Below are 72,089 nucleotides of genomic sequence, written 5' to 3'. Positions count from 1 at the left end.
GTAGTCAGGACAATCCGGGTCAAACACAGGAGAAGGCAGCGTAGTCAGGGCAATCCGGGTCAAACACAGGAGAAGGCAGCGTAGTCAGGGCAATCCGGGTCAAACACAGGAGAAGGCAGCGTAGTCAGGACAATCCGGGTCAAACACAGGAGAAGGCAGAGTAGTCAGGACAATCCGGGTCAAACACAGGAGAAGGCAGCGTAGTCAGGACAATCCGGGTCAATATTACAGGTTCAGGAATTCAGGATCACAGATAGACCTTGCGGCAATCTGTGACAGTGCAGGGCATCTTTAAATATCGCACCCTGCACTGTCATTGGCCGCCCAGGACGCGCCCCTGGCTGTCATTGGCCACCCAGGGCACGCCCGCGGCTCCCACTGCGCATGCGTGAATTCCTGTCAGCCGCGGCCCGCCGGGACCTGGTGCTTGCATCCCGGCGCGGACTGCCGCTAGTGCGTGTGCATCGGGGAAGGCGCCGCGACAGTCCCTGACAGCAGTACTCGAAAACGTCCCTGAGGACGCAATTGTGTTTTACAGCGATGAAGCCCATTTTCACTTGACTGGATGCGTCAACAAACAGAACATGCGCTACTGGGCCGACACCAATCCTCGAGAATCGCATCCAAGGCCTTCGCATTCATCTAAAGTCGCAGTGTGGTGTGCAATTGCCTCAGGTGGGATTATTGGTCCCGGGTTCTTTGAAGAAAATGAGGTCACAGTGACAGTGAATTCAGACCGGTATGTGAACATGTTGGAGGAATTTGTTTTTCCACGACTTGATGAATTGAACTTGATGGGGACATTTGGTTCCAACAGGATGGAGCGACGGCTCACACTTCAAGAGCATCAATGGCTGTTTTAAGGGAACACTTCCCGGAGCGCCTCATCTCAATAAGGGGCGATTTGGAGTGGCCAGCCCCGCTCCCCCGATTTGGCCCCTTGCGACTTTTTTTGTGGGTTTTTTTTTAAATCTCGCGTTTATGTAAACAAGGACCCTACAAGACCTGAAGGCCAACATCCGCGCAGAAATTGCCAACATACCCGCTGCTATGCTGGTAAGGGCCATGAAAAACGCCAGAAATCGGCTTATTCAGTGTACGGACAATGGGGGGCGTCACCTACCTGATATGATTTTCAAAACTGTGTAAAACAGAACTTTAGATATGTACCTACATTATTAACCATTTGCCGCCCGGCCAATGGACGTTTGGCAGCTGCAAAAGCGCTTCGGCATTCCAGGTGCACGCCCTTTGGCGTCCTCCCGCACATGCGCAGTTTGCGCTCCTGCAGAGCCGCGGCTCGATCTGTCACCGGCTGTGTACCTCGGACACGGCCGATGACAGATCTGAGTACCGGCCCCCGTTGCTGGTACCATGTGACCTGCTGTGACCAATCACAGCAGGTCACATGACAGTTGTATACAATGGATGGCTTCATTCATGCCATCCACTCTATACTAGTGTCTAGCTGTGAATGGTCACACAGGTCACATGCACATGTCATGTGATTAGCTGTGACCAAATCACAGCTAAGCACAAAAAAAAAAAAATCTGACTGAATCGATGTCATTCAGGTAAATGCTTGCTTATAGGAAAGTAATTCTTTGCTATAAGCAAATTGTGTAAAAAAAACTACTGATCACTTCCCCAAAGTAGTACAATGTTACTACGGTAACATTGTAGTACTTTGGTCATAGTAAAATATGAAAATAAATAAATTAAAAATAATAATAAAAAAAATATATATTTTTTTTTTTTTCATACTGTCACCAGTCAGTGTCCCTGATCACCGCCATGCCAGTTATATGATGACGCTGTACTGCACTGGTGACAGGATGTAAAAAAAAATAGTGAAAATAATTTTAATTTTTTCATTTTCCGAAAAATGACAAAAAAAATACTTCAAAAAACTCGCCATTCCTTTTATGAAGTACGTCGGACTGTCTACTCTGCAAAAAGGGGTAATTTGGGGGATATCTGTACTGTCCTGACATTTGGGGGATATCTGTACCGTCCTGACATTTGGGGGATATCTGTACCGTCCTGACATTTGGGGGATCTCTGTACCGTCCTGACATTTGGGGGATGTCTGTACCGTTCTGACATTTGGGGGATGTCTGTACCGTCCTGACATTTGGGGGATATCTGTACCGTCCTGACATTTGGGGGATATCTGTACCGTCCTGACATTTGGGGGATATCTGTCCTGTCCTGACATTTGGGGGATATCTGTACCGTCCTGACATTTGGGGGATATCTGTACCGTTCTGACATTTGGGGGATATCTGTACCGTCCCGACATTTGGGGGATATCTGTACCGTCCTGACATTTGGGGGATCTGTACTGTCCTGACATTTGGGGGATATCTGTACCGTCCTGACATTTGGGGGGATATCTGTACCGTTCTGACATTTGGGGGATATCTGTACCGTCCTGACATTTGGGGGATATCTGTACTGTCCTGACATTTGGGGGATATCTGTACCGTCCTGACATTTGGGGGATATCTGTACCGTCCTGACATTTGGGGGATATCTGTACCGTCCTGACATTTGGGGGATATCTGTACTGATCTGACATTTGGGGGATATGTGTACCGTCCTGACATTTGGGGGATATCTGTACCGTCCTGACATTTGGGGGATATCTGTACCGTCCTGACATTTGGGGGATATCTGTACTGTTCTGACATTCTCGGACCTCAAGAAATGAGATTGGCTGTCAGTACTTCAGGATTGATCAATATTCAGATCTATACCATAGTTTGTGAACTCTATAACTTCCCTACAAACTAAAAAATCCATCCTAATTTGGGTTATTTTCACCAAAGACATGTAGCAGAATACATCTCGGCCTAAATTTATGAAGAACAATTATTTATTTGTAAAAACTTTTATAACAGAAACAAAGAAAAACGTGTTTTTTTTTTCAAAACTTTTGGTTTTTTTTGTTAATTTAGCAAAAAATAAAAACTCCAGCGGTGATTAAATACCACCAAAAGAAAGCTCTAGCTGTGTGAAGAAAATGATAAAAATTTTAGTTTGGATACAATGTTGTATGACCGCGCAATTGTCATTCAAAGTGTGAGAGCGCTGAAACCTGAAAAATGGCCTGGGCAGGAAGGGGGTAAAATTGCCCGGTATGGAAATGGGTAAAGACAATAAAAACAATTCTGATTCATAAAATGTGTTTTATTGCGTTTTGAAAAAAGGAAGTTATGTTGCTGCACCCTGTATATTATGGTATGTTTGCTGATTTGTAATCCCATGATATATATTTAGTGTGTTGGAGTTTATCGGTATTGTTAGGAATATTGTATGCATGCTACCAAAGCCGTAATCAATCAGTAGATCAGTATACAAATTATTCTTTTTATTATCTCTCCTCTGTGTGTACAACTATTATTCTAATCGCTTTATGTAATCCAACCTCCTGATAGTTACAATTCTCCATTTAATCACTGTTACACCAAAACGTAATGATTGTAAATGAGGAATAATATCTACTCTCCAAGGCATTCTATAGATTTCACAAGGGACAATTTGTTATAGTGAAATATTCATTTTTCCCGATCACAGATTAGTTACTTCTTTCCCCAAATAAACTCAGACCAGACAATTCTTATCCAAGGATGACACCCAGTGGCCATGGGAGGTAATGCTTGAGTAAACATGGGTTAGATAATCAGATTCCCCAATCACAGAGAAGGTTCCACCTCCTGGTCAGGTTTATTCAGATTTGATGAATCTATTAGTCATAACTAGATAAAACCGGCAGGAACACTCACAGAGGGAGGATCATCTACACAGCCATCTGGAAGGTAGACATCATCTCACACTCAGATCATCTAAAGACACTCATCAACTGAAGAAGAGACACCATTTTGTGGAAGCTCAATCCCAACCATTAATTGGCAGCCATCTTTGAGTCTGATCATCAGTTCTCCAAAAAGATGACCTGATACTTGGAGGGTAATTATATATTTTCTGTTGATTTTGCTTGCTTAGACTAGTAAGTCAATTGCCACATTCCTTTGTGTAACTGTCAAGGTCCTACCTTTTCCCAGAGGTTATGTTACTCCATGTGCTGGCATCCATCTTGGATTTCTGCTGAGCATGGTGGGAAGCTTTTATGCCATCAGGTCTCTGAGGTCCATCCCCCAGAAGGGTGTGGCTGAGTACATATAAGCCTGTGATCCGCACATGCTCTTTGCACTTGTGTCTTTGTCTTGCTACAGCTCTGTGTATACACTCGTGACTCTTCTGGTATTCTGACTCGGCTTGTGACTAAGACCATTCTCTGTGTTTCCCTTTGATCTGACCTTCCGTTGCTGAACCCGGCCCGTGACCTGTGATTCTCTGTCTACTGTTCTGTACTGTTTTGTCCTGTTGTTGTCGACTCGGCTTGCCTGACTACGCTATTGTCATTCTCACCAGCTACACGCCATTGGCGGCGGCCATTACCGCAGCCGGGGTGTCTCGGGGGCCGCGACCTGGTACTTGGCTGCGTCAAGTCCATCCCCACCATCAGAAACCCTGGTGAAGGGCAGCCTGGGACTTAGACTCCGTGCCCTGAGGGACTTCGGTCTGTTGGTGGTGGTTGTCGTCAGCCAGTGCGTTACCCTGCCACTAGGCCTACCTGTCCGTTCAACAGCCCTGCCCTGACATTACACAAGTGCCATGAACCCTGACGGTGCAGGTACGCCTTCACTTCCAATGTTGGTCGCCAGACTGGATCAACAGGATCTCCTGTTGGATCAGCTCGCTCAGGCGTTGCAAACTCTGCTGGCACGCACCGCGCACCTTACTCCTGGTGTTATTAGGCCGGTTGTCACTCCGGTGGTCGCTCCCGCTGCTGTTCCGCTTGTTGCGCCTACCGCCGCGACTGCTGCGGCACCCGCGGCGCCCAGAGGTATGACTGGTTCAGCCCCTCTTCCACAGCGCTTTGGGGGTGAGCCGAGTCAGTGTCGTGGGTTCCTCAACCAGGTGGGGATTTACTTCAAATTAATACCCCACGCTTTTCCGACTGAGAGGTCAAAGGTGGGTTTCCTAATATCGCTACTCTCAGACAAGGCCTTGGCCTGGGCAAATCCCTTATGGGAGAGGAACGACCCGGTGATTCACGAGTTTTCCGGTTTTGTCGAAGCCTTCCGTAGGGTATTCGACATACCGGCTCGCTCCGCCTTGGCTGCCAAGCTGCTCATGTCTATGCATCAGGGTTCACAGACCGTTGCCGAGTACGCCATAGAGTTTCGTACCCTGGCAGCAGAGGTGGGTTGGAACAATGAGGCTCTGGTGGCTGCGTTTTCTCAGGGTCTTTCTGATGTATTGAAGGACGAGATCGCAGCCAAGGAATTGCCTGTGGAGCTGGAAGCACTAATTTCCTTCCTGATCCTGATTGATACCAGGCTCAGGGAGAGGCCTTCACTCAAGGAACGCCTGCGGAGGCCTTCCAATCGACTGGCACCTGCGTTTTCTGTCCCACCCATTCCTCCCTCTCCTCCCACGCCTCCTGGGGATAGATTGTCTGGTGGTGAGCCCATGCAGCTGGAGTTTGCTCGCCTTTCCGAGGGAGAGCGGGCCGCTCGGCGTCGGGAGGGTCGCTGCCTGTACTGTGGTCTTGGTGGGCACTTTCGGCAGTCCTGTCCGGTCCGTCCGGGAAACGCTTGCACCTTAGATCCTGTCGGGGACAGATCTTGGGTGGAGTCTCCTCGTCCCCGGCGTATCGCAGAGATAAGCCACTGATCACCGTTGTCCTCTCTTGGGCGGAGGGCTCGGTGACGGCCCAGGCGTTGGTAGATTCTGTGGCCGGCGGGTTGTTTATGGACAGCTCGTTTGCTGCCCAGCACTCCATTCCCCTGCAGGCTCGAGTTACCCCATTGGTTCTCGAGGCAATAGATGGCAGGCCCCTGCAACCACCGCAGGTTACCCACGAGACTATGCCAGTTGAGGTAGCTATTGGGGCTGTTCACAGGGAGTTGGCCTGTTTCCAGGTGATTTCTTCTCCACACTATTCGGTGGTTTTGGGGTATCCCTGGCTCCCGATGCACAATCCAACCTTCAATTGGCAAACTGCTGAGATTCTCTCGTGGTCTCCACAGTGTGGGGCCGGGTGCATCCGTGGGCCGGTTAAGGTGTTGTGTGCCTCCTTGGACTCTGCGTTTCCCACCGACTATGGGGAGTACCTGGACGTGTTTGATAAGGTACGCGCTGGTGCCTTACCTGCTCATCGTCCTTACGACTGCGCCATATCCTTGCAACCCGGTGCCACTCCTCCACGTGGCAGGGTGTATCCTCTCTCGGTTGCGGAGAATAAGGCCATGGAGGAGTACGTTGCGGATGCGCTTTCCCGGGGGCACATTCGTAAGTCTACTTCCCCAGCAGGAGCGGGCTTTTTCTTTGTAAAGAAGAAGGGTGGTGAATTGAGGCCTTGCATCGATTATAGGGGTCTTAATCGAATCACCACTAAGAATGCCTACCCAATTCCCTTGATTACTGAGTTGTTCGACCGCCTTAAGGGGGCAACAGTCTTTACCAAACTCGACCTTAGGGCGGCGTACAACCTCGTACGGATCAGACAGGGGGATGAGTGGAAGACCGCGTTTAACACCAGAACCGGTCACTACGAATACCTGGTGATGCCCTTCGGGTTGTGTAACGCGCCCGCAGTTTTTCAGGAATTCATAAATGATGTCCTTCGTGACTTGTTGCAGCAGTTCGTGGTGGTTTACCTGGATGACATCCTGGTTTACTCTACCTCCATGGAGTCCCATATCCAGGATGTCAAGCAGGTGCTGCAACGATTACGGGAGAACGAACTCTTTTGTAAACTCGAGAAGTGCGAATTCCATCGATCCCAAGTTGCCTTTTTAGGCTACATCATTTCTGCGGAGGGATTCTCCATGGACCCTCAAAAGGTTTCGGCGGTTCTGCAGTGGCCTCGTCCCAATGGTCTTCGGCCCATTCAGCGCTTTTTGGGTTTTGCCAACTACTATCGGAAGTTCATCAGGAACTTCTCCACGCTGGCAAAGCCTCTCTCAGACCTAACCAAGAAGGGCAGTAATCCTCATGAGTGGCCATCCGAGGCCATTGTAGCTTTCGAGGCTCTGATATCCACCTTCGCTTCGGCTCCGATACTGTCTCATCCCAATCCTGGATTGCCCTTCATCCTTGAGGTCGATGCATCCGAGACAGGAGTAGGCGCTCTCCTGTCTCAACGTCAGTCACCCGATGGACCCCTACTTCCCTGTGGGTTCTACTCCAGGAAGCTTTCCTCTGCAGAGTGCAACTACCAGATTGGAGATAGGGAGTTGTTGGCAATCATTCTGGCTCTCAACGAATGGAGGCACCTGCTCAAGGGCTCTGCGGTTCCGGTCCTCATTCTTACCGATCATAAGAACCTGACTTATCTTTCGGAGGCCAAAAGATTGACACCCCGTCAGGCCAGATGGGCCTTGTTCTTGTCGCGGTTCAACTATGTGGTCTCCTATTTGCCTGGTTCCAAGAATGTCAGGGCTGATGCATTATCGCGGCAATACTCTGAGTTGTCCAGGGAGGACTCTGAGCCAACCTCGGTCATACCTCCGGATCAGATCCTGGCTGCCATTCGCACCAGTCTGACTTCTCCCCTTGGGGAGCAGATTTTGGCGGCTCAAACTGACGCTCCTCCCGAGAGACCAGAGGGTAGATGTTTTGTACCCGAGGGGTTGCGCACCCTCCTGCTGCGTACTTACCATAACTCCAAAACTGCCGGGCATCCGGGGAGGAACCAGTTGTCTTGGGTCGTCTCTCTGTTGTTCTGGTGGCCAACTCTCCGTGCCGACATCGCCTCTTATGTAGCGGCATGTTCGATCTGTGCCCAGAATAAATCTCCACGGCATCTTCCAATGGGTCTTCTGCAACCCATTCCCAATGGGGAGCGTCCTTGGTCACACCTGGGCATGGACTTTATTGTAGACCTCCCTGTGTCTCGGGGTCATACGGTCATTTTCATGGTCGTCGATCGTTTTTCCAAAATGTGCCATTGTATTCCACTCAGGAAGTTACCAACAGCGCAAGAACTGGCCACGGTCTTTTCCAGGGAGATTTTTTGCCTGCATGGGTTGCCCAAGGTGATTGTCTCGGACCGTGGTAGTCAGTTCGTGTCCAGATTCTGGCGCGCCTTCTGCTCCCAGTTGGGTATTAGTCTCTCCTTTTCTTCAGCCTACCACCCGCAGTCCAATGGGGCTGCGGAGCGTTCCAATCAGGCCTTAGAACAATTCCTTAGGTGTTATGTCTCGGACCATCAGGGCGATTGGGCCGATCTCCTGCCTTGGGCAGAGTTTGCCAGGAACTCAGCGGTCAACTCCTCCTCCGGGATGTCTCCCTTCATGGCCAACTATGGGTACCAACCCGCGGTATTACCTGAGAGGTTCTCACCACAGGACATTCCGGCTGTGGAGAACCATCTTGCTGCCCTGCGTTCTTCATGGGGGCAGATCCAGAGGGCTTTGAGGGACTCGGCTCAGCGTCAGAAGTTCCAGGCTGATCGCAGACAGTTGCCCGCTCCTTCATACCAGGTCGGCGATCGGGTGTGGTTGTCTACTCGTAACCTCAATCCTCGGGTGCCCACACCCAAACTAGCTCCCTGTTTTGTCGGTCCTTTTCGCATTCTCCGCAAGGTGAATCCGGTGGCCTATGCCCTTGCCCTTCCACCTGGGATGCGGATCTCCAATACCTTTCATGTATCACTGTTGAAACCTCTGATCTGCAATCGCTTCACTACCTCTCTGCCTCGGCCCCGTCCCATTCGGGTTGACGGTCATGAAGAGTATGAGGTGAGTCGGATCCTGGACTCTCGATTGGTGCGCGGTCGATTACAGTTCCCAATAGTAAACAGTAAATCTCAGGGCAAGTGAGCGCTTAAATTAGATTCTAAAATTGATAAATTAATAAATAAAAATGAGACAATAGCAGCTGAACACCAAAAAAGGTACCGTATAAACCTTCAAAATAATCAGAATGCATAAAAAGGGAGGTGCAGCGCTAACTTAATAAATACACATTCATATAAACCAATGTTAAGGTGCTGATAAAGTGCAATAAAAAGGTGACTATAGATGATGAGTATAGTCCATAACGTGATCAAAACCCAAGAGAGTCTTCAAAGAACTCCAATGACTGGATTCGTGGATGAGGTGATAAAGGTATAAAGATTGCGCACTCACCAGATACGCAATCCAAATGCGCATTCAGAACAGATAATCCTAGGGTCCTCATATGGATCTGGTCAGATCTGGTCACAAAGCCCCTCGCCACTTGATAGTGTTGCCACACATAGATGAAAAAAGGCCGCTCTGCAGACGTAAAAGGCTCCCACCGGAGCCCAAAGAACAAAAGGAGGCCAAATAGTGTGATACCTTAATGGCAAGGGGTATTTATTCCCAAAAAATCACGATACAAGCAGGGGCAGGAAAGATACTGACCATACATAGGTTTAGCAAATGGCTGCTGGGGCCCTCGTGGCGCCGGTCGGCGTGACGTCACACCGCTGTAGCCGCTCCCTGGCGCGTTTCGTGCGAAGGCACGTAGTCATAGGGGGTTAGCTTACAGCAATAAGGACTTATTGGGCTCTCCGTGTGAGTGCCTTCATTCGCAGTGCCCATACAACAATAGATGATCCTAGAGGGTGATACATGCTAACGGACCAGGGAATCCTACACGCTGATGTACCTGGATGGTGATTTATGATGTGATCTGACCTGGAAACAGATGACCTTCTCATTGCTTGATGCAGGATTTCATATTGCGTATTTTAAACGCACTTCTGGTGAGTGCGTATTTCATTCATTTGAGTCACATCACCTATCACTTCTGGACCAAGACATCCGTGCACCTGAAATTGTGATCCCTCAGGATCCACACCATTTTATCACTTTGAACTGTTCAGTCACTAATAATCACCATTAAGTGATATTCATTTTGCACTTGCTGATATTGTATTATACAGTATATATAATATATCCATATATTTATTAGCGCTGCACCTATTACTGTGATACATATCTTCTGGTATTCTGACTCGGCTTGTGACTAAGACCATTCTCTGTGTTTTCCTTCGATCTGACCTTCCGTTGCTGAACCCGGCCCGTGACCTGTTATTCTCTGTCTACTGTTCTGTACTGTTTTGTCCCGTTGTTGTCGACTCGGCTTGCCTGACTACGCTATTGTCATTCTCACCAGCTACTCGCCATTGGCGGCGGCCATTACCGCAGCCGGGGTGTCTCGGGGGCCGCGACCTGGTTCCTGGCTGCGTCAAGTCCATCCCCACCATCAGGGGCCCTGGTGAAGGGCAGCTTGGGACTTAGACTCCACGCCCTGAGGGACTTCGGTCTGTTGGTGGTGGTTGTCGTCAGCCAGTGCGTTACCCTGCCACTAGGCCTGCCTGTCCGTTCCACAGCCCCGCCCTGACAGTAACCTAATAACTCTCCCCATGGTAACATCACTTCAAGTTCAGTCATTTATAAAAATGTTCCTGTTCTTAGGCCATACTGGTGGACTATTCTGCAGTTTATTCCTTCTGCAGGAGACAGATTATTGTCCGTTTTCATTGGTTATGATGTTTACAGGGAGACTGATTATTGAATTTATTTCACTCTATATTAGAATTTTTACAGAAACATCTTAGTGTCAGTGTAAATCACAATCTGAATATTGTTTATGGTGTTTGTAAGTGAATTATGTACATAAATATTGATTTTCATACTCTGCAGTCTATACCTACACAGATCTTGTTTGAGTTCCTAAACAATTTTTCAGATTAAGTTATTTTTATAAATCATTTTTTGTATTGGAGACACTGTGATTAAAACCAAAAATACCTCATTTGGCCTTTAGATGACGCTAAGTATCCAAGCAATTAGCACCATCTAGTGTCCAAAGTGTCAGGGAACACCTGAACAATTGATTTAGTCAGCTAAATCAATTGTTCAGGTGTTCCCTGACAATTTGGACACTAGATGGTGGTAATTGCTAGGATACTTAGCGTCATCTAAAGGCCAAATGAGGCATTTTTGGTTTTAAATCAATGGTTGGTTTAATTCTGTGGTTTTATGTAATTTATATCTTCAATGTTTGAAAATGTATGATCTCAGGTATTTGTGCGAAATTACCCCTAACATAGTAAACTAAGGGGTCTATGCAAAAAATATATTGGGGGAGTGAGACAAGTATGTGTCCAGCTGTAACAAATTCTGGCCATATTTTAATAAACTCAGTGATTTCCTATAATCATCAGCTCCCTCTAGTGGCCATAATGATGTATTACTTCCAAAATACCTCAATCAGGAAAAACAGTTTAATACCACATTATGGCCACTAGATGGAGCCAATGATCATAGGAAATCCCTGTATGAAAAGACCAACATGTGACATGGCTGAATGAATGCTGGTCATATTAGTTCATCTATTCTCTAAGTGGGGTGGTAACTATTGGGCCAATCCCTTTTACAAACCACACATAATATCGCCCTTCAAAGTGAAAACAGAAACGATTTGCAGAACATCAAAGAGTAGAAATATTTTCCGGTGGATCCCCTCTACCCAGACCCCATATGTAGACATAGAACAACAAGCTGTGTTCCCTCTCGTGCCGCACTCCTCCAACCACCCAAACCCACACAGAAGCAAAGGGAAATAATGAGAGGAAAGTTCCCCCCTAGTTTGGGGCGGAGTTCTCCTTCCCTCCTGTTGGGGGATGGGAGAAGGATGGACTGAAGACAGAGAGACGCTTCGGGGTCACCACTGTTCTGTAGAGCCTTGAAATGAAGGACATCAACTTCAGAAGTTCTTGTTGTCTGTGTAAAGTTCCCCGATAACGAGATCTGGGCTCTCCCGGCTTCTAGCTCTGTAACCCGCTATATCATTATCAGGAAACGCAACTCCGACACCCAAGAAGGGCTGAAGTTGTGTCCTTCATTTCCAGGATCTACTGACCACTCTGCACCCCGACACTTACTGCACTTCATCCATGTCTTTGGGGGCCTCATCTCCTTATCAACTGTTTCTTCCAAGATGAAGATCAGCCATGGAGTATATGAGGTGTATATCAGGGTGTGCTTCTTCCCCACATGAGAGCTGGGATGTCCAGCAACATTCATCTAGAAGACATTTCCCGCACTCAAGGCACTAATACACCTCCAGGGTTGTGTAGGACCCCTGATGTACAGGAAGACAGGACTTCAGTGAGGAACATTTCCCTCACTCAGGACAGGAAAGTGGCTTCTCCCCCATGTGAGACCTCTGATGTGTGGAAAGATGGGACTTCTGTGAAAAACATTTCCCGCACACAGGACAGGAATACGGCTTCTCCCCCGTGTGAGATCTCTGATGTCTGTTAAGATAGGACTTATCTGAAAAACATTTCCCGCACTCAGGACAGGAATATGGCTTCTCCCCCGTGTGAGATCTCTGATGTGTGTAAAGATGGGACATCTGTGAAAAACATTTCCCGCACTCAGGACAGGAATACGGCTTCTCCCCCGTGTGAGATCTCTGATGTTTGTAAAGACTGGACTTCTGTGAAAAACATTTCCCACACTCAGGACAGGAAAATTTCTTCTCCCCCGTGTGACATCTCTGATGTGTGTAAAGATTGGACTTCTCTGAAAAACATTTCCCGCAGTCAGGACAGGAATATGGCTTCTCCCCCGTGTGAGATCTCTGATGTTTGGAAAGACTGGACTTCTCTGAAAAACATTTCCCGCACTCAGGACAGGAAAATTTCTTCTCCCCTGTGTGACATCTCTGATGTATGGAAAGATGGGACTTAGTTGAAAAACAATTCCCGCACTCAGGACAGGAATACGGCTTCTCCCCTGTGTGAGATCTCTGATGTATGGAAAGATGGGACTTAGTTGAAAAACAATTCCCGCACTCAGGACAGGAATACGGCTTCTCCCCTGTATGAGATCTCTGATGTATGGAAAGATGGGACTTAATTGAAAAACATTTCCCGCACTCAGGACAGGAATACGGCTTCTCTCCCGTGTGAGATCTCTGATGTATAGAAAGATAGGACTTAGCTGAAAAACATTTCCCGCACTCAGGACAGGAATACGGATTCTCCCCCGTGTGAGATCTCTGATGTGTGTAAAGATAGTACTTAGTTGAAAAACATTTCCCGCACTCAGGACAGGAATTCAGCTTCTCTCCCATGTGAGATCTCTGATGTATAGAAAGATAGGACTTAGTTGAAAAACATTTCCCGCACTCAGGACAGGAATACGGCTTCTCCCCCGTGTGAGATCTTTTATGTCTATTAAGATAGGATTTATAACTGAAACATTTCCTGCACTCAGTACAGGAGAAGCTCTTCCCTGTTGGAATGCCGGCCCGGTCCCGCACAGTCTGAGGTTCCTCAGGATACGAGGAATCCGATGGTCCATCTACACTGGGTGGTGCCGGATGGACATTGGAGGGAGCCGGGTTTTCTCCTGGACTATACTGTGTGATGTCCTCATCTTCTACTTTCCAGTCTGGAGACAAAGTGAGACAATCCTCGGAGGTTTTCCTCATCTCCCGGCCATGGACTAAAATACAAAGACAAAGAGGATTACTAGACAGGAGCTGATTGGTTCCCCCAAACCAGGACTCCGCCCACATCAGGCAGCTTGGTCTCTGAGGAGCTTACAATTCCACCCTCAAGGGAACAAGGAAATGGCTCCTCTGATCTCCTACCAGGTCATTTCTTTATTCATGGACCTTAGTCAGAGAGTGAGGAAACAACCAGAACTGTCTATTATAGGAGGGACAGTGATGAGGGGATTATAGGACGAGGGTCCCCACCCCCTCTATCACTCATCGCCATCTTCCCAACACAAGAAGTACTGCACTTCCTTATTTAGTCCATGATTTAGTCATGAAGAACAGCGGGGCTGAGCCCCACCAGAGGTCAGAGAGTGAGGATGGGGGGAGAACAACCAAGATGAAGACTGGACTGATCCTGAAGACCACCATCATTGGGGTATTGACTCCTCCCTCATTATCACTTTCTGTTTAAGGGTCCAAAGTTGGAGGATGTTATCACATTATTATCACCATGTAAAAGTCTGTGCTCCAATCACATCATCCGATATAAAATGTCCAGCTGGGAGGAAATGGGGGGAACAAAAGAGAATCCATATTATGTGTATATATAGCAGTGGGGGGAGGGGGAGAGCAGAAGTCAGGAGTATGTAATGTACAACATAGAGTATATAGTGCAGGGGTCAGGAGTATGTAATGTACAACATAGAGTATATAGTGCAGGGGTCAGGAGTATGTAATGTACAACATAGAGTATATAGTGCAGGGGTCAGGAGTATGTAATGTACAACATAGAGTATATAGTGCAGGGGTCAGGAGTATGTAATGTACAACATAGAGTATATAGTGCAGGGGTCAGGAGTATGTAATCTACAACATAGAGTATATAGTGCAGGGGTCAGGACTATGTAATGTACAACATAGAGTATATAGTGCAGGGGTCAGGAGTATGTAATCTACAACATAGAGTATATAGTGCAGGGGTCAGGAGTATGTAATCTACAACATAGAGTATATAGTGCAGGGGTCAGGAGTATGTAATCTACAACATAGAGTATATAGTGCAGGGGTCAGGAGTATGTAATCTACAACATAGAGTATATAGTGCAGGGGTCAGGAGTATGTAATGTACAACATAGAGTATATAGTGCAGGGGTCAGGAGTATGTAATGTACAACATAGAGTATATAGTGCAGGGGTCAGGAGGATGTAATGTACAACATAGAGTATATAGTGCAGGGGTCAGGAGTATGTAATGTACAACATAGAGTATATAGTGCAGGGGTCAGGAGGATGTAATGTACAACATAGAGTATATAGTGCAGGGGTCAGGAGTATGTAATCTACAACATAGAGTATATAGTGCAGGGGTCAGGAGTATGTAATCTACAACATAGAGTATATAGTGCAGGGGTCAGGAGTATGTAATGTACAACATGGAGTATATAGTGCAGGGGTCAGGAGTATGTAATGTACAACATGGAGTATATAGTGCAGGGGTCAGGAGTATGTAATGTACAACATGGAGTATATAGTGCAGGGGTCAGGAGTATGTAATGTACAAGTTATATAGTATAAGGGTCAGGACTCTCAGTATTAGTATTCTGTAATCAGTGGAAGCTTAAATGTTTACTGTAGACAACATGTAGAGGTGAGCTGGGATTAAACCATCAAGAAACAGGTTAAATTGGAGGTGAGCAAATCCTTGGACAGAGGGGTGGCTGTGGACGTGGTACACTTGGACAGAGGGGTGGAGGGGGATGTGGTACACTTGGACAGAGGGGTGGAGGGGGACGTGGTACACTTGGACAGAGGGGTGGCGGGGGACGTGGTTTACTTGGACAGAGGGGTGGCGGTGGACGGGGTATACCTGGACAGAGGGGCGGCTGTGGACGTGGTACACTTGGACAGAGGGGCGGCTGTGGACGAGGTACACTTGGACAGAGGGGCGGCTGTGGACGAGGTACACTTGGATAGAGGGGCGGCGGTGGACGTGGTACTCTTGGACAGAGGGGTGGACGTGGACGTGGTACACTTGGACAGAGGGGTGGACGTGGACGTGGTACACTTGGACAGAGGGGTGGCGGTGGACGTGGTACACTTGGACAGAGGGGTGGCGGTGGACGTGGTACACTTGGACAGAGGGGTGGCGGTGGACGTGGTACACTTGGACAGAGGGGTGGCGGTGGACGTGGTACACTTGGACAGAGGGGGGGCGGTGGATGTGGTACACTTGGACAGAGGGGTGGAGGGGGACGTGGTACACTTGGACAGAGGGGTGGCGGAGGAAGTGGTACACTTGGACAGAGGGGTGGCGGAGGACGTGGTACACTTGGACAGAGGGGTGGCGGGGGACGTGGTACACTTGGACAGAGAGGTGGCAGTGGACGTGGTATACTTGGACAGAGGGGTGGCGGAGGACGTAGTATACTTGGACAGAGGGGTGGCGGAGGACGTGGTACACTTGGACAGAGGGGGGGCGGTGGATGTGGTACACTTGGACAGAGGGGTGGAGGGGGACGTGGTACACTTGGACAGAGGGGTGGCGGAGGAAGTGGTACACTTGGACAGAGGGGTGGCGGAGGACGTGGTACACTTGGACAGAGGGGTGGCGGGGGACGTGGTACACTTGGACAGAGAGGTGGCGGTGGACGTGGTATACTTGGACAGAGGGGTGGCGGAGGACGTAGTATACTTGGACAGAGGGGTGGCGGAGGACGTGGTACACTTGGACAGAGGGGTGGCTGTGGACGTGGTATACTTGGACAGAGGGGTGGCGGAGGACGTGGTACACTTGGACACAGTTCCCCACACACGGATAATGTGTATGGTAACTTACACAGGATGACTGGCTGGCACTCTTGCCATTGGCTGAATTCACGTAGAATAACACGAATCATTCCACTTCGGGGCAATCCCCATTTTTTGCCAATTACGGGTGTCACCCCACGTTTTTACCTGACCTGATTCCTGAAAGCCCAGTCCCTGCTACGCAAAATATGCTGGATTTGTTTTCTGCCAATAACAAGGTGCTTCAAGAAGCTGTTGCAAAGGCCCAGGAGGACAGTAAAAGGGCTTCCGACAGGAGAAGAAGAGGTGAGCTACGTCTGCAACCGGGGGACCAGGTCTGGCTAGCCACTTCCAATTTGAGGATGTCTTGTCCTTCGAAAAAACTGGGGCCGAAATTTATGGGTCCATTCCGGGTGAAGCGGAAAATCAATGAAGCGGCGTATGAACTGGCACTTCCAGGAACTTTTAAGATTCACCCGCTTTTCCACGTGTCGCTACTGAAGCCAGCAGTACCAGATCCCTTCCCGAAGGTCCGGACCTCCGGAGGCCATAACCATTAATGAACAAGAATTTGAGGTTGAAGCAATCAGAGATTGCAGGAAAAGAGGCGGCCAGACACAGTTCCTGATTAAGTGGAAGGACTATGGTCCTGAGGAGAATTCGTGGGAGCCGGCCCAGAATGTTCACACCCCCAGACTTGTCCGGGAGTTCTCTCGTAGCCACCCACGGAGGAGAGATTGGTTGGGCATCCGGAGGGGGGCAATGTCAGGGATTGCGGCGGCACGCGGGTCTGCGCATGTGCAGAACGCCGATTCATTCTAGCCGGCGGGCACTAGGACCTGGGCAGTGATGGCCGCGCACGCACATTCGCGATCGCAGACGCTCGCCTGGCACCAATGACAGGGCGCGGTATTTAAACCTGCCCTCCACAGACTCTCATTACCGTATGGTCTTGTATCCTGTGTTCCTGTTCCTGTGTATCTGCTGATTGACTTGTTACCGACCCTGCCTGATCCTGACCTCTGCCGGCTTCTCCTGATCCTGACCTCTGCCGGCTTCTCCTGATCCTGACCTCTGCCGGCTTCTCCTGATCCTGACCTCTGCCGGCTTCTCCTGATCCTGACCTCTGCCGGCTTCTCCTGATCCTGACCGCTGCCGGCTTCTCCTGATCCTGACCGCTGCCGGCTTCTCCTGATCCTGACCTCTGCCGGCTTCTCCTGATCCTGACCTCTGCCGGCTTCTCCTGATCCTGACCTCTGCCGGCTTCTCCTGATCCTGACCGCTGCCGGCTTCTCCTGATCCTGACCGCTGCCGGCTTCTCCTGATCCTGACCTCTGTCGGCTTCTCCTGATCCTGACCTCTGCCGGCTTCTCCTGATCCTGACCTCTGCCGGCTTCTCCTGATCCTGACCTCTGCCGGCTTCTCCTGATCCTGACCTCTGCCGGCTTCTCCTGATCCTGACCGCTGCCGGCTTCTCCTGATCCTGACCGCTGCCGGCTTCTCCTGATCCTGACCTCTGCCGGCTTCTCCTGATCCTGACCTCTGCCGGCTTCTCCTGATCCTGACCTCTGCCGGCTTCTCCTGATCCTGACCTCTGCCGGCTTCTCCTGATCCTGACCTCTGCCGGCTTCTCCTGATCCTGACCTCTGCCGGCTTCTCCTGATCCTGACCTCTGCCGGCTTCTCCAGATCCTGACCTCTGCCGGCTTCTCCTGATCCTGACCTCTGCCGGCTTCTCCTGATCCTGACCTCTGCCGGCTTCTCCTGATCCTGACCTCTGCCGGCTTCTCCTGATCCTGACCTCTGCCGGCTTCTCCTGATCCTGACCTCTGCCGGCTTCTCCTGCTCTGACCTCTGCCGGCTTCTCCTGCTCTGACCTCTGCCGGCTTCTCCTGCTCTGACCTCTGCCGGCTTCTCCTGATCCTGACCTCTGCCGGCTTCTCCTGCTCTGACCTCTGCCGGCTTCTCCTGATCCTGACCTCTGCCGACTTCTCCTGCTCTGACCTCTGCCGACTTCTCCTGCTCTGACCTCTGCCGACTTCTCCTGCTCTGACCTCTGCCGACTTCTCCTGCTCTGACCTCTGCCGACTTCTCCTGCTCTGACCTCTGCCGACTTCTCCTGCTCTGACCTCTGCCGACTTCTCCTGCTCTGACCTCTGCCGACTTCTCCTGCTCTGACCTCTGCCGACTTCTCCTGCTCTGACCTCTGCCGACTTCTCCTGCTCTGACCTCTGCCGACTTCTCCTGCTCTGACCTCTGCTGACTTCTCCTGCTCTGACCTCTGGCTCATTTGACTTCTCTCCTGGATACTCCTACTGATCTGACCTCCTGTTACTGAACCCGGGGAGTGACCTGACTACTCTTTGCCTGCTGCCTTGTACCACGCTGACCCCACTGTTACCGATCCGGCCCATCTGACCACGCTCACTACTCTGCCATCCATTCATCCTGCACAGATCCAGTCATCACGTCTCCAGCCTTCCAACCTCTTCACGTCAGGCTCTCTACCTGCATATACCTCTGGCGGATCCCTCTACCATGGGCGAGTGTACTCAGGGGCCGCAACCTGGTCACTGTCTGCTCCAAGTCCATCCCCACCATCAGGGGCCCTGGTGAACAAGCAGACTGGGACTTAGACTCCACGCTCCTGGGAATCCTGTCCTGGGGACTGCTAGAGGTACTGCCAGGCGGTGTTTGACAGGAACAGTGGTAGAGAAGAATCTGGGAGGGTCAATGGTGGAGAAGGATCTGTGGGGGGTCAATGGTGGAGAAGGATCTGTGGGGGGAGTCAATGGTGGAGAAGAATCTGGGAGGGTCAATGGTGGAGAAGAATCTGTGGGGGGTCAATGGTGGAGAAGGATCTGTGGGGGGTCAATGGTGGAGAAGAATCTGGGAGGGTCAATGGTGGAGAAGAATCTGTGGGGGGTCAATGGTGGAGAAGGATCTGTGGGGGGTCAATGGTGGAGAAGGATCTGTGGGGGGACAGTGGTGGAGAAGAATCTGATGAAGGTCAATGGTGGAGAAGAATCTGTGGGGGGTCAATGGTGGAGAAGGATCTGGGAGGGTCAATGGTGGAGAAGGATCTGTGGGGGGGTCAATGGTGGAGAAGAATCTGTGGGGGGTCAATGGTGGAGAAGGATCTGGGAGGGTCAATGGTGGAGAAGAATCTGTGGGGGGGGTCAATGGTGGAGAAGAATCTGTGGGGGGGTCAATGGTGGAGAAGAATCTGTGGGGGGGTCAATGGTGGAGAAGAATCTGTGGGGGGGTCAATGGTGGAGAAGGATCTGGGAGGGTGAATGGTGGAGAAGGATCTGTGGGGGGGTCAATGGTGGAGAAGGATCTGTGGGGGGTCAATGGTGGAGAAGGATCTGTGGGGGGGTCAATGGTGGAGAAGGATCTGTGGGGGGGTCAATGGTGGAGAAAGATCTGGAGGAGTCAATGGGGGAGAAGGATCTGTGGCGGGTCAATGGTGGAGAAGGATCTGGAGGAGATCAATGGTGGAGATCTGGGGGTTCTGGTAGATTACATGCAATGCAAAGCTGCGGGTTCTAAAGCGAGCAAAATCCTCTCTTGTATTAGGAGATGTATAGACTCCAGAGAGAGATATCACCCCCCCCCCCCGGGTACAAATCATTAGTAAGACCTCATCTGGAATATGCAGTTCAGTTTTGGGCTCCAATTCACAAAAAGAACATTGGGGAACTGGAGGAAGTACAGAGAAGGGCAACCAAACTGATACGAGGCATGGAGGAGATCAGCTATGAGGAGAGATTAGAGGAACTGAATGTATTCTCTACTGAGAAGAGGAGATTAAGGGGGGATATGATCTCCATGTATAATACATAAGGGGGGATATGATCTCAATGTATAATACATAAGGGGGGATATGATCTCCATGTATAATACATAAGGGGGGGATATGATCTCCATGTATAATACATAAGGGGGGGATATGATCTCCATGTATAATACATAAGGGGGGGATATGATCTCCATGTATAATACATAAGGGGGATATGATCTCCATGTATAATACATAAGGGGGATATGATCTCCATGTATAATACATAAGGGGGGATATGATCTCCATGTATAATACATAAGGGGGGATATGATCTCCATGTATAATACATAAGGGGGGATATGATCTCCATGTATAATACATAAGGGGGGGATATGATCTCCATGTATAATACATAAGGGGGGGATATGATCTCCATGAATAATACATAAGGGGGGGATATGATCTCCGTGTATAATACATAAGGGGGGGATATGATCTCCATGTATGATACATAAGGGGGGATATGATCTCCGTGTATAATACATAAGGGGGGGATATGATCTCCATGTATGATACATAAGGGGGGATATGATCTCCAAGTATAATACATAAGGGGGGATATGATCTCCGTGTATAATACATAAGGGGGGATATGATCTCCATGTATAATACATAAGGGGGGATATGATCTCCATGTATAATACATAAGGGGGGATATGATCTCCATGTATAATACATAAGGGGGGATATGATCTCCATGTATAATACATAAGGGGGGATATGATCTCCATGTATAATACATAAGGGGGATATGATCTGCATGTATAATACATAAGGGGGGGATATGATCTCCATGTATAATACATAAGGGGGGGATATGATCTCCATGTATAATACATAAGGGGGATATGATCTGCATGTATAATACATAAGGGGGGACATGATCTCCATGTATAATACATAAGGGGGGGATATGATCTCCATGTATAATACATAAGGGGGGATATGATCTGCATGTATAATACATAAGGGGGGATATGATCTGCATGTATAATACATAAGGGGGGATATGATCTCCATGTATAATACATAAGGGGGGGGATATGATCTCCATGTATAATACATAAGGGGGGATATGATCTCCGTGTATAATACATAAGGGGGGGATATGATCTCCGTGTATAATACATAAGGGGGGATATGATCTCCATGTATAATACATAAGGGGGGATATGATCTCCATGTATAATACATAAGGGGGGATATGATCTCCATGTATAATACATAAGGGGGATATGATCTGCATGTATAATACATAAGGGGGGACATGATCTCCATGTATAATACATAAGGGGGATATGATCTCCATGTATAATACATAAGGGGGATATGATCTCCATGTATAATACATAAGGGGGATATGATCTCCATGTATAATACATAAGGGGGGATATGATCTCCATGTATAATACATAAGGGGGGGGGGATATGATCTCCATGTATAATACATAAGGGGGGGGGATATGATCTCCATGTATAATACATAAGGGGGGATATGATCTCCATGTATAATACATAAGGGGGGGGTATGATCTCCATGTATAATACATAAGTGGGGATATGATCTCCATGTATAATACATAAGGGGGGGGTATGATCTCCATGTATAATACATAAGGGGGGATATGATCTCCATGTATAATACATAAGGGGTGATATGATCTCCATGTATAATACATAAGGGGGGATATGATCTCCATGTATAATACATAAGGGGGGATATGATCTCCATGTATAATACATAAGGGGGGATATGATCACCATGTATAATACATAAGGGGGGATATGATCTCCATGTATAATACATAAGGGGGGATATGATCTCCATGTATAATACATAAGGGGGGATATGATCTCCATGTATAATACATAAGGGGGGGGGATATGATCTCCATGTATTATACATAAGGGGGGGATATGATCTCCATGTATAATACATAAGGGGGGATATGATCACCATGTATAATACATAAGGGGGGGTATGATCTCCATGTATAATACATAAGGGGGGATATGATCTCCATGTATAATACATAAGGGGGATATGATCTCCATGTATAATACATAAGGGGGGGATATGATCTCCATGTATAATACATAAGGGGGGGGGGATATGCTCTCCATGTATAATACATAAGGGGGGATATGATCACAATGTATAATACATAAGGGGGGGATATGATCTCCATGTATAATACATAAGGGGGGATATGATCTCCATGTATAATACATAAGGGGGGATATGATCTCCATGTATAATACATAAGGGGGGGATATGATCTCCATGTATAATACATAAGGGGGGATATGATCTCCATGTATAATACATAAGGGGGATATGATCTCCATGTATAATACATAAGGGGGGATATGATCTCCATGTATAATACATAAGGGGGGATATGATCTCCATGTATAATACATAAGGGGGGATATGATCTCCATGTATAATACATAAGGGGGGATATGATCTCCATGTATAATACATAAGGGGGGGGGATATGATCTCCATGTATAATACATAAGGGGGGGGGGGATATGCTCTCCATGTATAATACATAAGGGGGGATATGATCACAATGTATAATACATAAGGGGGGGATATGATCTCCATGTATAATACATAAGGGGGGATATGATCTCCATGTATAATACATAAGGGGGGATATGATCTCCATGTATAATACATAAGGGGGGGATATGATCTCCATGTATAATACATAAGGGGGGGATATGATCTCCATGTATAATACATAAGGGGGGATATGATCTCCATGTATAATACATAAGGGGGATATGATCTCCATGTATAATACATAAGGGGGGGATATGATCTCCATGTATAATACATAAGGGGGGATATGATCTCCATGTATAATACATAAGGGGGGATATGATCTCCATGTATAATACATAAGGGGGGATATGATCACCATGTATAATACATAAGGGGGGATATGATCTCCATGTAGAATACATAAGGGGGATATGATCTCCATGTATAATACATAAGGGGGGATATGATCTCCATGTATAATACATAAGGGGGGATATGCTCTCCATGTATAATACATAAGGGGGGGATATGATCTCCATGTATAATACATAAGGGGGGATATGATCTCCATGTATAACACATAAGGGGGGGGGATATGATCTCCATGTATAACACATAAGGGGGGGATATGATCTCCATGTATAATACATAAGGGGGGATATGATCACAATGTATAATACATAAGGGGGGGATATGATCTCCATGTATAATACATAAGGGGGGATATGATCTCCATGTATAATACATAAGGGGGGATATGATCTCCATGTATAATACATAAGGGGGGGATATGATCTCCATGTATAATACATAAGGGGGGGATATGATCTCCATGTATAATACATAAGGGGGGATATGATCTCCATGTATAATACATAAGGGGGATATGATCTCCATGTATAATACATAAGGGGGGGATATGATCTCCATGTATAATACATAAGGGGGGATATGATCTCCATGTATAATACATAAGGGGGGATATGATCTCCATGTATAATACATAAGGGGGATATGATTTCCATGTATAATACATAAGGGGGGGATATGATCTCCATGTATAATACATAAGGGGGGGATATGATCTCCATGTATAATACATAAGGGGGGATATGATCTCCATGTATAATACATAAGGGGGGATATGATCTCCATGTATAATACATAAGGGGGGATATGATCTCCATGTATAATACATAAGGGGGATATGATTTCCATGTATAATACATAAGGGGGGGATATGATCTCCATGTATAATACATAAGGGGGGGATATGATCTCCATGTATAATACATAAGGGGGGATATGATCTCCATGTATAATACATAAGGGGGGATATGATCTCCATGTATAATACATAAGGGGGGATATGATCTCCATGTATAATACATAAGGGGGGGATATGATCTCCATGTATAATACATAAGGGGGGATTGCTGTAGGAAAGTCCTGGATTCTTTCTTGGATACACAGAATATAACTGGATATAACATTTATAGGGAAAGTTGATCCAGGGAATATCCGATTGCCTCTCGGGGGGATCAGGAAGGAATGTTTTCCAATCAGTGAGCAGTATGGGTGGAGGAATGGATTTAGTGTTCATGACCCACCTGTGCTGATCTCTGTAGGAGTGTCCTCCTCTATAAATGTCCCCGTTATTCCATCCTCCTCCATAGACTGCTGATCATCCCTCACATACGCCTCTTCTTCTTCTTTAACCTCAACTTTGATGTCTATCAGATCTTCACTCTAAACCAAGAAAATGATAGAAGAGGTCACCTGTAAAATATAAACTCACATAAAAAATCCATATATTGTCCCAAGTCCATACTCTCTGCCCCACCAACCTTGTAATAGTGAGGGATGGTGTGACCTTCCTGTGTGGAATCCTGTGAATACAGAGGACGGGGACATCTCTCTGGTGGGTTCCTGGTATTAGGTGGCTCCATCATATCCTTGTGTCCTTCTGAAAACTCCTCCATCACTCCATACTCCTCATCCTCCTCTTTATACTCTTCTTTAACATCAATATTATCATCCCCGAGGATTCCACTCTGAAAGATATAATAAAACATTCATTGTAACAAACATGCTGTGTATAAATCACAACTACCAATAATTGTCATCATCTACCTGATGATGGTGAGGGATGGTGTGACCTTCCTGTGTGGAATCCCGGGAATACAGAGGACGGGGACATCTCTCTGGTGGGTTCCCATGACTGGATCCATCTGTAGGAAACACACACACTGACTGAATCCATTGTTTCTATGTGTTTATCAGATGATGGGGGATCTAGGTGGATCCTCCGTACTGCTCTCTCCTTTACAATAAAGTCTCCTCTTACCCGGTGATGTGAGGGGCGGCTGATTGTCCATCATGACGTCCTTGTAGAGATCCTGGTGTCCTTCTAAATATTGATGTGTATCATCATCTGCTGGAGATAAAAGACATCACAGTGACTATGGAGGAAGTGGATGGACATGACTATGGAGGAAGAGGACGGACAGGACTATGGAGGAAGAGGACGGACAGGACTATGGAGGAAGAGGACGGACAGGACTATGGAGGAAGAGGACGGACAGGACTATGGAGGAAGAGGACGGACAGGACTATGGAGGAAGAGGACGGACAGGACTATGGAGGCAGAGGACGGACAGGACTATGGAGGCAGAGGACGGACAGGACTATGGAGGCAGAGGACGGACAGGACTATGGAGGCAGAGGACGGACAGGACTATGGAGGCAGACGACGGACATGACGGGGGGTTACTGGGTGTACATAGAACATAACATCTTATTACCGTTTTATGACTGTGGTCTGTGTCTGGTCTGTTTGAGAATCATCCCCCCCATTCATGTGATCCTTATCAGTTCCTAATTGGGGCGGAGATGAGTGCTCATTGGGCCATCTCCCTATAAATTTAAATCTTCTGATGGGGGGAGATCACTGATGGGGGGCACAGTCACTGATGGGAGGAGATCACTGATGGGGGGGGCACAGTCACTGATGGGAGGAGATCACTGATGGGGGGGCACAGTCACTGATGGGGGGAGATCACTGATGGGGGGGCACAGTCACTGATGGGGGGAAATCACTGATGGGGGGGCACAGTCACTGATGGGGGGAAATCACTGATGGGGGGGCACAGGCACTGAGGGGGGGCTGCTTTTCAGTGAGTGCTGTGTTGATGGAGTGCTAAGAAGCAGTTGAACTAAAACAGGAGAACTCAAGCAGCAGGAAGATACAAGAAACTACTGCATGGTGGACAGACTGCAAGCAAACACCCCGGGAAACATCTCCTACAAGTCTGAGTCCCACTCCGTGTACCTCTAACATGTCCCCTCTACTCCTCCTTCTCATATTACTATCATGCGTTCCCAAAATCTCACTTCTTTACCCCTCTGCTCCACCCCAAAACTTGTACATCTCCCCCTCACTGGCATGAGGGGAGGGACTGATGATTGTGTTATTGATCTTGATGGAGAAGTCGGGGGAGGGGCGCAGGCTGGAGGGAATACTAAGAGCTCAGTTTTGGAAAGATTGAGTTTGTGGAAGTGGAGTGACATCCATGCCGATATGTCACTTAGTAGGTTTGTAATGTGAGAGGAGACTGAAGGGGCGAGGTGAGGAGGAGACTGAAGGGGTGAGGTGTGGAGGAGACTGAAGGGGCGAGGTGAGGAGGAGACTGAAGGGGTGAGGTGTGGAGGAGACTGAAGGGGCGAGGTGAGGAGGAGACTGAAGGGGCGAGGTGAGGAGGAGACTGAAGGGGCGAGGTGAGGAGGAGACTGAAGGGGCGAGGTGAGGAGGAGACTGAAGGGGCGAGGTGTGGAGGAGACTGAAGGGGCGAGGTGAGGAGGAGACTGAAGGGGCGAGGTGTGGAGGAGACTGAAGGGGCGAGGTGTGGAGGAGACTGAAGGGGCGAGGTGTGGAGGAGACTGAAGGGGCGAGGTGTGGAGGAGACTGAAGGGGCGAGGTGTGGAGGAGACTGAAGGGGCGAGGTGTGGAGGAGACTGAAGGGGCGAGGTGTGGAGGAGACTGAAGGGGCGAGGTGTGGAGGAGACTGAAGGGGCGAGGTGTGGAGGAGACTGAAGGGGCGAGGTGAGGAGGAGACTGAAGGGGCGAGGTGAGGAGGAGACTGAAGGGGTGAGGTGTGGAGGAGACTGAAGGGGCGAGGTGAGGAGGAGACTGAAGGGGCAAGGTGAGGGGTAGAAAGATAGATTTGTGTGTCATCAGCATAGAGATGGTACTTAAAGCCATGGGAGTTTATCAAGTGACCAAGGGAGGAGGTGTAGATGGAGAAGAGAAGGGGTCCAAGGACAGAACATGGAGGGACCCCTACAGAGAGAGGGAGTGAAGAGGAGGAGGCAGAGTTATAGGTAATACTGAAGGAGCGCTGCGATAGGTAGGAGGAGAACCAGGAGAGAGCAGAGTCTAGGAGGCCAAGAGAGTGGAGTTTTTTAAGGAGGAGGGGGTGGTCAACCATATCAAAAGTCGCAGAGGTGTCAAGTAGTAAGAGTACAGATTAGTGGCCATCGGTTGGGATTAGTACGGAGTAGTGGCCAATGGCTGGGATGAGTACGGAGTAGTGGCCAATGGCTGGGATGAGTACGGAGTAGTGGCCAATGGCTGGGATGAGTACGGAGTAGTGGCCAATGGCTGGGATGAGTACGGAGTAGTGGCCAATGGCTGGGATGAGTACGGAGTAGTGGCCAATGGCTGGGATGAGTACGGAGTAGTGGCCAATGGCTGGGATGAGTACGGAGTAGTGGCCAATGGCTGAGATGAGTACGGAGTAGTGGCCAATGGCTGAGATGAGTACGGAGTAGTGGCCAATGGCTGGGATGAGTACGGAGTAGTGGCCAATGGCTGGGAAGAGTACGGAGTAGTGGCCATTGGTTGGGATGAGTACGGAGTAGTGGCCATTGGTTGGGATGAGTACGGAGTAGTGGTTATTGGCTGGGATGAGTACGGAGTAGTGGCCAATGGCTGGGATGAGTACGGAGTAGTGGCCAATGGCTGGGATGAGTACGGAGTAGTGGCCAATGGCTGGGATGAGTACGGAGTAGTGGCCAATGGCTGGGATGAGTACGGAGTAGTGGCCAATGGCTGGGATGAGTACGGAGTAGTGGCCAATGGCTGGGATGAGTACGGAGTAGTGGCCAATGGCTGGGATTAGTATGGAGTAGTGGCCATTGGTTGGGATGAGTACGGAGTAGTGGCCATTGGTTGGGATGAGTACGGAGTAGTGACCATTGGTTGGGATGAGTACGGAGTAGTGGCCAGTGGTTGGGATGAGTACGGAGTAGTGGCCATTGGTTGGGATGAGTATCGAGTAGTGGCCATTGGTTGGGATAAGTACGGAGTAGTGGCCATTGGTTGGGAGGAGTACGGAGTAGTGGCCATTGGTTGGGATGAGTACGGAGTAGTGGCCATTGGTTGGGATGAGTACGGAGTAGTGGCCATTGGTTGGGGTGAGTACGGAGTAGTGGCCATTGGTTGGGAGGAGTATGGAGCAGTGGTCATTGGCTGGAATGAGTACAGAGTAGAGGTCATTGGTTATAGCAGTTAGTAGATCATTAGTGAGGTTTAGTAGGGCGGTGTCAGTGGAGTGTAGTGAGCAAAAGCCAGACTGTGAAGGGTGAAGAAGGTTGTTGTCGGTGAGGTGGGAGGAGCTCAGGCGATTGTAGACTAAGCGTTCTAGGAGTTTAGAGGTAAATGGCAGCAGGGAGATGGGTCTTAAGTTGTTCAGGTTGGTGGGGTCCAGGGAGGGCTTGTTAAGTATGGGAGTGATGTGCGCATGCTTTAGAGGGGAGGGGAAGGCACCAGTAGAGAGGGAAAGATTGAAGATGTGAGTGAGGGAGCATAGGATGGAAGAAGAGGGTGACCGTAGTAGTTGTGAGGGGACAGGATCCAGGGGGCAGGTGGTGAGATGGGCTTCTGAGAAAACCTTAGTGACCTCTTCAGTAGTAGAAGGTCAGAAGAGGAAAGTGTTGAGGGAGGTTTAGTATAAGGTATGCTAAGTGGGATGGATGTCTGTGCAGTGGAGATGTCCCTACGAATTGCATCAATCTTGTTTTTGAAATATTTTGCAATCTCATGAGCAGTGAGTGAGGTACTGGGTGGGGGTGAGTGAGGTGCTGGTTGGAGGTGGAGAAAGTAGAGAGTTAAAAGTAGAGAAGAGACGACGAGGACTGGATGACAAGGTATTGATGAGAGTGACAAAGCATGTTTGGCAGCATGGAGGGAGGAATTGTATGTGCAGAAAGCAGATTTATATCGGGTGAATGCTTGCTGGGATTTGGTTTTACACCACAATCGCTCCAGCGCACAACTATGTCACTTAAGATGTCTGGTGTGGTCAGTCTGCCAAGGTTGTAATGGTCGGAGCCTGATGCTTCGTGTTGTTAGAGGACCAAGTGAGTCCAGTGTGGATGACAGTGAACTGTTGTAGACAGCAGTGGCCAGGTCAGGGCAGGACAGGGGAGAGATTCTGTCATAGAGTTGGTCAGTTGCAGAGTGGAAAGGAGCCGGGTTCAAGTTGTGAAGGTTTCTGCGGGTAATTGTTGGCTGCTTGGAGGGATAGGTGTTTGAAGACGAGGAGACTGTGAAGGTGATGAGATTGTGATCAGAGAGAGGAAAGGGGGTGTTTGTGAGGTTGTAGGGAGTGCAAAGATGGGAGATAACAAGGTCTAATGTATTCCCATCAGAGTGAGCGGAGGACGGCGTCCGTCAGAGTGAGCGGAGGACGGCGTCCGTCAGAGTGAGCGGAGGACGGCGTCCGTCAGAGTGAGCGGAGGACGGCGTCCGTCAGAGTGAGCGGAGGACGGCGTCCGTCAGAGTGAGCGGAGGACGGCGTCCGTCAGAGTGAGCGGAGGACGGTATACATGGTGTTAATGTAAAAGATGAGGTTATGTTGAAGAGTTGGGATGTAGTCGGGTTGTTGACATTAATGGGGATGGTAAAATCTCTGAGAATGATAGTTTGTAGTTCAGAGGAGAGAAAGTAGGGTAGCCAGGAGGAGAAATCATCAAGAAAGCGGGACACGGGTCCAGGAGGCCTATAGATCACTGCAATCCTCAGAGAAATGGGAGAAAACAGCCGGATGCAGTGAGTCTGGAAAGAAGAGAAGGATAGAGAGGGAGGGTTAGGGGGGACTTGAAAGGTGCTCAGTGGGGATAGAAGCAAACCAACCCCAACACCTTTCTGACCACTGGGTCTGGGTGAGTGGGTCCAGAGGAGGCCTCCATAGGGAAGTGCTGCGGGGGAAGCAGAATCTGCTGCTTGGAGTCAGGTTTCTGTAATTGCTAGTAGAAGAGGTTAGGAGAAGGAAGGTGCCTGGTGTGGGGGTGAGATAGTGGAGGACCAGGGTTTGGAGAGATATCCCCAGAGGATAGGAGAAGGAGGAGGATGCCTGGTGTGGGGGTGAGATAGTGGAGGACCAGGGTTTGGGGAGATATCCCCAGAGATTAGGAGAAGGAGGGTGAGGAAAGTAAGATTGGAGCGGGATGTACACGAGCGCACAGGCCTTCCAGTCCTGGTGTTTGGGTCAGCAGGAGAGTGAAGTATCAGCAGGAGGTGATGAGAGCAGTAGTAGGGAGATGGTAGGACCATTCAGTGTCCTCCACCCCCCTCTGCCAATCCCTCCACAGGCCTCCACTCAGTATCCTCCACCCCTCTCTGCCAATCCCTCCACTGGTCTCCAATCAGTGTTCTTCACCCCTCTCTGCCAATCCCTCCACTGGCCTCCAATCAGTGTTCTTCACCCCTCTCTGCCAATCCCTCCACTGGCCTCCAATCAGTGTTCTCCACCCCTCTCTACCAATCCCTCCACTGGCCTCCATTCAGTGTCCTCCACCCCTCTCTGCCAATCCCTCCACTGGCCCCCACCTCTCTCTGCCAATCCCTCCACTGGCCTCCACCCCTCTCTGCCAATCCCTCCACTGGCCTCCACCCCTCTCTGCCAATCCCTCCACTGGCCTCCAATCAGTGTTCTCCACCCCTCTCTACCAATCCCTCTACTGGCCTCCATTCAGTGTCCTCCACCCCTCTCTGCCAATCCCTCCACTGGCCCCCACCTCTCTCTGCCAATCCCTCCACTGGCCTCCACCCCTCTCTGCCAATCTCTCCACTGGCCTCCACCCTTCTCTGCCAATCCCTCCACTAACCTCCACCCCTCTCTGCCAATCCCTCCACTGGCCTCCATTCAGTGTCCTCCCCCCCTCTCTGCCAATCCCTCCACTGGCTTCCCGTTGCCCAACGGATAAAATTTAAAACATTAACAATAGCATATAAAGCCATTTATAACTCCGCCCCAAATTACATCACCAATCTTGTCTCTAAATATTACCTAAACCAGCAATGGGCAAACTACGGCCCGCCGGACCTTTTAATCCGGCCCGCGGAGCTAGGCTCCCGCAAGGCCAGTGGTCGGCAAGCCGCAGCTCCTGTGTGCCGGGCGCCCGCTCCCCTCCCTCCTCTCGGGCGGGCGGGCGGCCTCCTCTCCTCCTCTCCCCTCCCCTCCTCTCGGATGGCCGCCCCCCCTCTCGGATGGCCGCCCCCTCCCTCCTCTTGGGCGTCAGGACTCTGCAGCTGTCACGATGTAGGCGGGGCAGCCAGGATGTAGGCGGGGCAGCGTGACGAACTCTTCTCTCACAGTCCTCCCTGAAGACCAGAACGGCGCGGGAATACGAGAGGAACGCGCGGAGCAAAGGTAAGTGAATTGACACAGGGGGGGACTTACTATATGGGGGATGAATTACTATAGGGGGGACTTACTATATGGGGGGGGACTTACTATATGGGGGGGGACTTACTATATGGGGGGGGACTTACTATATGGGGGGGGACTTACTATATGGGGAATGAATTACTATATGGGGGACTTACTATATGGGGAATGAATTACTATATGGGGGACTTACTATATGGGGGACTTACTATATGGGGGACTTACTATATGGGGATGAATTACTATATGGAGGACTTACTATATGGGGGATGAATTACTATATGGGGGACTTACTATATGGGGAATGAATTACTATATGGGGGATGAATTACTATATGGGGGATGAATTACTATATGGGGGATGAATTACTATATGGGGGATGAATTACTATATGGGGGATGAATTACTATATGGGGGATGAATTACTATGTGGGGGATGAATTACTATGTGGGGGATGAATTACTATGTGGGGGATGAATTACTATGGGGGATGAATTACTATATGGGGGATGAATTACTATATGGGGGATGAATTAATATGGGGGATGAATTACTATGTGGGGGATGAATTACTATGGGGGATGAATTACTATATGGGGGATGAATTACTATATGGGGGATGAATTGCTATATGGGGGATGAATTGCTATATGGGGGATGAATTACTATATGGGGGGATGAATTACTATATGGGGGATGAATTGCTATATGGGGGATGAATTACTATATGGGGGATGAATTACTATGCTTACTATGGGGGAATATTACTATACTTACTATGGATGACACATACACATCATTCATCTACTCTTGGTCCGGCCCCCGGGTCCAATATATGAACCCATTGCGGCCCTCAAGTCAAAAAGTTTGCCCACCCCTGACCTAAACCATCCTCTCCGCTCCTCCCACGACCTCCTACTCTCTAGCTCCCTTGTCTCCTCCTCCTCCCATGCTCGTCTCCAGGACTTCTCCAGAGCTTCCCCCATCCTCTAGAACTCTCTACCCCAATTTATCAGACTATCGCCTACTCTGCTCACTTTTAGGTGATCTCTGAAAACCTCTCTCTTCAGGGAAGCCTATCCTGCCCTCAGCTAATACTGGAATCTTCTACTCCTCCTACCAGTCCATCCCCCACAGTTACTACCTTTTGTACCACTAGCCCCTCCCTCCTAGATTGTAAGCTCCCAGGATCAGCCCCTCCTATCCCTCTTGTATTGATCTGTATTGTTGCTGTATTGTCTCCAGTTATATTGTACAGCGCTGAGGACACTGTTGGTGCCATAAATCCTGTATAATAATTACCTCCTCTACTGCCACGTCCAGCAACCTCTCCGATCTCCTTCAGACCAAAGGGAACGTCTTATCTTTATTCCAGATCACTTCCTGTCTGTTCCTAACATCACTTCCTGTCTGTATTCCATAGAGAAGTCCTGTCTGGGTAGTAGAAATGAGATCACCATCTTGTGGAGTTCAGAGGAACTGCAGCCCCGAGAAATGTCCCCTAATACCCATTCCTGCATTGTATCTACCTTACAGAGATACCAGGGAAGTTCAAAAACAACTAAAAAAAGTAAGAAACAATAAACCTAATTCTTATGCAACCAACTGTTTAAAAAAAGATATTTTATTACAGATAGAAAAGTCTTAAAGACACAGAACACAAGATAAAAACAAAATGCATAATAAAACAGAGACCTCTAAAATCAGACAGACTACCCAGAATTTCCCGTCCTTCATATCAGAGACCAAGACAGACTACCCAGAATTTCCCACCCTTCATATCAGAGAGAGACAGACTACCCAGAATTTCCCACCCTTCATATCAGAGAGACAGACTACCCAGAATGTCCCATCCTTCATTTCAGAAACCGCATTCATATCTGTTCGTATTTTAATAAACTCAGTGATTTCCTATAATTGTCAGCTCCCTCTAGTGGCCATGATGATGTACTACTTCCAAAATACCTCAATCAGGAAAAACAGTTCCATACCACATTATGACCACTAGATGGAGCCAATGATCACAGGAAATCTCTGTATGAAAAGACCAACATGTGACATGGCTGAATGAATGCTGGTCATATTAGTTCATCTATTCTCTAAGTGGGGTGGTATCTATTGGGCCAATCCCTTTTACAAACCACACATAATATTGCCCTTCAAAGTGAAAACAGAAACGATTTGCACAAAATCAAAGAGTAGAAATATTTTCCAGTGGCCCATCTACTACCCAGACCCCATATGTAGACATAGAACAACAAGCTGTGTTCCCTCTCGTGCCGCACTCCTCCAACCACCCAAACCCACACAGAAGCCAAGGGAAATAATGAGAGGAATGTTCCCCCCTAGTTTGGGGCGGAGTTCTCCTTCCCTCCTGTTGGGGGATGGGAGAAGGATGGACTGAAGACAGAGAGACGCTTCGGGGTCACCACTGTTCTGTAGAGCCTTGAAATGAAGGACATCAACTTCAGAAGTTCTTGTTGTCTGTGTAAAGTTCCCCGATAACCAGATCTGGGCTCTCCCGGCTTCTAGCTCTGTAACCCGCTATATCATTATCAGGAAACGCAACTCCGACACCCAAGAAGGGCTGAAGTTGTGTCCTTCATTTCCAGGATCTACTGACCACTCTGCACCCCGACATTTACTGCACTTCATCCATGTCTTTGGGGGCCTCTCATCTCCTTATCAACTGTTTCTTCCATGATGAAGATCAGCCATGGAGTATATCTGAGGTGTATATCAGGGTGTGCTTCTTCCCCACATGAGAGCTGGGATGTCCAGAAACATTCATCTAGAAGACATTTCCTGCACTCAAGGCACTAATATACCTCCAGGGTTGTGTGGGACCCCTGATGTACAGGAAGACAGGACTTCAGTGAGGAACATTTCCCTCACTCAGGACAGGAATACGGCTTCTCTCTGTATGAGATCTCTGATGTGTGTAAATGCTGAACTTCCATGAAAAACATTTCCCGCACTCAGGATAGGAATACGCCTTCTCTCCTGTGTGAGATCTCTGATGTTTGTAAAGATCGGACTTCAATGAAAAACATTTCCCGCACTTAGGTCAGGAATACGGCTTCTCCCTTGTGTGAGATCTCTGATGTATGTAAAGATATGACTTATTAGGAAAAGATTTCCCGCACTCAAGATAGGAATACGGCCTCTTCCTCGTGTGACATATCCGATGTGTGTAAAGATTGAACTTCTCTGAAAAACATTTCCCGCACTCAGGACAGGAATACGGCCTCTCCCCGTGTGACATCTCCGATGTGTGTAAAGATTGAACTTCTCTGAAAAACATTTCCCGCACTCAGGACAGGAATACGGCCTCTCCCCGTGTGACATCTCTGATGTGTGTAAAGATTGGACTGCTCTGAAAAACATTTCCCGCACCCAGGACAGGAATACGGCTTTTCCCCTGTGTGAAAACTCTGATTTATCTGCCAACCGTCATGTCTGGAGGAAAGCAGGCACCGCTCATCACCTGGCCAATACCATCTGGGATGGAGGGTAAGCGGGTCAGAACACACAAGGCAGACGGCAAACACTTAAAGCTTTATTAAAGTTAAAGTCTCTACAGCAGTTTATAATCCAACAGGGGGCGCTGTGAGTCTCTGTAGTAGTTGTAATCCAACAGGGGGGTGGTGTGAGTCTCTGTAGTAGTTGTAATCCAACAGGGGGAGGTGTGAGTCTCTGTAGTAGTTGTAATCCAACAGGGGGCGCTGTGAGTCTCTGTAGTAGTTGTAATCCAACAGGGGGGTGGTGTGAGTCTCTGTAGTAGTTGTAATCCAACAGGGGGAGGTGTGAGTCTCTGTAGTAGTTGTAATCCAACAGGGGGCGCTGTGAGTCTCTGTAGTAGTTGTAATCCAACAGGGGGTGGTGTGAGTCTCTGTAGTAGTTGTAATCCAACAGGGGGCGCTGTGAGTCTCTGTAGTAGTTGTAATCCAACAGGGGGGTGGTGGGAGTCTCTGTAGTAGTTGTAATCCAACAGGGGGGTGGTGGGAGTCTCTGTAGTAGTTGTAATCCAACAGGGGGCGCTGTGAGTCTCTGTAGTAGTTGTAATCCAACAGGTAGGTGGAGTGGGAGTACAAGAACAGTTCAGGGAAAACAGGAGAGCATAAACTCACGGGTCCGACAGGGATGTCCTGGTTCACAGCGGACGGCAACAGCGGTGACCCTGCTCAGCACACAGCAACAGCGGGTAGTTCTAGCACACAGCCGAGGGGCAGTTAAGGCAAAGAAAGCCCGGGCACAGCAGAGGGCAATTCAGGCAGGCAAGGTAATCAGGGCCCACAGCAGAAGGTAGCTCTGGCAGGAAGGAGGTCCGGGCACAGCAGAGGGCAATTCAGGCAGGCAAGGTAAGCAGGGCCCACAGCAGAAGGTAGCTCTGGCAGGAAGGAGGTCCGGGCACAGCAGAGGGCAATTCAGGCAGGCAAGGTAAGCAGGGCCCACAGCAGAAGGTAGCTCTGGCAGGAAGGAGGTCCGGGCACAGCAGAGGGCAATTCAGGCAGGCAAGGTAAGCAGGGCCCACAGCAGAAGGTAGCTCTGGCAGGAAGGAGGTCCGGGCACAGCAGAGGGCAATTCAGGCAGGCAGGAGAGGGCACTCAGCAGAAGGTAGCTCTGGCAGGAAGGAGGTCCGGGCACAGCAGAGGGCAATTCAGGCAGGCAGGAGAGGGCCCACAGCAGAAGGTAGCTCTGGCAGGAAGGAGGTCCGGGCACAGCAGAGGGCAATTCAGGCAGGCAAGGTAAGCAGGGCCCACAGCAGAAGGTAGCTCTGACAGGAAGGAGGTTCGGGCACAGCAGAGGGCAATTCAGGCAGGCAGGAGAGGGCACTCAGCAGAAGGTAGCTCTGGCAGGAAGGAGGTCCGGGCACAGCAGAGGGCTGTTCAGGCAGGAGAGGGCACTCAGCAGAAGGTAGCTCTGGCAGGAAGGAGGTCCGGGCACAGCAGAGGGCAATTCAGGCAGGCAGGAGAGGGCCCACAGCAGAAGGTAGCTCTGGCAGGAAGGAGGTCCGGGCACAGCAGAGGGCAATTCAGGCAGGCAGGAGAGGGCCCACAGCAGAAGGTAGCTCTGGCAGGCAGGAGGTCCGGGCACAGCAGAGGGCAATTCAGGCAGGCAGGAGAGGGCACTCAGCAGAAGGTAGCTCTGGCAGGCAGGAGGTCCGGGCACTCAGCAGAGGGCAGGTCACAGGGTAGCCATCCCGGGACTCACCAGCCAGAAGTGTACATAGCCAAGTACAGCTCCAAGCATCTCCTAGTAAAGGCTCAGGCAGGAGTAGCCCTGTCCATCATGACTCCAGCTCTCCGAACAACGAGTCCACATGGCCCTGCAATTGTCCCCACCCACAACTTCCTGCTAAGAAGTGGCCTGGACTTCCCCAGCCACACAGAGCCATGCTGACTTTGTTCTATATGGAGATACATCCCATTTCCCCTCCCCCCTGTGAGGCCCAGGAACTTCAGGCAACACACAAAAAAAGAATATTTCTGCTGTTCGTCACACCATCCCTACTGTGAAGCATGGTGGTGGAAGCATCATGCTGCGGGGATGGAACAGGGAGACTAGTCAGGATGGAAGGAAATATGAATGCAGAAATGTACAGAGACATCCTTGATGAGAACCTGTTCCAGAGCACCCTGGACCTCAGACTGGGGAGACGGTTCATCAACAACAGGACAACGACCCTCAGCACACGGCCCACATCACAGAGGAGTGGCTACGGGCCAACGATGGGAATGTCCTGGAGTGGCCCAGCCAGAGCCCAGACTTGAACCCGATTGAACATCTCTGGAGAGATCTGACAATGGCTGAGCACCGACACCCCCCATCCAACCTGATGGAGCTGGAGAGGTCCTGCAAAGAAGAACGGGAGAAATCGCCCCAAAATAGGTGTCCAGGCTTGTAGCATCATCCTCCAAACTACTCGAGGCCGGAATGGGGGCTAAAGGGGCTTCAACAAAGGATTGGGCGGGGGCTGGGAATACTTATATACATGGGGGGGCTGGGAATACTTATGTACATGGGGGGCTGCGAATACTTATGTACATGGGGGGCTGGGAATACTTATGTACATGGGGGGCTGGGAATACTTATGTACATGGGGGGCTGGGAATACTTATGTACATGGGGGGCTGGGAATACTTATGTACATGAGGGGGCTGGGAATACTTATGTACATGGGGGGCTAGGAATACTTATGTACATGGGGGGGCTGGGAATACTTATGTACATGGGGGGCTGGGAATACTTATGTATATGGGGGGGCTGGGAATACTTATGTACATGGGGGGCTGGGAATACTTATGTACATGGGGGGGCTGGGAATACTTATGTACATGGGGGGGCTGGGAATACTTATGTACATGGGGGGCTGGGAATACTTATGTACATGGGGGGGCTGGGAATACTTATGTACAAGGGGGGGGCTGGGAATACTTATGTACATTGGGGGCTGGGAATACTTATATACATGGGGGGGCTGGGAATACTTATGTACATGGGGGGCTGGGAATACTTATGTACATGGGGGGGCTGGGAATACTTATGTACATGGGGGGCTGGGAATACTTATGTACTTATGTACATGGGGGGCTGGGAATACTTATGTAAATGGAGGGGCTGGGAATACTTATGTACATGGGGGGGCTGGGAATACTTATGTACATGGGGGGCTGGGAATACTTATGTACATGGGGGGGGCTGAGAATACTTATGTACATGGGGGGCTGGGAATACTTATGTACATGGGGGGCTGGGAATACTTATGTATATGGGGGGGCTGGGAATACTTATGTACATGGGGGGCTGGGAATACTTATGTACATGGGGGGGCTGGGAATACTTATGTACATGGGGGGGCTGGGAATACTTATGTACATGGGGGGCTGGGAATACTTATGTACATGGGGGGGCTGGGAATACTTATGTACAAGGGGGGGGCTGGGAATACTTATGTACATTGGGGGCTGGGAATACTTATATACATGGGGGGGCTGGGAATACTTATGTACATGGGGGGCTGGGAATACTTATGTACATGGGGGGGCTGGGAATACTTATGTACATGGGGGGCTGGGAATACTTATGTACTTATGTACATGGGGGGCTGGGAATACTTATGTAAATGGAGGGGCTGGGAATACTTATGTACATGGGGGGGCTGGGAATACTTATGTACATGGGGGGCTGGGAATACTTATGTACTTATGTACATGGGGGGGCTGGGAATACTTATGTAAATGGAGGGGCTGGGAATACTTATGTACATGGGGGGGCTGAGAATACTTATGTACATGGGGGGCTGGGAATACTTATGTACATGGGGGGGCTGGGAATACTTATGTACAAGGGGGGGGCTGGGAATACTTATGTACATTGGGGGCTGGGAATACTTATATACATGGGGGGGCTGGGAATACTTATGTACATGGGGGGCTGGGAATACTTATGTACATGGGGGGGCTGGGAATACTTATGTACATGGGGGGGCTGGGAATACTTATGTACATGAGGGGGCTGGGAATACTTATGTACATGGGGGGGTTGGGAATACTTATGTACATGGGGGGGCTGGGAATACTTATGTACATGGGGGGCTGGGAATACTTATGTACATGGGGGGCTGGGAATACTTATGTACATGGGGGGGCTGGGAATACTTATGTACATGAGGGGGGCTGGGAATACTTATGTACATGGGGGGCTGGGAATACTTATGTACATGGGGGGGCTGGGAAAACTTATGTACATGGGGGGTGCCGCTGACCCCTTGAAGGGTAGGGGCGTTCTCCCACCAGGGATCATTGGGTGTGGGGTACTGCTGACCCCTTAAAGGGGAGAGACGTTCTCCCACCAGGGATCATTGGGTATGGGGCACTGGTGACCCCTTGAAGGGGAGAGGCGTTCTCCCACCAGGGATCATTGGGTATGGGGCACTGGTGACCCCTTGAAGGCGAGAGGCGTTCTCCCACTGGGGATCATTGGGTATGGGGCACTGGTGACCCCTTGAAGGGGAGAGGCGTTATCCCACCGGGGATCATTGGGTATGGGGCACTGGTGACCCCTTGAAGGGGAGAGGCGTTCTCCCACTGGGGATCATTGGGTATGGGGCACTGGTGACCCCTTGAAGGGGAGAGGCGTTCTCCCACCAGGGATCATTGGGTATGGGGCACTGCTGACCCCTTGAAGGGGAAAGGAGTTCTCCCACCAGGGATCATTGGGTATGGGGCACTGCTGACCCCTTGAAGGGGAGAGGCGTTCTCCCACCAGGGATCATTGGGTATGGGGCACTGCTGACCCCTTGAAGGGGAAAGGAGTTCTCCCACCAGGGATCATTGGGTATGGGGCACTGTTAACCCCTTGAATGGGAGGGACATTCTCCCATGGGGGATCATTGGGTATGGGGTAGATGGAGCTGGATGATGGAGCCTCTAGTCTTAGGGGGCTTCCAGTAGTAACGGTAGACTGAGACTACAGAATCTCTTTTGGGATATACAGAACATTAGGGGGGACTTCTGGATGTATTCAGACTTCTCACTGATGATCCCATTCCTGATCCCGCCTCCTCCTGGCGTTCTAGGTCCCTAATTACTATCTATACAGCGGGATGTTGTATTGTAATCATTAGGAACATTATCATTGTTCTAGAACATCTGATGCATATATTGTCTCCTGAAGAAGTGGACTATGTCCAGGAAACATGTCGGGACACTGAGAATGCCTTCTTCTGGATATCACGCACTATATCATTGTTCTAGAACATCTGGTGTATATATTGACTCCTGAAGAAGTGGACTATGTCCAGGAAACTGAGAATGACTTCTTCTGGATATCACGCACTATATCATTGTTCTAGAACATCTGGTGCATATATTGGCTCCTGAAGAAGTGGACTATGTCCAGGAAATGTGTCGGGACACTGAGAATTCCTTCTTCTGGATATCACGCACTATATCATTGTTCTAGAACATCTGGTGCATATATTGGCTCCTGAAGAAGTGGACTATGTCCAGGAAACATGTCGGGACACTGAGAATGCCTTCTTCTGGATATCACGCACTATATCATTGTTCTAGAACATCTGGTGCATATATTGACTCCTGAAGAAGTGGACTATGTCCAGGAAACTGAGAATGACTTCTTCTGGATATCACGCACTATATCATTGTTCTAGAACATCTGGTGCATATATTGACTCCTGAAGAAGTGGACTATGTCTAGGAAACGTGTCGGGACACTGAGAATGCCTTCTTCTGGATATCACGCACTATATCATTGTTCTAGAACATCTGGTGCATATATTGACTCCTGAAGAAGTGGACTATGTCTAGGAAACGTGCCGGGACACTGAGAATGCCTTCTTCTGGATATCACACACTATATCATTGTTCTACAACATCTGGTGTATATATTGGGTCCTGAAGAAGTGGACTATGTCCTGGAAACGTGTCGGGACACTGAGAATGACTTCTTCTGGATATCACTCACTATATCATTGTTCTAGAACATCTGGTGTATATATTGTCTCTTGAAGAAGTGGACTATGTCCAGGAAACTGAGAATGACTTCTTCTGGATATCACGCACTAGATTATTGAGATGTTCTTAGAACTGTGAAGTTTGGTGCCGCAGCATGTTACATGTCATGGGAATGGATTTTTCTAGAATAATATTTATATGAATATGAATGATATAAAAATATATTTTTTATGTTGTAGCACTACCCTCATAGGGATTGCTGAGGAATTTGGGTCCCCCTATAGTCCTGCACAGCCAGTCATTCAGCATTTTCCACACAAGCTCACATCCGGAGACAGAAACCAGTCCTCGACTGTTGGTTTGGGTATTTATTGAGGGGATTATAACTTGGATGGGGTAAGGGGGGGTATAGGACACCCAAGGGAACCGAAATCTGAGGACAACTTCCTGAACTATTCACAAGCTTCTCCTTCTTTAGAAACACCGTCTCTGTTGGAGAGCTGGCCAGTTGTCCCACCCTGGACCCTAGATGAACTCCTCTTCCCCCAGCAATCTGGGGACTTCTTCCTGAGAAGGGATGTGGCTCCTGTCCCTTTAATTCAGGTGAACAGTCACTAGTAGGGGGCTAATCTGGATAACCACCAGAGTGCTTCTCATATCTGCCCAGGGGGTGCAGGTGAACTCACTCAGATCCTCTCCTGTACACCTTGTGGGTTGGCTGCTACTACCAGTCCTATCAGCTGGGCTGCTCCATCCCTGCCATACAGGTGGTCCTCTCTCAGGGGTCCAAACTTTCCTCCTCTCCAACTCCAGGCTTGCAGGCAGGCCCCATCCCACTAGGCCTCCTTCCTCCAGCCTCACATCTTCCACCTGACTGCTCACACTCCACTCCCCACTCCTGAGTAGGCTCTTACACTATTAAGGGAGTCCCAGCCCCTTGTCAAGCCTTCAGTTGGGGATTGGCTGAAATCTCTGAAGAGTGCAGCCTGGCTGGCTCCTCAGATCCGCCCACTTCCTCCAAGGTCCTCTTCCAAAAGGTTCAAAACAGGGAAATTCCAGAGGGGCTGCCTGCAGAGTCCCTCAGCCCTGACCACAATTTGACCCCTCTGGCTATCACACCATTAGGGTGTAGCTCCCCCTGGCTGTACTAGGAGGGCGCTACAATGTATAATGTTGTGTCTCAAAAGTCTCACTTCACTATAATTGTTGTATGTCTATATGAGCTAGAAGGAATCACTCTCCTGTGGTCGACTCTAAACATTAGAGCTCCCCCTAGCTGCAGCCTGGTAATGACATTGCTGGGAGGTCTGTTCAGTTATCTGCTCCATACTTCCCGTCTTTATAATATAATACAATACAATATGATACAATATGATATAATAGAATACAATACAATATAATACAATATGATATAATACAATACAATATAATACAATACAATATGATATAATACAATACAATATAATACAATACAATACAATATGATATAATACAATATAAAACAATACAATACGACACAATATGATACAATACGATACAATACATCTCCTGACATTTAGGGGTCTATTGATAAACCCTTTGTCTAGCAGAGCGCTCAGTGACAAAACATGTACATTCCTTCTGTGTGAATGGGGAACAATTTAAAATGATATTTGACCTGAAATGGAAAATGTTGCCTTTTGTTAGAATTTCTATGAGGAAGATCATATTTTCATCGTTTCCCCGGGTTGAACCATGGGAGTTATTATACCAAATAATAGACGAGGGTCATTTTCAGGTCTCAAGTCCCACAAGGGACAAACTTCTCCCCAACTGAAGTATTTAGTTCTGTGTATAGAGAAGGAATGGAACCCCTCAGTGCAGGAACAAGGGGGGAGGTGATTACAAACACCAAATAATCCCGTGGTGGTCCCCACATCCTCCAGTCTAGCTGAGATGTCATTGTTCTGCCAACGAGAAGGATGAACAAGATGAAGAGACGCGGTATATGGAAGTATTCTCTACGTTTCTGCAGACACAGCGGCCATTATTCCAAGCTGAGGGATTCTGGGAGTGTCACGACCCGCGGCCGCCGCCCTCCAACAGGGGGACAATTGCACGACCGCGACTAACAGTAATACGTCACACCCCAGACCTTCTCACCAAACTCGTGACCAAAGGACCGGCCAATCTAAAACCGCGGTGTGACGCGCGTAACAAGGCCCCACCCAGCTGCACCCAGCACAGTGATTGCCCAGCTAATGGACTACAATCGGTGCCTGCAGCCTGAATGCGCTTGTTACTGGGTCGGGTTAATTACGCAACTAACCCTCTACTGCCACCACCACTTTTGTCGGAGACGGGGAAACTCCCGTTATCAAATATACACTGTAATGATTGAAATATTGATCTATATAGCACGGCCCGCGGACCTACTATACAGAGATATACAAACAGTAGCGTCTCTTCAAAGGCAGGGATTCGTGAATTGCAAGTAAGCGCTTAGAAACAGTTTAACACTTTCAGAAAGAAAGATTTATTACTAAAAGAGTCAAACAGGTGCGATACAATATTTACAAAGAGATGTCACAAAAATATATATATATGTATATAAAGACACAGCAAAGAGATAATTAGGAAGAAGATTACAGGGTTAAGTTACTTGCCCATATGCCTGGGTTTGCAGATCCAAGTGCAGAGCAGAAAGGTTCTTTGATCTCCTCTGTTACGATGTTACCTCGGAGATCTCTGTGTGTGTAACTCACTTGTCTCTCTTAAACGTCCCTCTCAAAGGGGAGGGGGGGCTCTTACTACACGTTTTGGGAGTGGTCATTGGGAAACTAAACTAACTACAACTCATCCCCCATGATATAGAGCATACAGTTCACCTGAGGAATGTGCAATTATCTTATCTTGAGTAAGATGGGGGAGGAAGTACACTTTACAGCCTTTATCGACTGCTGGACGCAGGATGTCCTAACCTGGTTGACCCCCACACCATCTGCCAGAAGATACTTTGCCTCTCAGGAAGGGAGGAGGGTAGGAATGAGGCTGAGGAATGCCTCAAGTAAACAGACAGAACACGAAAAAGAGTTGAAGGAGAACTCCGCTCCAACAAGGATGAGCATATTTGCCACAGGGAGAGCTTGGGAATAAACATCACAATGGAAGAGTTTCTGTTCTAAAAATGTAATGAGGACAAGAGAAGTCCCACATCATGGACTATAGTAGGAATGACAACTCTACAAAGCTGCACACCCTCCTCCATGTCTATGGATCCATCTAGGGATCTTCTCATGATTCTCATATCTATAGATTACTGGCTGAATGAATGCTGGTCATAGTAGTTCATCTATTCTCTAAGTGGGGTGGTATCTATTGGGCCAATCCCTTTTACAAACCACACATAATATCGCCCTTCAAAGTGAAAACAGAAACGATTTGCACAAAATCAAAGAGTAGAAATATTTTCCGGTGGATCCCCTCTACCCAGACCCCATATGTAGACATAGAACAAGCTGTGTTCCCTCTCGTGCCGCACTCCTCCAACCACCCAAACCCACACAGAAGCCAAGGGAAATAATGAGAGGAAAGTTCCCCCCTAGTTTGGGGCGGAGTTCTCCTTCCCTCCTGTTGGGGGATGGGAGAAGGATGGACTGAAGACAGAGAGACGCTTCGGGGTCACCACTGTTCTGTAGAGCCTTGAAATGAAGGACATCAACTTCAGAAGTTCTTGTTGTCTGTGTAAAGTTCCCCGATAACGAGATCTGGGCTCTCCCGGCTTCTAGCTCTGTAACCCGCTATATCATTATCAGGAAACGCAACTCCGACACCCAAGAAGGGCTGAAGTTGTGTCCTTCATTTCCAGGATCTACTGACCACTCTGCACCCCGACATTTACTGCACTTCATCCATGTCTTTGGGGGCCTCTCATCTCCTTATCAACTGTTTCTTCCATGATGAAGATCAGCCATGGAGTATATCTGAGGTGTATATCAGGGTGTGCTTCTTCCCCACATGAGAGCTGGGATGTCCAGCAACATTCATCTAGAAGACATTTCCCGCACTCAAGGCACTAATACACCTCCAGGGTTGTGTTGGACCCCTAATGTACAGGAAGACAGGACTTCAGTGAGGAACATTTCCCTCACTCAGGACAGGAAAGTGGATTCTTCCCTTTGTGAGATCTCTGATGTCTGTAAAGGTGGGAATTTTGTGAAAAACATTTCCCGCACTCCAGACAGAAATATGGCTTTTCCCCTGTGTGAGATCTCTGATGTGTGTGAAGATGGGACTTCCGTGAAAAACATTTCCCACACTCAGGACAGGAATATGGCTTCTCCCCCGTGTGAGATCTCTGATGTTTATGAAAACAAGACATCTCTGAAAAACATTTTCCACACTCAGAACAAGAATACGGATTCTCCCCCGTGTGAGATCTTTGATGTTTGGAAAGAATGGACTTCCGTGAAAAACATTTCCCGCACTCAGGACAGGTATACGGCTTCTCCCCTGTGTGAAAGCTCTGATGTGCGATAAGATGCCATTTCTGTGAAAAACATTTCCCACACTCAGGACAGGAATAAGGCTTCTCCCCCGTGTGAGATTTCTGATGTGTGTTAAGCCTGGACTTCACTGAAAAACATTTCCCACACTCAGGACAGGGATATACCTTCTCTCCTGTGTGAGATCTCAGATGTATGTTAAGACTGGACTTGCCTAAAAAACATTTCCCGCACTCAGGACAGGAATATGGCTTCTCCCCCGTGTGAGTTCTCTGATGTGTGTTAAGCCTAGACTGCACTGAAAAACATTTCCCACACTCAGGACAGGGATATACCTTCTCTCCTGTGTGAGATCTCTGATGTATGTTAAGACTGGACTTGTCTGAAAAACATTTCCCACATTCAGGACAGTTATACGGCTTCCCCCCTGTGTGCAATCTCTGATGTGTGTAAAGATCAGACTTCTTTTGAAAACATTTCCCACACACAGGACAAGAATACGGCTTCTCCCCTGTGTGAGATCTCTGATGTATGTTAAGACTGGACTTGCCTGAAACACATTTCCCACCCTCAGAACAGAAATACAGTTTCTCCCCCGTGTGTGATCTCTGATGTATGTTAAGACTGGACCTATGTAAAAAACATTTCCCACACTCAGGACAGGAATATGGCTTCTCCCTGGTGTGAGATCTCTGATGTTTGTACAGATTGGACTTCGTTGAAAAACATTTCCTACACTCAGGACATGAATAAGGCTTCTCCCCCGTGTGAGATCTCTGATGTGTGTAAAGACTGGACTTGTCTGAAAAACATTTCCCACACTCAGGGCAGAAATACGGCTTCTCCCCCGTGTGAGATCTCTGATGTGTGTACAGATTGGACTTCCTTGAAAAACATTTTCCGCACTCAGGGCAGAAATACGGCTTCTTCTCCGTGTGAGATCTTTGATGTGTGTAAAGACTTGACCTGTCTGAAAAACATTTCCCGCACTCAGGACAGGAATAAGGCTTCTCCCCCGTGTGAGTTCTCTGATGTGTGTAAAGAGTTGACTTGATCGAAAAACATTTCCCGCACTCAGGACAGGAATACGGCTTCTCCCCTGTGTGAGATCTCTGATGTGCGTACAGATTGGACTTCTTTGAAAAACCCTTCCCGCACTCAGTACAGGAGAACCTCTTCCCTGTTGGAAGGCCGGCTCGGTCCCGCACAGTCTGAGGTTCCTCAGGATACGAGGAATCCGATGGTCCATCTACACTGGGTGGTGCTGGATGGACATTGGAGGGAGCCGGGTTTTCTCCTGGACTATACTGTGTGATGTCCTCATCTTCTACTTTCCAGTCTGGAGACAAAGTGAGACAATCCTCGGAGGTTTTCCTCATCTCCCGGCTATGGACTAAAAGACAAAGAGGATTACTAGACAGGAGCTGATTGGTTCCCCCAAACCAGGACTCCGCCCACATCAGGCAGCTTGGTCTCTGAGGAGCTTACAATTCCACCCTCAAGGGAACTAGGAAATGGCTCCTCTGATCTCCTACCAGGTCATTTCTTTATTCATGGACCTTAGTCAGAGAGTGAGGAAACAACCAGAACTGTCTTTTATAGGAGGGACAGTGATGAGGGGATTATAGGACGAGGGTCCCCACCGCCTCTATCACTCATCACCATCTTCCCAACACAAGAAGTACTGCACTTCCTTATTTACTCCATGATTTAGTCATGAAGAACAGCGGGGCTGAGCCCCACCAGAGGTCAGAGAGTGAGGATGGGGGGAGAACAACCAAGATGAAGACTGGACTGATCCTGAAGACCACCATCATTGGGGTATTGACTCCTCCCTCATTATCACTTTCTGTTTAAGGGTCCAAAGTTGGAGGATGTTATCACATTATTATCACCATGTAAAAGTCTGTGCTCCAATCACATCATCCGATATAAAATGTCCAGCTGGGAGGAAATGGGTGTAACAAAAGAGAATCCATATTATGTGTATATATAGCAGTGGGGGGAGGGGGAGAGCAGAAGTCAGGAGTATGGAATGTACAACATGGAGTATATAGTGCAGGGGTCAGGAGTATGTAATGTACAACATAGAGTATATAGTGCAGGGGTCAGGAGGATGTAATGTACAACATAGAGTATATAGTGCAGGGGTCAGGTGTATGTAATGTACAACATAGAGTATATAGTGCAGGGGTCAGGAGTATGTAATGTACAACACAGAGTATATAGTGCAGGGGTCAGGAGTATGTAATGTACAACACAGAGTATATAGTGCAGGGGTCAGGAGTATGTAATGTACAACACAGAGTATATAGTGCAGGGGTCAGGAGTATGTAATGTACAACATAGAGTATATAGTGCAGGGGTCAGGAGTATGTAATGTACAACACAGAGTATATAGTGCAGGGGTCAGGAGTATGTAATGTACAACATAGAGTATATAGTGCAGGGGTCAGGAGTATGTAATGTACAACAGAGTATATAGTGCAGGGGTCAGGAGTATGTAATGTACAACATAGAGTATATAGTGCAGGGGTCAGGGGTATGTAATGTACAACATAGAGTATATAGTGCAGGGGTCAGGAGTATGTAATGTACAACATAGAGTATATAGTGCAGGGGTCAGGAGGATGTAATGTACAACATAGAGTATATAGTGCAGGGGTCAGGAGGATGTAATGTACAACATAGAGTATATAGTGCAGGGGTCAGGAGTATGTAATGTACAACATAGAGTATATAGTGCAGGGGTCAGGAGGATGTAATGTACAACATAGAGTATATAGTGCAGGGGTCAGGAGGATGTAATGTACAACATAGAGTATATAGTGCAGGGGTCAGGAGGATGTAATGTACAACATAGAGTATATAGTGCAGGGGTCAGGAGTATGGAATGTACAACACAGAGTATATAGTGCAGGGGTCAGGAGTATGTAATGTACAACATAGAGTATATAGTGCAGGGGTCAGGAGTATGTAATGTACAACAGAGTATATAGTGCAGGGGTCAGGAGGATGTAATGTACAACATAGAGTATATAGTGCAGGGGTCAGGAGTATGTAATGTACAACATAGAGTATATAGTGCAGGGGTCAGGAGTATGTAATGTACAACATAGAGTATATAGTGCAGGGGTCAGGAGTATGTAATGTACAACATAGAGTATATAGTGCAGGGGTCAGGAGTATGTAATGTACAACATAGAGTATATAGTGCAGGGGTCAGGAGTATGTAATGTACAACATAGATTATATAGTGCAGGGGTCAGGAGTATGTAATGTACAACATAGAGTATATAGTACAGGGGTCAGGAGTATGTAATGTACAACATAGAGTATATAGTGCAGGGGTCAGGAGTATGTAATGTACAACATAGAGTATATAGTGCAGGGGTCAGGAGGATGTAATGTACAAGTTATATAGTATAAGGGTCAGGACTCACAGTATTAGTATTCTGTAATCAGTGGAAGCTTAAATGTTTACTGTAGACAACATGTAGAGGTGAGCTGGGATTATACCATCAAGAAACAGGTTAGATTGGAGGTGAGCAAATCCTTGGACAGAGGGGTGGACGTGGTATACTTGGACAGAGGGGTGGTGGTGGACGTGGTATATTTGGACAGAGGGGTGGTGGTGGACGTGGTATACTTGGACAGAGGGGTGGCGGTGGACGTGGTATACTTGGACAGAGGGGTGGCGGTGGACGTGGTATACTTGGATAGAAGGGTGGCGGTGGACGTGGTATACTTGGACAGAGGGGTGGCGGTGGACGTGGTACACTTGGACAGAGGGGTGGCGGTGGACGTGGTATACTTGGACAGAGGGGTGGCGGTGGACGTGGTATACTTGGACAGAGGGGTGGCGGTGGACGTGGTATACTTGGACAGAGCGGTGGCGGTGGACGTGGTATACTCGGACAGAGGGGTGGCGGTGGACGTGGTATACTCGGACAGAGGGGTGGCGGTGGACGTGGTATATTTGGACAGAGGGGTGGCGGTGGACGTGGTATACTTGGACAGAGGGGTGGCGGTGGACGTGGTATACTTGGACAGAGGGGTGGCGGTGGACGTGGTATACTTGGACAGAGGGGTGGCGGTGGACGTGGTATACTTGGACAGAGGGGTGGCGGTGGACGTGGTATACTTGGACACAGTTCCCCACACACAGCTAATGTGTAAGGTAAAGTCTATGGGCTGGAAAAATCTGAATGTAAATGGATAGAAAACTGGCTGAAAGATCGTATTCAGAGAGTAGTGGTTAATGATTCATACTCTGACTGGTCTGGGGGTGTCAGTGGTGTACCCCAAGGCTCAGTGTTATTAGTGGGGTACCCCAAGGTTCAGTGTTATTAGTGGGGTACCCCAAGGTTCAGTGTTATTAGTGGGGTACCCTAGGTTCAGTGTTATTAGTGGGGTACCCTAGGTTCAGTGTTATTAGTGGGGTACCCCAAGGTTCAGTATTATTAGTGGGGTACCCCAAGGGTCAGTGTTATTAGTGGGGTACCCCAAGGTTCAGTATTATTAGTGGGGTACCCCAAAGGTCAGTATTATTAGTGGGGTACCCCAAGTTTCAGTGTTATTAGTGGGGTACCCCAGGCTTCAGTGTGATTAGTGGGGCACCCCAGGGTTCAGTGTGATTAGTGGGGCACCCCAGGGTTCAGTGTTATTAGTGGGGTACCCCAAGGCTCAGTGTTATTAGTGGGGTACCCCAAGGTTCAGTGTTATTAGTGGGGTTCCCCAAGGTTCAGTGTTGTTAGTAGGGTACCCCAAGGTTCAGTGTGATTAGTGGGGTACCCCAAGGTTCAGTGTGATTAGTGGGGTACCCCAAGGTTCAGTGTTATTAGTGGGGTACCCCAGGGTTCAGTGTGATTAGTGGGGCACCCCAGGGTTCAGTGTGATTAGTGGGGCACCCCAGGGTTCAGTGTTATTAGTGGGGTACCCCAAGGCTCAGTGTTATTAGTGGGGTTCCCCAGGGTTCAGTGTTATTAGTGGGGTACCCCAGGGTTCAGTGTTATTAGTGGGGTACCCCAGGGTTTAGTGTTATTAGTGGGGCACCCCAAGGTTCAGTTTTATTAGTGGGGTACCCCAAGGTTCAGTATTATTAGTGGGGTACCCCAAGGTTCAGTGTGATTAGTGGGGTACCCCAAGGTTCAGTGTGATTAGTGGGGTACCCCAAGGTTCAGTGTGATTAGTGGGGTACCCCAAGGTTCAGTGTTATTAGTGGGGTACCCCAAGGTTCAGTGTTATTAGTGGGGTACTCCAAGGGTCAGTATTAGTGGAGTACCCCAAGGTTCAGTGTTATTAGTGGGGTACCCCAAGGTTCAGTATTATTAGTGGTGTACCCCAGGGATCAGTGTTATTAGTGGGGTACCCCAAGAGTTCAGTGTTATTAGTGGGGTACCCCAAGGTTCAGTGTTATTAGTGGGGTACCCCAAGGTTCAGTGTTATTAGTGGTGTACCCCAGGGTTCAGTGTTATTAGTGGGGTACCCCAAGGTTCAGTGTTATTAGTGGGGTACCCCAAGGTTCAGTGTTATTAGTGGGGTACTCCAAGGGTCAGTATTAGTGGAGTACCCCAAGGTTCAGTGTTATTAGTGGGGTACCCCAAGGTTCAGTATTATTAGTGGTGTACCCCAAGGTTCAGTGTTATTAGTGGTGTACCCCAGGGATCAGTGTTATTAGTGGGGTACCCCAAGAGTTCAGTGTTATTAGTGGTGTACCCCAGGGTTCAGTGTTATTAGTGGGGTACCCCAGGGTTCAGTGTTATTAGTGGGGTACCCCAAGGTTCAGTGTTATTAGTGGGGTACCCCAGGGTTCAGTGTTATTAGTGGGGTACCCCAAGGTTCAGTGTTATTAGTGGGGTACCCCAGGGATCAGTGTTATTAGTGGTGTACCCCGAGGTTCAGTATTAGTGGGGTACCCCAAGGTTCAGTGTTATTAGTGGGGCACCCCAGGGTTCAGTGTTATTAGTGGGGTACCCCAGGGTTCAGTGTTATTAGTGGGGCACCCCAGGGTTCAGTGTTATTAGTGGGGTACCCCAGGGTTCAGTGTTGGGACCCTCACTCTGTAATCTATATACACAATATGGTGTCGGGGATCTCAGTTTGCAGATGACACCAAGCTGTGCCGGGGAATAACGTCCTTACAGGATGTCTCCAACTTACAAGCCGACCTCAATGGGGGGCTATGGGGCCAATGAGGGCTAATGGTGATACATGTAAGGTTCTGCACTTGGGGGGGCTAAGAATATGCATCATACATACTAGGGGGGTACAACTGGGGGGTCAATGGTGGAGAAGGATCTGGGCAGTCAATGATGAAGGATCTGAAGGGGTCAATGGTGGAGAAGGATCAGGAGGAGTCAATGGTGGAGAAGGATCTGGAGGAGTCAATCGTGGAGAAGGATCTAGGAGACAATGCTGGAGAAGGATCTGTGGGGGGGTCAATGGTGGAGAAGGATTTGGAGGAGAAGGATCTGTTGAGGTCAATGATGGAGAAGAATCTGTGGGGGGTCAATGGGGGAGAAGGATCTGGGGGGGGGTCAATGGTGGAGAAGGATCGGGAGGAGTCAATGGGGGAGAAGGATCTGGAGGAGTCAATGGGGGAGAAGGATCTGGAGGAGTCAATGGGGGAGAAGGATCTGGAGGAGTCAATGGGGGAGAAGGATCTGGGGGGGGGGTCAATGGTGAAAAAGGATATGAGGGACTGTCAGGGATCGTGGCGGCAAGCGGGTCTGCTCATGCGCGGAACGCCGATTCATTCTAGCCAGCAGGCACTATGACCTAGGTGGCCGCACATATACACTCCTGATCGCGGACGCTCGCCTGGCACCAATGACAGGGCGCGGTATTTAAACCTGCCCTCCACAGACTCTCATTGCCGTATGGTCTTGTATCCTGTGTTCCTGTTCCTGTGTATCTGCTGATTGACTTGTTACCGACCCTGCCTGATCCTGACCTCTGCTGGCTTCTCCTGATCCTGACCTCTGCTGGCTTCTCCTGATCCTGACCTCTGCTGGCTTCTCCTGATCCTGACCTCTGCCGGCTTCTCCTGATCCTGACCTCTGCCGGCTTCTCCTGATCCTCACCTCTGCCGGCTTCTCCTGATCCTCACCTCTGCCGGCTTCTCCTGATCCTCACCTCTGCCGGCTTCTCCTGATCCTCACCTCTGCCGGCTTCTCCTGATCCTCACCTCTGCCGGCTTCTCCTGATCCTCACCTCTGCCGGCTTCTCCTGATCCTCACCTCTGCCGGCTTCTCCTGATCCTGACCTCTGCCGGCTTCTCCTGATCCTGACCTCTGCCGGCTTCTCCTGATCCTGACCTCTGCCGGCTTCTCCTGATCCTCACCTCTGCCGGCTTCTCCTGATCCTCACCTCTGCCGGCTTCTCCTGATCCTCACCTCTGCCGGCTTCTCCTGATCCTCACCTCTGCCGGCTTCTCCTGATCCTCACCTCTGCCGGCTTCTCCTGATCCTCACCTCTGCTGGCTTCTCCTGATCCTCACCTCTGCTGGCTTCTCCTGATCCTCACCTCTGCTGGCTTCTCCTGATCCTCACCTCTGCTGGCTTCTCCTGATCCTCACCTCTGCCGGCTTCTCCTGATCCTGACCTCTGCCGGCTTCTCCTGATCCTCACCTCTGCCGACTTCTGCTGATCCTGACCTCTGCCGACTTCTCCTGCTCTGACCTCTGCCGACTTCTCCTGCTCTGACCTCTGCTGACTTCTCCTGCTCTGACCTCTGCTGACTTCTCCTGCTCTGACCTCTGCTGACTTCTCCTGCTCTGACCTCTGCTGACTTCTCCTGGCTCTGACCTCTGCTGACTTCTCCTGGCTCTGACCTCTGCTGACTTCTCCTGGCTCTGACCTCTGCTGACTTCTCCTGGCTCTGACCTCTGCCGACTTCTCCTGCTCTGACCTCTGCCGACTTCTCCTTATCCTGACCTCTGCCGACTTCTCCTGCTCTGACCTCTGCCGACTTCTCCTGCTCTGACCTCTGCCGACTTCTCCTGCTCTGACCTCTGCCGACTTCTCCTGCTCTGACCTCTGCCGACTTCTCCTGCTCTGACCTCTGCCGACTTCTCCTGCTCTGACCTCTGCTGACTTCTCCTGCTCTGACCTCTGCCGACTTCTCCTTATCCTGACCGCTGACTTCTCCTGATCCCGACCTCTGCTGACTTCTCCTGATCCCGACCTCTGCTGACTTCTCCTGCTCTGACCTCTGCTGACTTCTCCTGCTCTGACCTCTGCTGACTTCTCCTGCTCTGACCTCTGCCGACTTCTCCTTCTCTGACCTCTGCTGACTTCTCCTGCTCTGACCTCTGCCGACTTCTCCTTCTCTGACCTCCGCTGACTTCTCCTGCTCTGACCTCTCTGCTGACTTCTCCTGCTCTGACCTCTGCTGACTTCTCCTGCTCTGACCTCTGGCTCATTTGACTTCTCTCCTGGATATCCCTATTTGATCTGAACTCCTGTTACTGAACCCGGCGAGTGACCCGACTACTCTTTGCCTGCTGCCTTGTACCACGCTGACCCCACTGTTACCGATCCGGCCCATCTGACCACGCTCACTACTCTGCCATCCATCCATCCTGCACAGATCCAGTCATCACGGCTCCAGCCTTCCAACCTCTTGACGTCAGGCTCTCTACCTGCATATACCTCTGGCGGATCCCTCTACCACGGGCGGGTGTACTCAGGGGCCGCGACCTGGTCACTGTCTGCTCCAAGTCCATCCCCACCATCAGGGGCCCTGGTGAACAAGCAGACTGGGACTTAGACTCCGCGCTCCGGGGAATCCTGTCCTGGGGACTGCTAGAGGTACTGCCAGGCGGTGTTTGACAGGGACAGTGGTGGAGAAGAATCTGTGGGGGGTCAATGGTGGAGAAGAATCTGTGGGGGGTCAATGGTGGAGAAGAATCTGTGGGGGGGTCAATGGTGGAGAAGGATCTGTGGGGGGTCAATGGTGGAGAAGAATCTGTGGGGGGTCAATGGTGGAGAAGAATCTGTGGGGGGTCAATGGTGGAGAAGGATCTGATGAGGGTCAATGGTGGAGAAGGATCTGGGGGGGGTCAATGGTGGAGAAGGATCTGTGGGGGGTCAATGGGGGAGAAGAATCTGGGAGGGTCAATGGTGGAGAAGGATCAGGGAGGGTCAATGGTGGAGAAGGATCTGTGGGGGGTCAATGGTGGAGAAGGATCTGGGGGGGGTCAATGGTGGAGAAGGATCTGTGGGGGGTAAATGGTGGAGAAGGATCTGATGAGGGTCAATGGTGGAGAAGGATCTGGGGGGTCAATGGTGGAGAAGGATCTGTGGGGGGTCAATGGTGGAGAAGGATCTGATGAGGGTCAATGGTGGAGAAGAATCTGGGGGGGTCAATGGTGGAGAAGGATCTGGGGGGTCAATGGTGAAGAAGGATCTGGTGGAGATCAATGGTGGAGATCTGGGGGTTCTGGTAGATCACATGCAATGCAAAGCTGCGGGTTCTAAAGCGAGAAAAATCCTCTCTTGTACTAGGAGAGGTATAGACTCCAGAGAGAGAGATATCACCCCCCCCCCCCCCCCCCGGTACAAATCATTAGTAAGACCTCATCTGGAATATGCAGTTCAGTTTTGGGCTCCAATTCACAAAAAGAATATTGGGGAACTGGAGGAAGTACAGAGAAGGGCAACCAAACTGATACAAGGCATGGAGGAGATCAACTATGAGGAGAGATTAGAGGAACTGAATGTATTCTCTACTGAGAAGAGGAGATTAAGGGGGGGATATGATCTCCATGTATAATACATAAGGGAGGGGATATGATCTCCACGTATAATACATAAGGGGGGGATATGATCTCCATGTATAATACATAAGGGGGATATGATCTCCATGTATAATACATAAGGGGGGGGTATGATCTCCATGTATAATACATAAGGGGGGATATGATCTCCATGTATAATACATAAGGGGGGATATGATCTCCATGTATAATACATAAGGGGGGATATGATCTCCATGTATAATACATAAGGGGGGATATGATCTCCATGTATAATACATAAGGGGGGATATGATCTCCATGTATAATACATAAGGGGGGGTATGATCTCCATGTATAATACATAAGGGGGGATATGATCTCCATGTATAATACATAAGGGGGGATATGATCTCCATGTAAAATACATAAGGGGGGATATGATCTCCATGTATAATACATAAGGGGGGGTATGATCTCCATGTATAATACATAAGGGGGGGATATGATCTCCATGTATAATACATAAGGGGGATATGATCTCCATGTATAATACATAAGGGGGGATATGATCTCCATGTATAATACATAAGGGGGGGTATGATCTCCATGTATAATACATAAGGGGGGATATGATCTCCATGTATAATACATAAGGGGGATATGATCTCCATGTATAATACATAAGGGGGGGATATGATCTCCATGTATAATACATAAGGGGGGATATGATCTCCATGTATAATACATAAGGGGGATATGATCTCCATGTATAATACATAAGGGGGGATATGATCTCCATGTATAATACATAAGGGGGGATATGATCTCCATGTATAATACATAAGGGGGGATATGATCTCCATGTATAATACATAAGGGGGGATATGATCTCCATGTATAATACATAAGGGGGGGATATGATCTCCATGTATAATACATAAGGGGGGGTTGCTGTAGGAAAGTTCTGGATTCTTTCTTGGATACACAGAATATAACTGGATATAACATTTATAGGGAAAGTTGATCCAGGGAATATCCGATTGCCTCTCGGGGGGTCAGGAAGGATTTTTTTCCCCTGCAGGAGGAGATTGGATCGCGCTTTGCTGGGTTTTGCCTTCTGGTGGATCAGCTGTGGGTGTCGGATTATAACTTTTATTATTATTGGTACAACTAGATGGAATGTCTTTTTTCAGCCAGACTAACTATGTAACTATGTAGGTCCCACACCGCTGCCTCCCATCTCCTGAGACTGCACTCAGTGACTTGGGTCTGAGACACTACAGACATATCCCTCCACCCGGCACAGCCAGCAGATAACAGAGAAGGTCCCCTGGAGGAGTCAGGCACAAGGCAGGAGACCCCAGTCACATGTCCTGGGTGCTACATTATGCAATGCTTAGAGTAAAAATCAGCTGCCAGCTGAACCCCAGAACCTCCATAAATCCAGTCTAGAGACATAAATTGTGTCTGCAGCACAGAGAAGGAAGATTATCCGAGAGAAATCCAGGAATACAGGACGGGGAACACAGCTCAGGAAAGTGACCAGGGGATTACAGGCTGATATCACCCAGTCCCCGCCCTACTCTGGACCAATCAGTGAGCAGTATGGGTGGAGGAATGGATTTGGTGTTCATGACCCACCTGTGCTGATCTCTGTAGGAGTGTCCTCCTCTATAAATGTCCCCGTTATTCCATCCTCCTCCATAGACTGCTGATCATCCCTCACATACGCCTCTTCTTCTTCTGCTTTCACCTCAAATTCTATATCGATTGGATCTCCACTCTAAATCAAGGAAATGAGAGAAAATATCACCTAAAAAATCCACACATCACCCCTATAAGTCCATGTTCTAGATTCTCCATCCCACCAACCTTGTGATACTGAGGGATGGTGTGACCTTCCTGTGTGGAATCCCGGGAATACAGAGGACGGGGACATCTCTCTGGTGGGTTCCTGGTATTAGGTGGCTCCATCATATCCTTGTGTCCTTCTGAAAACTCCTCCATCACTCCATACTCCTCATCCTCCTCTTTATACTCTTCTTTAACATCAATATTATCATCCCCGAGGATTCCACTCTGAAAGATATAATAAAACATTCATTGTAACAAACATGCTGTGTATAAATCACAACTACCAATAATTGTCAATCATCTACCTGATGATGGTGAGGGATGGTGTGACCTTCCTGTGTGGAATCCCGGGAATACAGAGGACGGGGACATCTCTCTGGTGGGTTCCCATGACTGGATCCATCTGTAGGAAACACACACACTGACTGAATCCATTGTTTCTATGTGTTTATCAGATGATGGGGGATCTAGGTGGATCCTCCGTACTGCTCTCTCCTTTACAATAAAGTCTCCTCTTACCCGGTGATGTGAGGGGCGGCTGATTGTCCATCATGACGTCCTTGTAGAGATCCTTGTGTCCTTCTAAATATTGATGTGTATCATCTGCTGGAGATAAAAGACGTCACAGTGACTATGGAGAAAGAGGACGGACATGACAATGGAGGAAGAGGACAGACATGACAATGGAGGAAGAGGACAGACATGACTATGGAGGAAGAGGACAGACATGACTATGGAGGAAGAGGACAGACATGACTATGGAGGAAGAGGACAGACATGACTATGGAGGAAGAGGACAGACAGGACTATGGAGGAAGAGGACAGACAGGACTATGGAGGAAGAGGACAGACAGGACTATGGAGGAAGAGGACAGACAGGACTATGGAGGAAGAGGACAGACAGGACTATGGAGGAAGAGGACAGACAGGACTATGGAGGAAGAGGACAGACAGGACTATGGAGGAAGAGGACAGACAGGACTATGGAGGAAGAGGACAGACAGGACTATGGTGGCAGAGGACGGAGAGGACTATGGAGGAAGAAGATGGACATGACTATGGAGGAAGAGGATGGACATGACTATGGAGGAAGAGGATGGACATGACTATGGAGGAAGAGGATGGACATGACTATGGAGGAAGAGGACGGACATGACGGGGGGTTACTGGGTGTAAATAGAACATAACATCTTATTACCGGTTTATGACTGTGGCCTGTGTCTGGTCTGTTTGAGAATCATCCCCCCCATTCATGTGATCCTTATCAGTTCCTAATTGGGGCGGAGATGAGTGCTCATTGGGCCATCTCCCTATAAATTTAGCACAGCTGATGGGAGGAGATCACTGATGGGGGGAGATCACTAATGGGGGGGCACAGTCACTGATGGGGGGAGATCACTGATAGGGGGCGCAGTCACTGATGGGGGGCACAGTCACTGATGGGGGGAGATCACTGATGGGGGGGCACAGTCACTGATGGGGGGATCACTGATGGGGGGCACAGTCACTGATGGGGTGCAGCTTTTCAGTGAGTGCTGCATTGAACTAAAGCAGTTGAACTCAAGCAGCATGAAGATACAACAAGAAACTCTACTGCATGCTGGACAGACTGCAAGCAAACACCCCGGGAAACATCTCCTACTAGTCTGAGTCCCACTCTGTGTACCTTTCATATGTCCCCTCTACTCCTCCTTCTCAGATTACTTTCATGCGTTCCCAAAATCTCACTTCTTTACCCCTCTGCTCCACCCCAGAACTTGTACATCTCCCCCTCACTGCTACCATCTCCCTACTACTGCTCTCATCACCTCCTGCTGACCCAAACACCAGGACTGGAAGGCATGTGCGCTCGTGTACATCCCGCTCCCATCTTACTTTCCTCACCCTCCTTCTCCTAACCTCTGGGGGTATCTCCCCAAACCCTGGTCCTCCACTATCTCACCCCCACACCAGGCACCCTCCTTCTCCTAACCTCTGGGGATATCTCCCCAAACCCTGGTCCTCCACTATCTCACCCCCACACCAGGCACCCTCCTTCTCCTATCCTCTGGGGATATCTCCCCAAACCCTGGTCCTCCACTATCTCCCCCCCACACCAGGCACCCTCCTTCTCCTAACCTCTGGGGATATCTCCCCAAACCCTGGTCCTCCACTATCTCACCCCCACACCAGGCACCCTCCTTCTTCTCCTAACCTCTGGGGATATCTCCCCAAACCCTGGTCCTCCACTATCTCACCCCCACACCAGGCACCCTCCTTCTCCTAACCTCTGGGGATATCTCCCCAAACCCTGGTCCTCCACTATCTCACCCCCACACCAGGCACCCTCCTTCTCCTATCCTCTGGGGATATCTCCCCAAACCCTGGTCCTCCACTATCTCCCCCCCACACCAGGCACCCTCCTTCTCCTAACCTCTGGGGATATCTCCCCAAACCCTGGTCCTCCACTATCTCACCCCCACACCAGGCACCCTCCTTCTCCTAACCTCTGGGGATATCTCCCCAAACCCTGGTCCTCCACTATCTCACCCCCACACCAGGCATCCTTCTCCTAACCTCTGGGGATATCTCCCCAAACCCTGGTCCTCCACTATCTCACCCCACACCAGGCACCCTCCTTCTCCTAACCTCTGGGGGTATCTCCCCAAACCCTGGTCCTCCACTATCTCACCCCCACACCAGGCACCCTCCTTCTTCTCCTAACCTCTGGGGATATCTCCCCAAACCCTGGTCCTCCACTATCTCACCCCCACACCAGGCATCCTTCTCCTAACCTCTGGGGATATCTCCCCAAACCCTGGTCCTCCACTATCTCACCCCACACCAGGCACCCTCCTTCTCCTAACCTCTGGGGGTATCTCCCCAAACCCTGGTCCTCCACTATCTCACCCCCACACCAGGCATCCTCCTTCTCCTAACCTCTGGGGATATCTCCCCAAACACTGGTCCTCCACTATCTCACCCCCACACCAGGCACCCTCGTTCTCCTAACCTCTGGAGATATCTCCCCAAACCCTGGTCCTCCACTATCTCACCCCCACACCAGGCACCCTCCTTCTCCTAACCTCTGGGGATATCTCCCCAAACCCTGGTCCTCCACTATCTCACCCCCACACCAGGCATCCTTCTCCTAACCTCTGGGGATATCTCCCCAAACCCTGGTCCTCCACTATCTCACCCCACACCAGGCACCCTCCTTCTCCTAGCCTCTGGGGGTATCTCCCCAAACCCTGGTCCTCCACTATCTCACCCCCACAACAGGCACCCTCGTTCTCCTAACCTCTGGAGATATCTCCCCAAACCCTGGTCCTCCACTATCTCACCCCCACACCAGGCACCATTTCCTCCATGAATAGCCCCAATCCCCTCAATTTAATATCAGTCCCCCGTGCTCCCAAAAACCACCCTCCCTTTTTCATGTGCGCTCTGGAATGCCCGCTCTGTCTGTAATAATCTCACCTCTGTCCATGACCTTTTTGTCTCCCGCTCCCTTAACCTACTAGGAATTACTCTTCTTTCCAGACTCACTGCATCCGGCTGTTCTCTCCGATCTCTCTGAGGATTGCAGTGATCTATCGGCCTCCTGGACCCGTGTCCTGCTTTCTTGATGATTTCTCCACCTGGACACCCTACTTTCTCTTCTCTGAACTACCCGCTATCATTCTTGGAGATTTTACCATTCCTATTAATGTCAACAACCCGACTACATCCCAACTCTTCAACATAACCTCATCTTTTACATTAACACAATGTATATCATCCTCCGCTCACTCTGACGGACGCCGTCCTCCGCTCACTCTGACGGACGCCGTCCTCCACTCACTCTGATGGGAATACATTAGACCTTGTTTTCTCCCATCTTTGCACTCCCTACAACCTCACAAACACCCCCTTTCCTCTCTCTGATCACAATCTCATCACCTTCACAGTCTCCTCATCTTCAAACACCTATCCCTCCAAGCAGCCAACAATTACCCGCAGAAACCTTCACAACTTGAACCCGGATCCTTTCCACTCTGCAACTGACCAACTCTATGACAGAATCTCTCCCCTGTCCTGCCCTGACCTGGCCACTGCTGTCTATAACAGTTCACTATCATTCACATTAGACTCACTTGTTCCTCTAACAACAGGAAGCATCCGGCCCCGACCATTATCCGTGGCAGACTGACCACACCAGACATCTAAAACGACATAGTCGTGCAATGGAGCAATTGTGGTGTAAAACCAAATCCCAACAAGCATTCACCTAATATAAATCTGCTTTCTTCACGTACAATTCCTCCCTCCATGCTGCCAAACAAGACGACTTTGTCACTCTCATCAATACCTTGTCATCCAGTCCTCGTTGTTTCTTCTCTACTTTTAACTCTCTACTTTCTCCACCTCCACCCAGTACCTCACTCACTGCTCATGAGATTGCAAATCATTTCAAAAACAAGATTGATGCAATTCTTAGGGACATCTCCACTGCACAGACATCCATCCCACTTACCATACCTTATACTAAACCTCCCTCAACACTTTCCTCTTCTGACCTCGCTACTACCGAAGAGGTCACTAAGGTTTTCTCAGAAGCCCGTCTCACCACCTGCCCCCTGGATCCTGTCCCCTCACAACTACTACGGTCACCCTCTTCTTCCATCCTATGCTCCCTCACTCACATCTTCAATCTTTTCCTCTCTACTGGTGCCTTCCCCTCCCATCTAAAGCATGCGCACATCGCTCCCATACTTAACAAGCCCTCCCTGGACCCCACCAACCTGAACAACTTAAGACCCATCTCCCTGCTGCCATTTACCTCTAAACTCCTAGAATGCTTAGTCTACAATCGCCTGAGCTCCTCCCACCTCACCGACAACCTTCTTCACCCTTTACAGTCTGGCTTCCGCTCACTACACTCCACTGACACCGCCCTACTAAAACTCACTAATGATCTACTAACTGCTACTGTATAACCAATGGCCACTACTCCGTACTCATCCCAACCAATGGCCACCACTCCGTACTCATCCCAACCAATGGCCACCACTCCGTACTCAGCCCAACCAATGGCCACCACTCCGTACTCAGCCCAACCAATGGCCACCACTCCGTACTCAGCCCAACCAATGGCCACCACTCCGTACTCAGCCCAACCAATGGCCACCACTCCTTACTCATCCCAACCAATGGCCACCACTCCTTACTCATCCCAACCAATGGCCACCACTCCGTACTCATCCCAACCAATGGCCACCACTCCGTACTCATCCCAACCAATGGCCACTACTCCGTACTCATCCCAACCAATGGCCACCACTCCGTACTCATCCCAACCAATGGCCACAACTCCGTACTCATCCCAACCAATGGCCACCACTCCGTACTCATCCCAACCAATGGCCACCACTCCGTACTCATCCCAACCAATGGCCACCACTCCGTACTCATCCCAACCAATGGCCACCACTCCGTACTCATCCCAACCAATGGTCACCACTCCGTACTCATCCCAACCAATGGCCACCACTCCGTACTCATCCCAACCAATGGCCACCACTCCGTACTCATCCCAACCAATGGCCACCACTCCGTACTCATCCCAACCAATGGCCACCACTCCGTACTCATCCCAACCAATGGCCACCACTCCGTACTCATCCCAACCAATGGCCACCACTCCTTACTCATCCCAACCAATGGCCACCACTCCTTACTCATCCCAACCAACGGCCACTACTCCGTACTCATCCCAACCAATGGCCACCACTCCGTACTCACTCATCCCAACCAATGGCCACTACTCCGTACTCATCCCAACCAATGGCCACTACTCCGTACTCATCCCAACCAATGGTCATTACTTCTTACTCATCCCAACCAATGGCCACTACTCCGTACTCATCCCAACCAATGGCCACCACTCCGTACTCATCTCAACCAATGGCCACCACTCTGTACTCATCTCAACCAATGGCCACCACTCTGTACTCATCTCAACCAATGGGCACAACTCCGTACTCATCTCAACCAATGGCCACCACTCTGTACTCATCCCAACCAATGGCCATAATCCGTACTCATCCCAAACAATGGCCACCACTCCGTACTCATCTCAACCGATGGTCACTACTCCGTACTCATCCCAACCGATGGTCACTACTCCGTACTCATCCCAACCGATGGCCACTACTCCGTACTCATCCCAACCGATGGCCACTACTCCGTACTCATCTCAACCGATGGTCACTACTCCGTACTCATCCCAACCAATGGCCACTACTCCGTACTCATCCCAACCAATGGCCACCACTCCGTACTCATCCCAACCAATGGCCACAACTCCGTACTCATCCCAACCAATGGCCACCACTCCGTACTCATCCCAAGCGATGGCCACTACTCCGTACTCATCTCAACCGATGGTCACTACTCCGTACTCATCCCAACCGATGGCCACTACTCCGTACTCATCTCAACCGATGGTCACTACTCCGTACTCATCCCAACCAATGGCCACTACTCCGTACTCATCCCAACCAATGGCTACTACTTCGTACTAATCCCAACCAATGGTCACTACTCCGTACTCATCCCAACCAATGGCCACTACTCCATACTCTTACTACTTGACCTCTCTGCGCCTTTTGATACTATTGACCATCCCCTCCCCCTCAAAAAACACCACTCTCTTGGCCTCAGAGACTCCGCTCTCTCTTGGTTCTCCTCCTACCTATTGCAGCGCTCCTTCAGTGTAAACCTATAACTCTGCCTCCTCCTCTTCACTCCCTCTCTCTGTAGGGGTCCCTCCATGTTCTGTCCTTGGACCCCTTCTCTTCTCCATCTACACCTCCTCCCTTGGTCACTTGATAAACTCCCATGGCTTTAAGTACCACCTCTATGCTGATGACACACAAATCTATCTTTCTACCCCTCACCTGACCCCTTCAGTCTCCTCCTCACCTCGCCCCTTCAGTCTCCTCCTCACCTCGCGCCCCTTCAGTCTCCTCCTCACCTCGCCCCTTCAGTCTCCTCACCTCGCCCCTTCAGTCTCCTCCACACCTCGCCCCTTCAGTCTCCTCCACACCTCGCCCCTTCAGTCTCCTCCACACCTCGCCCCTTCAGTCTCCTCCTCACCTCACCCCTTCAGTCTCCTCCTCACCTCACCCCTTCAGTCTCCTCCTCACCTCACCCCTTCAGTCTCCTCCTCACCCCTTCAGTCTCCTCCTCACCCCTTCAGTCTCATCTCCCATTACTAACCTACTAAGTGACATATCGGCATGGATGTCACTCCACTTCCTCAAACTCAATCTTTCCAAAACTGAGCTCTTAGTATTCCCCCAGCCCGTGCGCCCTCCCCTGACTTCTCCATCAAGATCAATAATACAACCATCAGTCCCTCCCCTCATGCCAGGGTACTAGGTGTAATCCTAGACTCCCATCTGTCCTTTCACCCCCAAATCCAATCACTGTGTGATGGATTTGGTAAAATGCCTATTTCGTTTCCTATTGAATATATATATATATATACGCTATTTCTATAAGTTTTATAAATATTTATTTTTATACTTTAATACATATGTTGTGTGAATATTTTCTGCCTGCTGGGCTTTGTGGTACTATAAGAAATCCTTGCTTAAGAAATGTCTGCTCACACACACAGACCCCCTCCCACCGTGTGATTTGGAAGACAAAAGAATGTTTTCCTATAAGATAAGGCCTGGAAGAAGATCACACCTATACCATGACGGAGATTGTTTTCGTGTGGAAATGACCAATCAAAGACTAATATAATGCTTATGCTGTTGTCACATGACTCTCGCATCATTCTGCATATATAAGTTCACTTTCTCATTATAATAAACTAGAAGTGTTCATAGACTGAACTTGTGTGTCAGCGTGAGTCTCTTCCAATGTGCGCACATTCCAAAGCTAGCGTCATAAATTAGGACAGGAACAGATAAGCATTGGATGATTCAGTCCTTGACTAAATCAACTGTCCAAATCTTGTAGACTTCACCTCCACACATCCCCAAGATATGCCCGTTCCTAACCTCGGAAACCACTAAGCAACTTATTCACTCCCTTTTTATATCTCACCTTGACTATTGTAACTCCCTCCTTATTGGCTGACCTCATCGCAGGCAATCCCCTCTTCAGTTTATCATGAATGCTGCTGTCAGACTCATCCACCTTACCAACCGTTCTGTATCTGCCACCCCTCTCTGCCAATCCCTCCACTGGCCTCCATTCAGTGTCCTCCACCCCTCTCTGCCAATCCCTCCACTGTTCTCCATTCAGTGTCCTCCACCCCTCTCTGCCAATCCCTCCAGTGGTCTCCATTCAGTGTCCTCCATCCCTCTCTGCCAATCCCTCCACTGCTCTCCATTCAGTGTCCTCCACCCCTCTCTGCCAATCCCTCCGCTGGCCTCCACTCAGTGTCCTCCACCCCTCTCTGCCAATCCCTCCGCTGACCTCCATTCAGTGTCCTCCACCCCTCTCTGCCAATCCCTCCACTGGTCTCCATTCAGTGTCCTCCATCCCTCTCTGCCAATCCCTCCACTGCTCTCCATTCAGTGTCCTCCACCCCTCTCTGCCAATCCCTCCGCTGACCTCCATTCAGTGTCCTCCAACCCTCTCTGCCAATCCCTCCGCTGACCTCCATTCAGTGTCCTCCACCCCCCTCTGCCAATCCCTCCGCTGACCTCCATTCAGTGTCCTCCACCCCTCTCTGCCAATCCCTCTGTCAGGGCAGGGCTGTGGAATGGACAGGTAGGCCTAGTGGCAGGGTAACGCACTGGCTGACGACAACCCCCACCAACAGACCGAAGTCCCTCAGGACGCGGAGTCTAAGTCCAAGGCTGCCCTTCACCAGGGCCCCTGATGGTGGGGATGGACTTGACGCAGCCAGGAACCAGGTCGCGGCCCCCCGAGACACCCCGGCTGCGATAATGGCCGCCGCCAATGGCGTGTAGCTGGTGAGAATGACAATAGCGTAGTCAGGCAAGCCGGGTCGACAACAACGGGACAAAACGGTACAGAACAGTAGACAGAGAATAACAGGTCACGGGCCGGGTTCAGCAACGGAAGGTCAGATCGAAGGAAAACAAAGAGAATGGTCTTAGTCACAAGCCGAGTCAGATTCCAGAAGAGTCACGAGCGTATACACAGAGCTGTAGCAAGACAAAGACACAAGACACAAGAGCAAAGAGCACGTGCAGATCCCAGGCTTATATGTACTCAGCCACACCCCTCTGGGGGATGGACCTCAGAGACCTGAAGGCATAAAAGATTCCCACCATGCTCAGCAGAGATCCAAGATGGATGCCAGTACATGGAGTAACATAACCTCTGGGAAAAGGTAGGACCTTGACAGTACCTCCTCCTCAAGGGCCCCTCCCCCTCCACGGCTCAACAAAAGGTTTCTGAGGAAAGCGGGTATGAAAACGCGGAGGAGGGCAGGAGCATGGACATCCGTGGAAGGAACCCAGGAACGCTCCTCGGGACCATAACCGCGCCAATGAACCAGGAACTGTAAATCGACCGCGCACCAATCGAGAGTCCAGGATCCGGCTCACCTCATACTCCTCATGACCGTCAACCCGAATGGGACGGGGCCGAGGCAGAGAGGTAGTGAAGCGATTGCAGATCAGAGGTTTCAACAGTGATACATGAAAGATATTGGAGATCCGCATCCCAGGTGGAAGGGCAAGGGCATAGGCCACTGGATTCACCTTGTGGAGAATGCGAAAAGGACCGACAAAACAGGGAGCTAGTTTGGGTGTGGGCACCCAAAGATTGAGGTTACGAGTAGACAACCACACCCGATCGCCGACCTGGTATGAAGGAGCGGGCAACCGTCTGCGATCAGCCTGGAACTTCTGACGCTGAGCTGAGTCCCTCAAAGCCCTCTGGATCTGCCCCCATGAAGAACGCAGGGCAGCAAGATGGTTCTCCACAGCCGGAATGTCCTGTGGTGAGAACCTCTCAGGTAATACCACGGGTTGGTACCCATAGTTGGCCATGAAGGGAGACATCCCGGAGGAGGAGTTGACCGCTGAGTTCCTGGCAAACTCTGCCCAAGGCAGGAGATCGGCCCAATCGTCCTGATGGTCTGAGATATAACACCGAAGGAATTGTTCTAAGGCCTGATTGGAACGCTCTGCAGCCCCATTGGACTGCGGGTGGTAGGCTGAAGAAAAGGAAAGACTAATACCCAACTGGGAGCAAAAGGCGCGCCAGAATTTGGACACAAACTGACTCCCGCGGTCCGAGACATTCACCTTGGGCAACCCATGCAGGCGAAAAATCTCCCTGGAAAAGACCGTGGCCAGTTCTTGCGCTGTTGGTAATTTCCTGAGTGGAATACAATGGCACATTTTGGAAAAACGATCGACGACCATGAGAATGACCGTATGACCCCGAGACACAGGGAGGTCTACAATAAAGTCCATGCCCAGGTGTGACCAAGAACGCTCCCCATTGGGAATGGGTTGCAGAAGACCCATTGGAAGATGCCGTGGAGATTTATTCTGGGCACAGATCGAACATGCCGCTACATAAGAGGCGATGTCGGCACGGAGAGTTGGCCACCAGAACAACAGAGAGACGACCCAAGACAACTGGTTCCTCCCCGGATGCCCAGCAGTTTTGGAGTTATGGTAGGTACGCAGCAGACGGGTGCGCAACCCCTCGGGTACAAAACATCTACCCTCTGGTCTCTCGGGAGGAGCGTCAGTTTGAGCCGCCAAAATCTGCTCCCCAAGGGGAGAAGTCAGACTGGTGCGAATGGCAGCCAGGATCTGATCCGGAGGTATGACCGAGGTTGGCTCAGAGTCCTCCCTGGACAACTCAGAGTATTGCCGTGATAACGCATCAGCCCTGACATTCTTGGAACCAGGCAAATAGGAGACCACATAGTTGAACCGCGACAAGAACAAGGCCCATCTGGCCTGACGGGGTGTCAATCTCTTGGCCTCCGAAAGATAAGTCAGGTTCTTATGATCGGTAAGAATGAGGACCGAAACCGCGGAGCCCTCGAGCAGGTGCCTCCATTCCTTGAGAGCCAGAATGATTGCCAACAACTCCCTATCTCCAATCTGGTAGTTGCACTCTGCAGAGGAAAGCTTCCTGGAGTAGAACCCACAGGGAAGTAGGGGTCCCTCGGGCGACCGACGCTGAGACAGGAGAGAGCCTACTCCCGTCTCGGATGCATCAACCTCAAGGACGAAGGGCAATCCAGGATTGGGATGAGACAGTATTGGAGCCGAAGCAAAGGCGGATTTCAGAGCCTCGAAAGCTACGATGGCCTCGGATGGCCACTCGTGAGGATTACTGCCCTTCTTGGTTAGGTCTGAGAGAGGCTTTGCCAGCGTGGAGAAGTTCCTGATGAACTTCCGATAGTAGTTGGCAAAACCCAAAAAGCGCTGAATGGGCCGAAGACCATTGGGACGAGGCCACTGCAGAACCGCCAAAACCTTCTGAGGGTCCATGGAGAATCCCTCCGCAGAAATGATGTAGCCTAAAAAGGCAACTTGGGATCGATGGAATTCGCACTTCTCAAGTTTACAAAAAAGTTCGTTCTCACGTAATCGTTGCAGCACCTGCTTGACATCCTGGATATGGGACTCCATGGAGGCAGAGTAAACCAGGATGTCATCCAAGTAAACCACCACGCACTGTTGCAACAAGTCACGAAGGACATCATTTATGAATTCCTGAAAAACTGCGGGCGCGTTACACAACCCGAAGGGCATCACCAGGTATTCGTAGTGACCGGTTCTGGTGTTAAACGCGGTCTTCCACTCATCCCCCTGTCTGATCCGTACGAGGTTGTACGCCACCCTAAGGTCAAGTTTGGTAAAGACTGTTGCCCCCTTAAGGCGGTCGAACAACTCAGTAATCAAGGGAATCGGGTAGGCATTCTTAGTGGTGATTCGATTGAGACCCCTATAATCGATGCAAGGCCTCAATTCACCACCCTTCTTCTTTACAAAGAAAAAGCCCGCTCCTGCTGGGGAAGTAGACTTACGAATGTGCCCCCGGGAAAGCGCATCCGCAACGTACTCCTCCATGGCCTTATTCTCCGCAACCGAGAGAGGATACACCCTGCCACGCGGAGGAGTGGCACCGGGTTGCAAGGATATGGCGCAGTCGTAAGGACGATGAGCAGGTAAGGCACCAGCGCGTACCTTATCAAACACGTCCTGGTACTCCCCATAATCAGTGGGCAACGCAGAGTCCGAGGAGGCACACAACACCTTGACCGGCCCACGGATGCACCCGGCCCCACACTGTGGAGACCACGAGAGAATCTCGGCTGTTTGCCAATTGAAGGTTGGATTGTGCGTCTGGAGCCAGGGATACCCCAAAACCACCGAATAGTGCGGAGAAGAAATCACCTGGAAACAGGCCAACTCCCTGTGAACAGCCCCAATAGCTACTTCAACTGGCATAGTCTCGTGGGTAACCTGCGGTGGTTGCAGGGGCCTGCCATCTATCGCCTCGAGAACCAATGGGGTAACTCGAGCCTGCAGGGGAATGGAGTGCTGGGCATGAAACGAGCTGTCCATAAACAACCCGCCGGCCCCAGAATCTACCAACGCCTGGGCCGTCACCGAGCCCTCCGCCCAAGAGAGGACAATGGTGATCAGTGGCTTATCTCTGCGGAACACCGGGGACGAGGAGACTCCACCCAAGATCTGTCCCCGACAGGATCTCAGGTGCGAGCGTTTCCCGGACGGACCGGACAGGACTGCCGAAAGTGCCCACCAAGGCCACAGTACAGGCAGCGACCCTCCCGACGCCGAGCGGCCCGCTCTCCCTCGGAAAGGCGAGCAAACCCCAGCTGCATGGGCTCACCACCAGACAATCTATCCCCAGGAGGCGTGGGAGGAGAGGGAGGAATGGGTGGGACAGAAAACGCAGGTGCCAGTCGATTGGAAGGCCTCCGCAGGCGTTCCTTGAGTGAAGGCCTCTCCCTGAGCCTGGTATCAATCAGGATCAGGAAGGAAATTAGTGCTTCCAGCTCCACAGGCAATTCCTTGGCTGCGATCTCATCCTTCAATACATCAGAAAGACCCTGAGAAAACGCAGCCACCAGAGCCTCATTGTTCCAACCCACCTCTGCTGCCAGGGTACGAAACTCTATGGCGTACTCGGCCACGGTCCGTGAACCCTGATGCATGGTCACGAGCAGCTTGGCAGCCGAGGCGGAGCGAGCCGGTACGTCGAATACCCTACGGAAGGCATCGACAAAATCGGAAAACTCGTGAATCACCGGGTCGTTCCTCTCCCATAAGGGATTTGCCCAGGCCAAGGCCTTGTCTGAGAGCAGCGAGATTAGGAAACCCACCTTTGACCTCTCAGTCGGAAAAGCGTGGGGTATTAATTCGAAGTAAATCCCCACCTGGTTGAGGAACCCACGACACTGACTCGGCTCACCCCCAAAGCGCTGTGGAAGAGGGGCAGAACCAGTCATACCTCTGGGCACCTCTAGGCGCAACAAGCGGAACAGCAGCGGGAGCGACCACCGGAGTGACAACCGGCCTAATAACACCAGGAGTAAGGTGCGCGGTGCGTGCCAGCAGAGTTTGCAACACCTGAGCGAACTGATCCAACAGGAGATCCTGTTGATCCAGTCTGGCGACCAACATTGGAAGCGAAGGCGTACCTGCACCGTCAGGGTTCATGGCACTTGTGTAATGTCAGGGCAGGGCTGTGGAACGGACAGGTAGGCCTAGTGGCAGGGTAACGCACTGGCTGACGACAACCACCACCAACAGACCGAAGTCCCTCAGGGCGCGGAGTCTAAGTCCCAGGCTGCCCTTCACCAGGGCCCCTGATGGTGGGGATGGACTTGACGCAGCCAGGAACCAGGTCGCGGCCCCCGAGACACCCCGGCTGCGGTAATGGCCGCCGCCAATGGCGTGTAGCTGGTGACAATGACAATAGCGTAGTCAGGCAAGCCGAGTCGACAACAACGGGACAAAACAGTACAGAACAGTAGACAGAGAATAACAGGTCACGGGCCGGGTTCAGCAACGGAAGGTCAGATCGAAGGAAAACACAGAGAATGGTCTTAGTCACAAGCCGAGTCAGATACCAGAAGAGTCACGAGAGTATACACAGAGCTGTAGCAAGACAAAGACACAAGTGCAAAGAGCATGTGCGGATCCCAGGCTTATATGTACTCAGCCACACCCCTCTGGGGGATGGACCTCAGAGACCTGAAGGCATAAAAGATTCCCACCATGCTCAGCAGAAATCCAAGATGGATGCCAGTACATGGAGTAACATAACCTCTGGGAAAAGGTAGGACCTTGACACCCTCCACTGGCCTCCATTCACTGAACTCCACCCCTCTTTGCCAATCCCTCCACTGGCCTCCACCCCTCTCTGCCAATCCCTCCACTGGCCTCCATTCGGTGTCCTCCCCCCCCCTCTGCCAATCCCTCCACTGGCCTCCACCCTTCTCTGCCAATCCCTCCACTAACCTCCACCCCTCTCTGCCAATCCCTCCACCCCTCTCTGCCAATCCCTCCACTGGCTTCCCGTTGCCCAACGGATAAAATTTAAAACACTAACAATAACATATAAAGCCATTTATAACTCCGCCCCAAATTACATCACCGATCTTGTCTCCAAATATCACCCAAACCGTCCTCTCCGCTCCTCGCAAGACTTTCTACTCTCTAGCTCCCTTGTCTCCTCCTCCCATGCTCGTCTCCAGGACTTCTCCAGAGCTTCCCCCATCCTCTGAAACTCTCTACCCCAATCCATCAGACTATCGCCTACTCTGCTCACTTTTAGGTGATCTCTGAAAACCTCTCTCTTCAGGGAAGCCTATCCTGCCCTCAGCTAATACTGGAATCTTCTACTCTTCCAACCAGTCCATCCCCCACAGTTACTACCTTTTGTACCACTAGCCCCTCCCTCCTAGATTGTAAGCTCCCAGGATCAGGCCCTCCTATCCCTCTTGTATTGAACTGTATTGTTGCTGTATTGTCTCCCGTTATATTGTACAGCGCTGAGGACACTGTTGGCGCCATAAATCATGTAT

At 49.7% G+C, this 72,089-nt stretch overlaps 1 protein-coding gene and 1 long non-coding RNA gene across 2 annotated transcripts; both read right to left on the bottom strand.

The window, feature by feature from the left end:
• Positions 1 to 24,890: 24,890 nt before the first annotated feature.
• Positions 24,891 to 32,873, bottom strand: LOC149461820 (uncharacterized). Its single transcript, XR_016312758.1, has 3 exons — positions 32,790 to 32,873; positions 25,101 to 25,190; positions 24,891 to 24,984 (listed from the first exon to the last, which is right to left on the bottom strand). It is a non-coding gene; the product is annotated as an uncharacterized LOC149461820 (long non-coding RNA).
• An 8,446-nt stretch (positions 32,874 to 41,319) lies between these two features.
• On the bottom strand, positions 41,320 to 46,952 carry LOC149461819 (uncharacterized). Its single transcript, XM_089677622.1, has one exon. It carries the CDS (start codon positions 46,908 to 46,910, stop codon positions 45,093 to 45,095), a length of 1,818 nt encoding a protein of 605 aa, XP_089533748.1. The 5' UTR covers positions 46,911 to 46,952; the 3' UTR covers positions 41,320 to 45,092.
• Between the last annotated feature and the right edge of the window lie 25,137 nt (positions 46,953 to 72,089).

The sequence above is a fragment of the Staurois parvus genome, unplaced genomic scaffold (assembly GCF_062004578.1).
Source record: "Staurois parvus isolate SC_StPar_1 unplaced genomic scaffold, SC_StPar_1.0 ptg000191l, whole genome shotgun sequence".
NCBI classification, from domain to species: Eukaryota; Metazoa; Chordata; class Amphibia; order Anura; family Ranidae; genus Staurois; species Staurois parvus.
The sequence above is the reverse complement of the archived record's forward strand: the minus strand, read 5'-3'. Positions and strand labels throughout refer to the sequence as shown.

Bases quoted from the DNA above. Each gene is read 5' to 3' on its own strand.
- LOC149461819 (XM_089677622.1), bottom strand. From the start codon at position 46,910: ATGTGGGCGGAGTCCTGGTTTGGGGGAACCAATCAGCTCCTGTCTAGT.